Source organism: Bufo bufo, chromosome 5 (genome assembly GCF_905171765.1).
Source record: "Bufo bufo chromosome 5, aBufBuf1.1, whole genome shotgun sequence".
Taxonomy (NCBI): domain Eukaryota; kingdom Metazoa; phylum Chordata; class Amphibia; order Anura; family Bufonidae; genus Bufo; species Bufo bufo.
In genome coordinates, this window is record NC_053393.1 from 456,901,354 (window position 1) to 456,973,442 (window position 72,089).

The 72,089-nt window shown below is 45.1% G+C and overlaps 2 protein-coding genes and 3 long non-coding RNA genes across 5 annotated transcripts; all 5 read right to left on the reverse strand.

Moving 5' to 3' along the window:
• Positions 1-3,826: 3,826 nt before the first annotated feature.
• Positions 3,827-5,163, reverse strand: LOC121002569 (DNA damage-regulated autophagy modulator protein 1-like). The gene is made up of 4 exons (XM_040434011.1): positions 5,034-5,163; positions 4,698-4,840; positions 4,311-4,482; positions 3,827-3,942 (listed from the first exon to the last, which is right to left on the reverse strand). Exons 1-4 carry the CDS (start codon positions 5,161-5,163, stop codon positions 3,827-3,829), a joined length of 561 nt encoding a protein of 186 aa, XP_040289945.1.
• Positions 5,164-38,288: 33,125 nt separating this feature from the next.
• Positions 38,289-38,888, reverse strand: LOC121002733. The gene is made up of 3 exons (XR_005779318.1): positions 38,868-38,888; positions 38,622-38,708; positions 38,289-38,513 (listed from the first exon to the last, which is right to left on the reverse strand). It is a non-coding gene; the product is annotated as an uncharacterized LOC121002733 (long non-coding RNA).
• A 522-nt stretch (positions 38,889-39,410) lies between these two features.
• On the reverse strand, positions 39,411-40,112 carry LOC121001002. Its single transcript, XR_005778952.1, has 3 exons — positions 40,021-40,112; positions 39,685-39,827; positions 39,411-39,469 (listed from the first exon to the last, which is right to left on the reverse strand). It is a non-coding gene; the product is annotated as an uncharacterized LOC121001002 (long non-coding RNA).
• Positions 40,113-48,157: 8,045 nt separating this feature from the next.
• On the reverse strand, positions 48,158-49,863 carry LOC121001906. Its single transcript, XR_005779176.1, has 3 exons — positions 49,645-49,863; positions 49,130-49,322; positions 48,158-48,197 (listed from the first exon to the last, which is right to left on the reverse strand). It is a non-coding gene; the product is annotated as an uncharacterized LOC121001906 (long non-coding RNA).
• Positions 49,864-69,058: 19,195 nt separating this feature from the next.
• Positions 69,059-70,774, reverse strand: LOC121002570 (DNA damage-regulated autophagy modulator protein 1-like). Its single transcript, XM_040434012.1, has 6 exons — positions 70,645-70,774; positions 70,309-70,451; positions 69,922-70,093; positions 69,492-69,553; positions 69,248-69,334; positions 69,059-69,139 (listed from the first exon to the last, which is right to left on the reverse strand). Exons 1-6 carry the CDS (start codon positions 70,772-70,774, stop codon positions 69,059-69,061), a joined length of 675 nt encoding a protein of 224 aa, XP_040289946.1.
• Positions 70,775-72,089: the final 1,315 nt, after the last annotated feature.

Here is a 72,089-nt window from a genome sequence, read left to right on the forward strand (position 1 = left end):
CTCGTCCTTATAAGGACGACCCCCAGCCTCAGGAACTTTGGGCCTGTGCTGTACAGCCCTATGCTCAGATGACATCATAACTATCATTAACTCTTCACAAAAAATGACAAATAGATTGGGCCCCAAAATATAATAATGGAAGATGCCCAGTAGGGTTGCATCGGGTATAGAATTATCCATACCCAATCAATACTTTTGTACCGGTATCGATTTGATACCAGGATTTGTTTTTTACCGATACTGCGCAGCCTAGTATCACAGAACATGGCACGCGCTGCTCTCAGCGTGCACCATGTTCCCTCAGCAGCAAAGGGGAGAATGAAGCAGTCTCTCCCTCCCTTCCCCTGTGCTCCCGCTGCCACCAATAAGAGGAGAGGAGGAGGGGGGGAGGGACTGTGGCCACGGTGCCACCAATGAAGATAATTAACGTTTAATACAGATACAGGAGGTGGGTGCCGGCGGCAGAATCACATAGCCGCACCCGACCTCTATGACAGGGAGCTGCGATCAGCGGGGTTAACTACCACTGATTACAGCTCCCTGTCATAGAGGTCGGGTGCTGGCACCCACCTCCTGTATTTGTATTAATGGTGGCACAGTACACCCCCCTCAGTATTAAAAACATTGGTGGCGCAGTGCACCCCCCCAGTATTAAATTATTTGTGGCAGTGGCCACAGTGTCCATTCGCCCCCTCTTTATTGGTGGTGCAGTAGCAGTTCCGATTGGAGCCCCAGCAGTGTAATCCTGGGGCTCCGATTGGTTACCATGGCAGCCAGGACGCTACTGAAACCCTGGCTGCCATGGTAAGCTCCCTGCTGCTGTGTGTACAAAGCTCAGGGCAGCAGGGACAGTGTAAAGTCCTGTTCACCTTAAAAGAGCTCTATTAGGATTAATAAGACAAGGGATTAAAAGATCCTAGGTTCTAACACCTAAGGGGGGAAATAGTTTTTAAATAAAAGGTTCAAAATCACAACAACAAAATATTAAGTATAAATCACCCTCTTTCCCAATTTTATATATAAAATATATAAACAATAAATAAATAAACATATTACATATCGCCACATCCGAAAAATCCAAACTATTAAAATATAAAAAAATATCTTCTATGTAGTGAACGGCGTAACAGAAGAAAAAAAAAACTGCGCCATTCACCATTTTTTAGTCACCCTGGCCCCCCGCAAAAAAATAGGACAAGACTGTTCGATTATGGGCCGGATGTTCCATAAAATGCGGAATGCACTCTACGTTTTTGGTGTGCGTTTTTTTGCATGGTATCGAGTATCGCAATACTTTTTTATGGTATCAAAATCGAATAAAATGTTGTTATAATGACAACCCTAATGCCCAGTACCCCAGATGGTGATGGTGTACAACACAGTAAAAGTGCCATATTTTGTATCCAAAAGTATAACTGTGATCTTATAAGTTCCCTACGCAGAAATAAAGCCAAATAATTTGCTCCTCTCTTTGTGCCTTCTAGAAAGTAAAAATGCTTACTGTGTGCCCCCTAGAGAGTAACAGTGCTTCTTATTCCCCCCTAGACAGTAATGATGCATCCTGAGTGCCCCTGAGTGCTCAATAAAAAGGTAACCATGTCCCTCAGTGTCCCCTTCAACATTTATGTTGCCTCAAGTGCCCCTTAAAATGTTTTGATGCCCCCCAATTGCTCCCTTAAAAAGATATAATGCCCCTAAGTGCACCACACTCATTTTCAGACTGTATGTTACAGAAAAATGTTTTAAAACTTTTACTCAACTCACCACATTTCCCTAATGAGCGATCTGACAGAGTCTGCGTATGACAATGTGGTGACATCATTACACCACCCATGCCGACACACTTACAACCTCTGCTTGGTCCCAGGGTGCTGTAGACCACAGGCCTCTGATCTGCTCTGTTATTAGTAAGCCTGTTTATACTGGTCTCCAGTCATGGGTCTAATGGTATATACTGTGCTCTGATACTGGTATTTCAGTTGTATATTCATTTTGTCCTTGGTAATGCAGGGTGATATTATATTCCTCTTTACTGGCAGTGATATAGATTGTGTCCTGTCACTGGCAATCTAGTGGTATTTATCCTATTCCTTGTATTACCAGTGGTGTATGCCTTTCTATCATTGGTAGCCTAATGGTTAATATATTCCCTGACACTTGTATTCCTGTATACACTACCCCCCTTCATTAACAGTCCAGTTGTATATTTACTATTCCCTGTTACTTCTTCTCGATTGCTGTATACTATCCCATCATTAGAAGTCCAGTCCTATATACTACCACAGCTAGTACAGTGGTATGTAATAACAGTAGTCCAGAAGGTGAGCAAATATTGGACCTTCCTTTCAAGGGATGTGGGTCTGTAGTGGTGGCATGAACCTGCAATAGAAGAAAGCTCCGTTTTGACTTGAGCTCTGGGGCCCCCTCTCTATAAGGTACACCCTGTTTTCAGAGGTTTTATAAATATGACTTAACAATAATATTACCCATTTTCTTCCAAATTGTTTAAAGGAGTATTCCAATTAGAATATGTTATCCCTTATCCCCTGGAAAGAAAATAACTGGTAGATTGGTGGCAGTCTGCCCACTTAGACCAGGTCCGCAACCAGTCACAATGATGAGGGATCCACGCCCCCAATTTGAAAAGAGCACTGGTTTAGTCTGCGCACCACCACTCTGTTCATTCTGTAGCAGAATACAACATCACTATCTCTAACAATCACATAGATTTGGGGTGGAGTTGTAGTGCATATGCTCGACCAACACTCCATTCAAACAAGGGGACACAAGTCCTAGTAATAGCTGGATAAAAGATGAATTATCCCAAACAGAATGCCCTTTTAATGAATCACTTTTATTATACCCCGAAAATTTGAAGGAAATCTAACCCTGCCATTAGCACCTTCATCTTTTTCCTTCCAGAGCTTGGACTGATCACCCCTATGAAGTTCCCCGGTCTTTATTGGGTAACATTAGTTACAATACATTCCCTACAATAAAGAGGCTCGGACACATTGTTAGCTACCTCATGTATTGACTCATTTATTAACAGGCCAGTGGTTTTGAAATGGCCCTGATGATGGTGAACCCCCAACTCATCCTTCAACACTCAGGAAAGGAAAAACCCCCTAGTGGAGGAAACCTCCAGGGAACCATGGCTGAAGGACTGCCCTTCCCCTGGGCAAGGGGGTAAAAACCATCATTTGAGATGGGGTAGCTATGGAAAGTCCGGGTAATTGTCACATCCAGTATTTGGAAATTCTGCTAGATGTTGAATCCAGAAAATCCGGTAAATGTCAAATCCGGTATTAGGAAAGTCCGGTAAAATGTCACATCCAGTATTGAGGACAGAGACCAAGCCTGGAATCTGCCTCTTGATCCAGAAGATTCATGTCCAGCAATGTCATGATGGTTTCAGTTGTCTTGGCGCTCCACCCCTTGGATCTTATTGGGGGTTTTCAGGGTCCTGGGTCTTTTCTCTCAGGCCAATGGAGACACCTTCTCGGGACAACGTTAAAGACAAACGCTGAGAAAAAAGAATAAAGACCATTAATTATAAAACAGCTCTATATAATATATTACTTCTCTGAAATGTTTCTGGAGCACATTAGACCTTGATACGACATCTACTCACCTGGAAATCTGTATAGTTCAGTAGTTGGTGTATTATCAGGCCAAGGAATCCAGTCCACTCGGCCACCATGCCTGTCCTGGTGTAGATCTGCAGAAGACAGAATAGAGGATTAGTGCCTGGCGGTACTCACCAGGGACTCTATATGGAGTGAGATGGTAAGATGGAGGTGAGATAGGAGCTTTTATATTACTGTTACACGGGAAAGATGTAGATTATACAAGACGGTGAAAAGTTGCATGAACTCACCTCTTCACATCGGCCAGTACATGGAAGAAGCTGAAAGTAGCCGATGGTCATACACACAGAAACTGGAAGGACGAGTTAAGGACAAGTAACAGAATTAATTCTATTATTATAGTGTTTCCTATACTGTGATGTCTGATCTGTGCTACAATGGGGTCAAAGGAAGCGAATAATCTTAGTTGCCAACAGTCCCAAATTTGCCAAAATGTTTCCAAATTTTCAGAGACAATCTCTCTGTAAATTTGGGTTGTCCTGGGCCGAAAAATGGGTGGGGCTTAGTTTAACTCCACCAATGAGTGAGCGTGACCTGACAATTTAAGGGGGTGGGTAGCTTGACCCAAATTTACTAACGGCAGTAATGATGGTAAGTACGTATGTGTAAGTGTATCCAGCACACAACATGGCACTGTACCAGTCAGCTATAAGAGGATACAGGTCAGCAGGCCCACAATGGGCACCAAGGTTGATGCCAATCTAATGTGGCATAGGCGGCGACTGCTGAAGGATTTCTTGTACAGGCATACAGCTTGACCTAGGTTGTAAACGGCACAAAAGAAAAATGCCGGTCCTGCGCCGATCCTGTGGACTGTAGGACTGATCCTCATCTAGAACAAAAGCAGAGGAATAAATGTCATCAATATGGACGTCATGAAGATCTGAGAATACAGAACAGCAGAGGCCGCAGGTGGTGTAATTATACAGGGGCAGTAATACATAAGAATAGTCACCAGGGCGCGTCATTGTATTTATACACATCTCTTGACTTCAAGCGATGTCCCCTCTGTATTACTAGTCCTGAGACCTCTGTATATAAACCTACCGAAACTATGGCGGTCACAATGGTCCCAATGCAGCCCATCCATGCAACGACATAGAGGATTCTCTGGCAGATGATATGTCGCCTCTCTGATTGTTCAGACCGGATGATCATGAACCGGTACATGATGGAAGCGTTGCCAGCTCCTGAAATAGACAATACATGGGATCAGCCGGGAACGTCCATAGACACTTGTGATAACCTCCAGGACTCAGTGATTATTATAATCTCCAGTGATGGCCGCCGCTCAGCAGTGAATAGTGATTAGGGAGATAACGTCATCACTGAGCCCTGGAGCCGCTGATCTCCTCATGATGTTGTCTCTCTAAATCCACTTACCAAAAAGGGCAGATATTAAGAAGACCACTGTAAAGACCACCGATTCGGGGAATATTCGTCCCGTGTCACTGAGAAAGAAAGCAAAATATTGGGTGTTATTAGGACACAAACGGCAGCAGGATTGCGTCATGTCTTCTAATAGCAGAGGAGACTTTATTTCCTTCCATTGTAATCATCCTCCATAATATGATCTAATGTCCAGACACAAATAGAAGACAAACAACAATGGGGAAGATATTATGGAGCCGTTGCTCATAGCAACCAGTGAGATTGCAACTCTAAAAAATTATTAAGAAAGAGACATTTTCTACAAAAAGTTGCTTTTTGCACTCTTAAGCCATTTCCAAAAAGTGGGTGTGGTTTAGGTGGGTTTAGCAGGAGGGGGCGGGCCTCTGCAAACTGGCAAATTTCCACCTGAAATAGTTGGTGCAATTTTAATTTTAATTTTTTTTTGTGCATGGGGGTCAGAGATGCTCCTAATTTATTATGAGGCTTGTGCATCTCACTCCAGTGCAGATTAGATGAGGGCCGGGGCATGAAACCTCAGTCTTCATAGATTCCCCCACCCCCAAATGTGATGTTTTCTATACTAACAATTATTAGATGGAGCTTATTAATAATCCACTAATAATAATGTAATAACTTTCCAGGAATAAACTGATAATACGGTAATAACAGTAATAATACTACAGAGGAATCCCGCCCCGTCCCCTCTTACCTGATGTAAGGATATTTTACATGGCCTGGGATGACAGTCAAGGCAATCAGGGCACAGATGCCCAATAGCGTCCATATGACCCAGAGGAAAAGCAAGAATGCCAAACCCCGGATCTCCATGGCGCAAAGTCAATTATTCGCTAAGCGAAAGCAAGGATTTGCTAAGCAAAAGCACAAGCCGATCTGTCTCTCTCTATATCCAGAGAAAATCTGGCTGAGATAATGTCAGGCAGTGGTTTTCTAAGGCTCAGAACTCGGTGATGTCACTAGCTTCTGTGACATCATCACACATTCTGCAATCTTATTGGTCCTCGCTAGTTTATTTCATTTCATTGGTTCTCCCTTCATTGTGACATTATCTTATATACTTGAATCTGATTGGTCCTCAGTAGCTTCTGCGATGTGATTGGTGCTTCAACCTCCATACATGCCTGGATCTGATTGGTCCTCCGTATTTTTGAAATTTATGCATATGTTGCTGAGATGTTACTGGCTTTTCAAGTCTACTGAATAGAGAAGAAATTCTACTTTTATACATGTGTACCATATCACAACAGAATGAGTAAAACTGGGTTATGGACCCTGCACCCATGTGAGCCCCTCTGCCTACAATGTGTAGGGAATGAAGGGGCCATGAAAGGTGTCTCTTCTGCTGACCGTTTCAGGAGAGAAGATATCACCTCTCACTGCTCTGCGCTCCTATCCAAATTATTCCTGCTTGTAAACTTAAAAATTGAGTTTTATAGACGTTTTTGGTCAATTATTGATAATGCAATTCCAAAATTATATGGCGTATCCATTTATAGTAGTTGTCTCACACTAGTTGCCCTGTAATACTTTTGCAGCAGTGGACGCAGCAGAGTATATGGTTTCATAGTCATGTACTTTGCAGTAATGTTAATGTAATCCATTGACAAGACAGGTCAGTCCGAGTCAGAGTTACAGGGACGCTCTGATTTGTCTAGTAGAAGGGGTCTTGAGCAGAAGTCCCCATCTATGATGTTCAGATATGGCATATGGGTAGTGCTGTCCCAATGAGCCCACACTGGAGATACACCCATGATCTTCGGCTCCTGTCTCGTCTTTGCTACAGAATGATTTTGACGTTATTTGGTAATGAAATGGATACACCTGGATACAGTTGCCCCACATGGATTAAACGAGGAACTCACGTTCACTGGCTTTCATTATACCTGATATGGGTCTTATCCCTCACGGTGGGGCCATCAACTATTCTTTCATCCTGATATTGGGGTGTATCAAATACAGTATGCTGGGAACACAGGTACAGCAAGAATCTATACCATATCGGTCAACCTTGCTGTGTGCCATTAGAGCACCAACAGTGGGGGTAAATTAGGGGGTCTCTGCTTTGTGTGGATGCATCCACTCCCATAGCGTGCTGTCCAGGTATTGCATTGAGGCGGGCATCTGCCATACATTGTGGCACATACTGGACACTGGGCAACCATTATTTCATGGGGGCTTAAGGTGGGGACGGCAGCCAGTATAAGGATCATATGGGGCTTTCGTCTATCACCATAATTGGTATTTCATTATCATTAAATTCTGTATTTTCATTAACTTTATAATGTTATTTCTTTACAGGTCTTTTTCACTTCTTTATTCTCACTCACCGTCTTATACGCACGGTTCGGGCACTTCTGTATCCACCATTCTTTTCACTTCCACATCAGTGGTCTTTTTAATTTGTGTTCACTTAATCACTCTCTTTTTTCTCCCTTCCCTGCAGGTCCTCCATAAGTGTTGGATCTCATATTAGGGTCATCCATTATCATGCACGTATATTGTATAATGATTATGTGTATTTTAGTTCACTTTCATCAACGTTTACGTCTTTGTAGAGTTATATATTGTCATCACTGGCAACGTCATTAATTTAGGTGATTTGATGCATATGCTCTATATGTGTATATATGGTTTTATATGTGCCAATATCATACATAATATATCTCTAGGTCTTTTTCCATGCATTACATGCATGAATTGATATATATACATTTTTTGCATATATGTATATATGTTTGCTTGCCCATCTATGCACTTATTGTGATGCATTTGCTGTATTATTTTGTATGTATATATTAATGTCTGTCGATGCACCCACTCATCATATTATTGGGGCACACTATATTTTTACCTGAGTGTGCCTAATGTTATCTGCCCCAGGTGCATGTAGAGACAGCTACATGACTGATCTGTGTCCCATTAAGTATCATTATAGTACAGTATTACTATCCCTCTGGGTCTGCTCTCTCTGTTCCCTCTAGTATGCTGCTGTGACTTTGATGCCTCTGTGCGTATGCTGGACGCATCGTGCGCTCCACTATTCATAGTGGGGCGCGCTATGCGTTCCACCATGCGTTCCACAGCGGCACCTCACTTCCGGTCACGCGATCACCTACTTCCGGTTCGGGAGTATCGCCTCCACTGCCCACTAGCCAGTTTGATATTGCCTCTGTGACCCCAAAGTGCTGCATTATGTAACGTATATTCAACATATCAATGCCCCCGCTTCCTTTTTTGCTATATGGTTGTACTTTGGCTGGTGGAACGCATATGCGTTCCACCAGCCGATCATGTGACTTCCACGTTTCCGGTTTGACTGGAATTGGATATGCACACACACGGATTACAGCCTTTTCTGCTACACAGGTGATTGTGATTACACCTTACTCAACACCCTATATTAGGTGACATTTCAACATACAGCTCTTCACCCTGAGGAAGCCGGATTGCTCCGGCGATACGCGTTGGGCGCTTGTCATGTTTCCATGTCCACTGCACCAGCTGGCTATGTAGGTTTGGCTCTTGATATTTGACCTCATGTCGGTCTGTCTTTATCCTCATTTCTAGTGGCCTTACCTTACCTTTCATTTGCTCTATGGGATTTATTGTATTGCTTTACATGCTGGTTAATAACGCATACACACATATGTGGTAACTCAGTGGACCTGTGTGTGTCGGTTACATACATTTTATTGCATACCGCACTTTGTTCTATATTGTATACAATTTTTTAATGCGTGTCTGTTGTTGTTGTGTCCAATAAACTTTATATATATTTTTACATTTCTTTATGGTCGGATGTGCATTTATGGGGTGGATCTTTTTGACTCATTCTTGGGTCAGGTCATTTGTCATATGCAGTTACACCACCCTTTGCACTCCTTGAAGTATTTGGTGTGCCCCCTGTCTCTTTAAATTGGTAATGAAATGGCAAATATGAAATTTTCCTTTTTTTGATTGATTGCAAAGGGAATTGAGGACAAATTGGAGAACCGTGGATTGTTGTGCAAAACAATGAAGACCTCCTTGGGGCTCATCTCCATACAGGGGGTCCAGCCATAGCCTAGCTCTATACACATACAGATACAGATTGCTGGAGGACACAGATGAAAATGATTTGTTACAAACATTACAGATGGACAAGTGCAACCCCGGGTCTCCCCCATCTGAATCTGCTGAAGATGGTCCCATAGTCTTATACTAATTTTATGTTTCATCATAGACTTTTCATATCAACAGTAGAATAGGCCAATATGTCTAAAGCGTACCTGTTATATTAGATGTGCATGTGAATATATTGTAATATACACAATTGTAATATAGATTTTTTGAGGACACTGACATTTTCCTGAATACTTGTAAAATAATTCAGAGGCTCACCCTTCCTACACTATGGATAAATTGAAGGTTCTCTACCAAATAGCCTGCCCACTGCCAACTAGTGTACAATAGAAATTATAAATTGATTAATAGACACACCTCCACCTGGACTATTAGTATCAACCAATTATATAGTTAAAATATTTTATTATACAATATAACAATTACAAATGGTACCAGAAGGGCCCTTTCTGAATTAGTAAAAGACAATAAAAAATAATATAAAGAAATGAAAAACATAAAAAATGATGTACTTATTGTTATCCCCCTATTAATTGTAGGACAATGTATCAATCTCTTGCCTTGATGATAGATATTAGATATAAAGTGCTGTCAAAAAAGGTATTAGATATAGTCCCAATATGGATGTTCCATTAGTAAAATACACCTTGTGGGATTTAAGGGTTATAGCAGTGTATCTTATATTGTTTTAACGAGTTTTGAAATGTTACAAAGGAGGAAATCCAGAACTTAATTATGGCCACTGAGGAAGGAGCTAGAACTTAAATTCCAGTTCAATGCACAGCCTTGTGGGTTTCAGACCTTCTAATCTCCTTCTCACTGGAAAATTCTGGTAGCTAAGTTGCTTCCTTGGTTCTCAGAAACAGAGGTTCTCTGAACTTAGGCCTAGCTCTGAGTAGCTTGCACGTGTAGGTTTTACTGTTCCTCAACCAAAAGTAGACTTGGACTAATCAGGGGAGTGGATCCAGGTCCATCACCCTGGAAATTTGACACAGTGAGCCATTTTACTGCATATTCCTGGGAGGAAGTTGGGTGGAGGGCTTGCCCTGATTGGCTTACAGGCTTGCAGACAGCCTGGATCAGCCAATCAGTGGGCAGCAGGCAGGGAAATGCCTGTCAAGAAAAAAAATGGGGGGTTAGTCAGCACATCTAAATGTGCAGGTTGCGGGGGCGTGTCCGGACGCTGACGGTGATGGCTGCCTGAAGGAGCTGCTCCTGCCTGCACCGCGAATTACTGGCCAGCGACACATCTCTCCTGGATCATATGGGAAAGAAAGTGGCTCCAAAAAAGACCCCTATCCCTCCCCGATCCCCCTCACCTACTAGAACCCTTGAACAGTGCTGGGATTGCACTCCGGGTCCGGCGCTTCCACCGCACAGCACCAAGGCACAGAGGGCCTCCCGCCATTCCTCCCTCCCCCTGCCGGATTCCCACGCCCTGCCCAGGGAGAAGGACACAGTGCTACTTACCCCTGCAGGATCTCTTCAGGGAACCGGATCGCCATCTGCAGTGTCCACACGCGGATCCTCTGACCTGGGGCTCTCACCGGCCGCCCCGGACTTTCGGCCTGCTGCTGCTGGAAGGAGGGATCCGGCCATGATGTCTCCTGGACCCACTTCTCAGGGGGCGACTGCAAGTAAAGGTACTTTGGCTACTAGGGGACGGGATATTAACCCAGGGGACGCTGCATCTAGCCTTCCTGGGACCCCCCTGCTTGAGCCCTTGCGAAATAAGCAGCTCCCAGCCCCACCATTGCTGGACCAGGGGGACAGCAGCTCTCCTCTCCCTTCTGACATCTGGGCCAGATCCCCAAGCCCTCCAACACTTGCCCTTATGGACCCCCCATCCCTGCCTGAACCTCCACAGCCATGGGCGAGCTATTTTAACCGTTTTCCTACAAAAGAGGACTTTCGGGTTCTTATTTCTGAAGTTACGGAAGCCTGCAGAGCTGAAATTGCGGCAGTGGACCGGGTTGACTCCCTGGAAAATGCCCATGACGATACCAGGCAATATATTTCTACTCTTCATGAATCCATTTCTGCCCAAACGGCGGTACTCAGGGGCATGGGATGGCATTTAGAGGACTTGGATAATCGAGGGCGCTGGAATAACATCCAAGTACGGGGTCTTCCGTAGGCTACCGGTGACGAAGATCTCTTTGCTACGCTGGAAGCCATTTTTAACATGATCCTGGGGCAACCATCCTCGCACAAGATCAAATTGGACGGGGCTCATAGAGCACTCAAGCCTAAGGGATCTGCTACACGTCCTAGGGACGTAATTTGTTGTGTCCACGATTTTGCCCTTAAAGAATCCATCATGGCTAAGGCGAGATCCCTACGCAACTTTGACTTTGATGGCGCTCCAGTTCAATTGTTTCCTGACCTATCCTGGTTCACATTCCAGAAAAGGAGACATCTTCAGCCTCTCCTCACATTACTAGTGATGAGCGGCAGGGGTCATATTCGAATTCGCAATATTTCGCGAATATTTTGTAGAATATTCGTTGAATATTTGCAAATTTGAATATTCGTTATATTCTACGATTTTTTTTACTCGAAAAATCGGCAAGGTAATGATCGTGTAATATGCGAATTTTCATCATGCGAATTTTAGTAATGCGAATCTTAGTAATTTTTTAATTTTTATTGCGATTTTTTTCAACTTACAACTGTTAGACAAAGAAGATTATAGCACTATATTAGCTAAATTGCTCTATATTTGTTTTGTTTTTTTCGAATATTTGCTATATTGCTATAACTTTGTTTTTTCGAATATTCATAATATTCTAAAACAAGAATATATAGCAATATAGTGAATATTCGAAAAAAAAAACTAATTTAGAGCAATTTAGCTAATATAGTGCTATAATCTTTTTTTTATAGTTGTAATTTTTTTCCAATCTGAACTTCAGATGAGAAAAAAATTACAACTATTAGACAAAGAAGATGATAGCACTATATTAGCTAAATTGCTCTAAATTAGTTTTTTTTTCGAATATTCACTATATTGCTATATATTCTTGTTTTAGAATATTACGAATATTCTAAAAAACAAAGTTATACCAATATAGCAAATATTCAGAAAAAAACAGAATATAGAGCAATTTAGCTAATATAGTGCTATCATCTTCTTTGTCTAATAGTTGTAAGTTGAAAAAAATCGCAATAAAAATTTGAAAACTCGCAAACAACACTACTCCTAAAGTCAAATATACTGCAGCCTTCTCATTGGCCCACAAGCTAGAAGCAGGGAGGGATCATGTGTACTGATTTAAAAAAATATCGAATATTCGAAATTACGAATATATATCACTATATTCGAAATATTCGCGAATTATCGAAGTACCTATATTCGCGATAAAAATTTGAAATTCGAATATTCGTGATCAACACTAGTCTTCATCTGGCAACTCCCTTGTAAAAGGCTGCTCTACCATCCAGAATGAGTTTTCTTTGCTTCCTCAGAGGCAGGTGGTTTAGGCACCGTATTGTGCTGGCTGCTCCAATAACTCCCAGTGCTGCTTGGCTTACTTCTCTCACTCACTCTACTCTTCTCTCTCTCACTAAACTCTAGACTGACTCTCACTAACTGAGCATCAACCCCTTTTAGAGGGGAAGGACGAGCAGTCCCATTTAGCAACTCTTGCTATGGGAACTCTATTTACAGCCTTCAAGAGGAAAATACACATGACAGTGCAAAATATACATTTGCAGACATTAACCCCTTAATACAGTGGGCATGGGCCTACTGCACTACATGCTATCCTGTTTATATCACAACTTCAATAATTCTGGGCAGGACAATTACTCATAAATTGTATTTTGTGCCTTATCTCTGCTTACATTACAGCCACCATTAACCATGTACAATTGTTTTGGATTCCGTCAGGACTTAAAGGGATTTTCTGGGCTCCAGATAGGTCATCAACATTCAAAGTGCTGCTTCCAGCAGCTGCAGGGAATAGTTGATTTATGGGAGTGCAGTGTGCTGGATCTCCACCGATATGATTTCGATGAGCCATCCTGAGGATAGGTAATCAATCACTATGTCCTGGAAAACCCCTTTAACTGTATATTCTGGGGGTCATTTACTAAGCGATATACACCAGTCTTCTGGCGCATATCTGTTGCAGATTGCGGTGCAGATAACCTTTTCCCTTTTCAGATCTAAAAAAGGGGGCATGGGCTGCCAGGACTGTCTCATTTATAATTTTCTATGCCTGTTTTAAGCATAGAAAATATTCTAAATCTACACCAGCAAGGAATCTGGCATAAATTTAGATCAGCGGTGGATATCACCGAAGTTATGGAGAGGTCGGCGCAGGAGTCCAAAATGCCGGTCTTAATAAATGACCCCCTCTGTTCTTAAATCCTGACAGACTCTAATATAATTCTGCCAACAACGTATGGTATAGAAAATTTTTGTAGGAGTGTAGCTGAGGGTGCCAACATGTATCTCTGCTTTGGCCATGCTCATCATTTTTAAGAGGTGGGACCCGCACCTATCAGACATTGGGGGCATATCTTAGAGATATGCCCCAATGTCCAAGATGGGGATACACCTTTCATGATGGTGACATGGAGGTCACTTCTGAGTCTGTCACTGAGCCTTGGAGACAGGAGTTACATTATTCCTCTTGCTTTTTTCCTTTTCCTTTCTTTTTTTTCTTTTCTTTTTCAGTCTCTTTTTATTAAAGGGGTTGTCTCACTTCAGAAAGTTGCATTTATCATGTAGAGAAAGTTAATACAAGACACTTACTAATGTATTGTTATTATCAATATTGCTTCCCCTGCTGGCTGGATTAATTTTTCTTTCACATTATACACTGCTCGTTTGCATGGTTACAGACCACCCTGCACTCCATCAGTGGTGGTCGTGCTTGTACACTATAGGAAAAAGCATCAGCCTCTATGGTGGCCAGGACCATGGCAGCGCATATAGGCTAGTGCTTTTTCCTATAGTGTGCAAGCACGACCACCACTGATGGATTGCAGGGTGGTCTGTAACCATGGAAACGAGCCGTGTATAATGTGATAGAAAAATGAATCCAGCCAGCAAAGGAATGAATATGGACAATCACAATACAATAGTAAGTGTCTTGTATTGACTTTCTCTACATGATAAATGCCACTTACTGAAGTGAGACGACCCCTTTAAACATTGCATTAAAAAAACAATGGAGGCACACAAAGTAAAGAATAACATTTTCCAGTACATAAATGAAATGTGTTACATTTTGAACCAATTTTATTGAAAATCTTCATATACTTCAGGGGTATTGTGAGAGTACTATATAACTCTGGGATTCTAACTAAATGCAACAATTTTTGACTCCATACCCAGATCATGTCCTAAACTCTTGTGGGGTGCTGTCATTATCTCAAGAACATGTTCGGGTATAAAGTGAATATCAGGATAGGCAGGAAAGGAAGTTGGTAGGGGTTGGGTATCACAATGCCCAACTCTCTCACAATGTAAAAGACCAAAGTGCAGTGGCGGAATCTGAACCCAGAGAAATCTTTCAATGGTGTCCTCTTCATCTTAGTGGGGCGCCTTCTTTTTACCTAAGAAGAGAAAACAAAACCCCACAATGCCCTACAGCAGATAGTTAAGAGAGTCTCCAGTAGTTTGGTAGTATATAGTATCCCCATCACCAATAGTCTAGTGGTATATAGTATCCCAGTGGCGTACACACAATCCATGGGGCCCCGATGCAAAACTAATCCATGGGGCCCCCTCCCCATCGCCACCCGTCCATCCCAACCTGCCACCACCTCCACCCCCCCCCCCCCCCACTACTGCTTTATAGTGCTCACTGACAGGGTCATACTGCGCCCAGATAAATGCTGCTATATAGTGCCCACTGACAGGGTCATACTGCACCCAGATAAATACTGCTACATAGAGCCCACTGACAGGGTCATACTGCGCCCAGATAAATGCTGCTATATAGTGCCCACTGACAGGGTCATACTGCGCCCAGATAAATACTGCTATATAGTGCTCACTGACAGGGTCATACTGCGCCCAGATAAATGCTGCTATATAGTGCCCACTGACAGGGTCTTACTGCGCCCAGATAAATACTACTATATAGTTCCCACTGATAGGGTAATACTGTGCCCAGATAAATACTGCTACATAGAGCCCACTGACAGGGTAAGGCCTCATGCACACGACCGTTGTGTGCACCCGTGGCCGTTGTGCCGTTTTCAGTTTTTTTTCGCCATTCCCATTGACTTTCAATGGGTCCGTGGAAAAATCGGAAAATGCACCGTTTTGCAGCCGCATCCGTGATCCGTGTTTCCTGGCCGTGAAAAAAATATGACCTGCCCTATTTTTTTCACGGCCAACGGTTCACGGACCCATTCAAGTCAATGGGTCCGTGAAAGAACACGGATGCACACAAGATTGGCATCCGTGTCCGTGATCCGTGGCCGTAGGTTAGTTTTTATACAGACGGATCCGAAGATCCGTCTGCATAAAAGCTTTTTCATAGCTGAGTTTTCACTTCCTGAAAACTCAGAACCGACAGTATATTCTAACACAGAGGCGTTCCCATGGTGATGGGGACGCTTCAGGTTAGAATATACTAACAGAACTGTGTACATGACTGCCCCCTGCTGCCTGGCAGGTGCTGCCAGGCAGCAGGGGGCAGCCCCCCCCCCCCCCTGTAGTTAACACATTGGTGGCCAGTGTGGCCGGCCCCCCCCTCCCTCCCCTGTAGTTAACTCATTGGTGGCCAGTGCGGCCGGCCCCCCTCCCTCCCCTGTAGTTAACTCGTTGGTGGCCAGTGGGCCTTCTCCCCTCCCTCCCCCTCCTAATTAAAATCTCCCCCCTATCATTGGTGGCAGCGGAGTGTACCGATCGGAGTCCCAGTTTAATCGCTGGGGCTCCGATCGGTAACCATGGCAACCAGGACGTTACTGCAGTCCCGGTTGCCATGGTTACTTAGCAATTTGTAGAACCATTATACTTACCTGCGAGCTGCGATGGTCTGCGTCCGGTCGGGAGCTCCTCCTACTGGTAAGTGACAGGTCCGGCCGGGAGCTCCTCCTACTGGTAAGTGACAGTCATAGAGGAGCCCACACGGACATTGAAGAGTGTAGATGACATAGGATGAACTACAGGTATAAAACTTTTTTATATTTTTTCCCAGTGTGAGGATGTGCAAACGTTTCTCCTTTTATCATATTATTACAGTGACAACATCCTAAACAGGGGTAACATCCTAATCGTTTCTGCATTTGTACATTTGGAGGTTTATCTGCATGAACCAACCTGTCCCTTACATTAGGGCCTCTCCTGTATGAAAATAGAGGTGGGTTCCTAAACTCTGGGGTATCTGGAAACGCTTGTGTGAGAAGCGTCCAGTTCTTTCTGATCACCGTAGCCACCTGCCTGCTCAACATTGTGTACCTGGAGACAAAGGGGATCCTATTCTGGGTACCTGATTTATCTGTGTTTTTCTCAAGTAGTTTCTCCCTTTCCATTCTATGAGCCCTATCTTGATGTTTATTCGTCAGCTGTTTAGGGTATCCCCTATTCACAAATTTTTTGTTCATTTCCCCCAACCTTATCTCCACTTTTTCTTCATCACTGACAATTCTACGTACCCGTAGAAATTGGCTGTAAGGTAATGATTTTATCATATCTCGGGGATGTGAGCTGTCATATTTTAAGATGTTATTTTTGTCAGTGTTTTTCACATGTATGTCCGTGCCCAATTTTCCATTCTGGACACATACCAATGTGTCCAGGAATTGTAGCTCGGTCATAGAGCTGACTCTCGTGAATTTTAAAGCTGGGTGAATGTTATTTAGGTACTCATTGAATACATGTAATTCCGGTTCTGTACCTGTCCATATACAGAAGATATCGTCAATGTATCTCATCTAGCCCCTCACAAATTTGAAGGAGCTGGATGGATACACAAACTGATCCTCTACATATGACATGTAAATGTTGGCATAAACAGGTGCGGCGTTAGACCCCATTGCCGTTCCCCTCGTTTGCAAAAAAAATTGATCTTTAAATTTAAAATAATTCCAGGTCAGTATAGTCTCCAATAACATCAGAATAAAATTTACAATTTCTGGTGTATATTCTGAGTCATTCAAGACATGCCTGACTGCCTCCAAACCTTTAGCATGGTCAATGCTAGTGTAAAGACTGACCACGTCAAACGAGACTAGCCTGTCTCCAGGTTCAATCTTTAATTCTTTCAGTTTACATAAGAAGTGGGTGGTATCTTTCACATAAGATAATGCTTTTGTAACATGCGGTTGTAACACCCCATCCAAGAACATAGCTGGTCGTGAGAGAACAGAGTTGATGCCGGACACAATAGGGCGTCCTGGCGGATCAACCCTGCTCTTATGTATCTTGGGTAGGGTGTACAATACCGGAGTGACTGGATGTGTGACTATCAAGTAGTCATGTAATGGACCATCAATCATGTCATCTGCGTACGCGTCATCCACCAAAAGCTTGATCTTCCGAGAGATCTCAAACTTTGGGTCTTGATCAATTAGACGATAGACAGAGGTATCATTGAGCTGTTTTTTTTATCTCACACTCATATCTCACAGTGTCCATAATGACAATCGCTCCGCCCTTGTCGGCCGGCTTGATTGTAATCTCATCCCTATTGCTCAATTTGGTTAGTATATTCTTCTCTATTTTGGTGAGGTTAGATCTAAATTTAACCTGTGACTGTTCCCTTAGCTGCTGCATATCCTTTTGTACTAATGAAATATATGTCTCGATGACATTAATGTTTGGTGGTGGTTGAAACTTGCTTTTAAGTGAAAGGTTATATTTTTGAAGGGTCATGGTGTTTTGCACATCTTCCTCCTCCTTTTTGGTGGTATCACCCCCTTTCCCTGAAAAAAAACCTTTAAGCCTTAAACGTCTAAAAAAAACGGTACAGATCCACTTCATACTCAAACCAATCGATAAACATAGTTGGGCAATAGGATAATCCCTTATTAAGCAATGTCAATTCTGACTCTGTGAAAGAAAATGATGAGATATTTACCACCAGACTCTCTATTTCAGTCTGTTCACAGCTTGATCTCTCACTTTGTCCATATGTCCTCTTTGGTTCTGGCCCATCGGTGGTTTCCTGGACCTGGTTATCACAGTACTTCCTCCATCGTCTGTGTTTAGATCCTCCCCTCCTTTGATGTCTCGTTTTCTTTGGCCAAGTCCTTGCGTATCTCTTCCTCATAAATGTAGACTGGACCTTTATTTATTATTTTTGTAACTTAAGTATGTGCCCAACTATGTTGTGATGATTTTAACTAATTAATCACTATTGTTCACTATTGTTCACCAACACTGAATTTTACTTCATTATCTCTCCCTAGGGATGTCTTCACTGGGGCCTCTCCCTGTTCCGCAATCTTGAATGTCAATGTCCCCAATGTTATACAGTCGTCTGTCCAGTATTTATGGTCGACGGGCGTGTCCGAAATGGGGGATAAGTCCTATCCCTGGTCTATCACCTCTAAAAATGACAAATATAGTGTATGTATGGATGGACGTGGAGTGCCACGGGGGCTATTGTCACTAAACATGGCTGGCCCTCGTGACACTCTGAACTACCTGAATTGAATTCCTATTAGGAGACACCTGCCCCAACATGTAATATGGATGGGATGAGGTTTACCTGAAGGGTCGGTATGTTTGGGATATGATATCTTCAGAGGGGTGTATAGCTGAAGGAAAACAGCGATTACTCTGGAAGAACCATATTGAACAGTTAGTGAATATGGGGACTTTTGGATGAACTTAGTCCAGAGATCACCCCAAGTGGAATATCGGAGGTGTTTCGACCTAAGGAGGAGGGACTTGCACCCACGAGGACATGTCCGAGAACCTACTGAACAATGACGTGGGGAGGAGTCGGGTGACGCGTGCGTCACATGAATGTTTGTGTTGACAACCGCGTCTCCATGACGAGAACCACGTCATTGATAAGAGACGAGGTGGACGCACTACAATGCCGTGGAGCAGAAACTGCTCCTGCGTTATTGACAACAGGTGACGTCAGTTGACGAATTTTTCTCATTGGTTGGATGATGACTGGGGGACGCATGCGCACCATAGCTTCCGGGACGCCGAACGTGGTTCGTCTTAGAAGAATTTGCGGAGAGGGAATGAGGCCCTGTGGACACTACTCCTGTAGGAGAGGTAACTTAATGGATTACACAATACACCGGAAAGTTGTTATTGATGATTACGTGTGATGACGTATTACTACTATGTACTAATGAGGATGTATTGATTCACCTGGGGGAGGGTTTACCCCGTGTATTGGGCACTATATAAGACACATGTTTTGTATTCACTGTATTGCTTGAGAAAGACCGAGGACGGTCGAAACGTCGCATTCACCTGCTGTTTTTTTATGGAATAAACCAACTATTTGCTACAACTGACGAGTGCTGCAGATTTTTATATATACGTTTCTACAATGGGGTCATTTATTGGGGTATCCACTATGTAGGCCCCACAAAGTGACTTCAGACCTGAACTGGTCCTTAAAAAGTGGGTTTTGGCAATTTTCTTAAAAATTTGAAGAATTGCTTCTAAACTTCTAAGCCTTCTAACGTCCTAAAAAAATAAAATTACATTTCCAAAATGATGCCAACATAAAGTAGACATATGGGGAATGTTAAATAATAAATATTTTATGAGGTATCACTTTCTGTTTTAAAAGCAGAGAAATTGAAATTTAGAAAATTGCAAATTTTTCTAATTTTTGGGTAAATTTGGGATTTTTCATAAATAAAGGTGAAATATTTTGACTCAAATTTATGACTATCATGAAGTACAATGTGTCACGAGAAAACAATCTCTGAATGACTTGGATAAATAAAGGCGTTCCAAAGTTATTACCACATAAAGTGAGATATGTCAGTTTTGCAAAATTTGGCCTGGTCAGGAAGGGGGCAAATGGCCCAGATGGCAGGTGGTTAAGACCACTTGAAAAATTGCAAAAAATCATATTTTACATTGTTGGATCTTAACAAGGTTCCAAGTAGAGCTTCAACGTTCAACAAGAAGAAATTAGAGTGAGACAAAACATTTTTTGAGCATTCAATTAATTGAAAATAACGATTAAACTGAAACAGGCTGTTTTTCAGCTGATCCAAATTTTAGGACCACATGCCTTTAAAAGGCCAAATCTGTGCAAAGATGTGGATTCATTGTCATTTTCTGTCAGGTAGTCACATGTTGTGATTAGGGATGAGCGAACCCGAACTGTATAGTTCGGGTTCGTACCGAATTTTGGGGTGTCCGTGACACGGACCCGAACCCGACCATTTTCGTAAAAGTCCGGGTTCGGGTTCGGTGTTCGGCGCTTTCTTGGCGCTTTTTGAAAGGCTGAAAAGCAGCCAATCAACAAGCATCATACTACTTGCCCCAAGAGGCCATCACAGCCTTGCCTACTATTGGCATGGCTGTGATTGGCCAGTGCAGCATGTGACCATATACTGATTCTCTGCTGACATGATTGTCCACGTGGCCAGAGCTAGCCTTTTATGCCTTGGAGGTGCTGGCCTGCCCGGCGGCCAGCGTTTTGTCTGAACGTGTATTCAGCACGGCAGGGGGCGTCATTACAGACAAACGCAGCCGCCTGTCTGCAGCCAATGTGGACAAACTGACGTTCATAAAAATGAACCAGGCATGGATCCCACAGGACCTGTCCATCCCTTGTGCAGATTAGACATTAACTACCTCCCCTTAACAATATATTATTGTACTCCAAGGCACTTCCTCATTCAATCCTATTTTTATTTTCATTTTACCATTATATTGCGGGGCAACCCAAAGTTGAATGAACCTCTCCTCTGTCTGGGTGCCGGGGCCTAAAAATATCTGACAGTGGCCTGTTCCAGTGGTGGGTGACATGAAGCCTGATTCTCTGCTATGACATGAAGACTGATTCTCTGCTGACATGAAGCCTGAATCTCTGTAATGGGACCTCTCTCCTCTGCCTGGGTGCCTGGGCCTAAATATGTGACAGTGGCCTGTTCCAGTGGTGGGTGACGTGAAGCCTGATTCTCTGCTATGACATGAAGACTGATTCTCTGCTGACATGAAGCTTGAATCTCTGTTATGGGACCTCTCTCCTCTGCCTGGGTGCCTGGGCCTACATATCTGACAATGGACTGTTCCAGTGTTGGGTGACGTAAAGCATTATTCTCTGCTATGACATGCAGACTGATTCTCTGCTGACATGAAGCCCGAATCTCTGTTATGGGACCTCTCTCCTCTGTCTGGGTTCCGGGGCCTAAAAATATCTGACATGGCCTGTTCCAGTGGTGGGTGACGTGAAGCCTGATTCTCTGCTATGACATGAAGACTGATTATCTGCTGACATGAAGCCAGATTCTCTGTTACGGGACCTCTCTCCTCTGCCTGGGTGCCTGGGCCTAAATATCTGACAATGGCCTGTTCCAGTGGTGGGTGACGTGAAGCCTGATTCTCTGCTATGACATGAAGACTGATTCTCTGCTGACATGAAGCCAGATTCTCTGTTACGGGACCTCTCTCCTCTGCCTGGGTGCCTGGGCCTAAATATGTGACAATGGACTGTTCCAGTGTTGGGTGACGTAAAGCATGATTCTCTGCTAGGACATGCAGACTGATTCTCTGCTGACATGAAGCCAGATTCTCTGTTACGGGACCTCTCTCCTCTGCCTGGGTGCCTGGGCCTAAATATCTGACAATGGACTGTTCCAGTGTTGGGTGACGTAAAGCATGATTCTCTGCTATGATATGCAGACTGATTCTCTGCTAACATGAAGCCTGAATCTCTGTTATGGGACCTCTCTCCTCTGTCTGGGTGCCGGGGCCTAAAAATATCTGACAGTGGCTTGTTCCAGTGGTGGGTGACGTGAAGCCTGATTCTCTGCTATGACATGAAGACTGATTCTCTGCTGACATGAAGCCAGATTCTCTGTTACGGGACCTCTCTCCTCTGCCTGGGTGCCTGGGCCTAAATATCTGACAATGGCCTGTTTCAGTGGTGGGTGACGTGAAGCCTGATTCTCTGCTATGACATGCAGACTGATTCTCTGCTGACATGAAGCCAGATTCTCTGTTACGGGACCTCTCTCCACTGCCTGGGTGCCTGGGCCTAAATATCTGACAATGGACTGTTCCAGTGTCGGGTGACTTAAAGCATGATTCTCTGCTAGGACATGCAGACTGATTCTCTGCTGACATGAAGCCAGATTCTCTGTTACGGGACCTCTCTCCTCTGCCTGGGTGCCTGGGCCTAAATATCTGACAATGGACTGTTCCAGTGTTGGGGGACGTAAACCATGATTCTCTGCTATGACATGCAGACTGATTCTCTGCTGACATGAAGCCTGAATCTCTGTTATGGGACCTCTCCCCTCTGTCTGGGTGCCGGGGCCTAAAAATATCTGACAGTGGCCTGTTCCAGTGGTGGGTGACGTGAGGCCTGATTCTCTGCTATGACATGAAGACTGATTCTCTGCTGACATGAAGCCAGATTCTCTGTTACGGGACCTCTCTCCTCTGCCTGGGTGCCTGGGCCTAAATATCTGACAATGCACTGTTCCAGTGTTGGGTGACGAAAAGCATGATTCTCTGCTATGACATGCAGACTGATTCTCTGCTGACATGAAGCCTGAATCACTGTTATGGGACCTCTCTCCTCTGCCTGGGTGCCTGGGCCTAAATATCTGACAATGGCCTGTTCCAGTGGTGGGTGACGTGAAGCCTGATTCTCTGCTATGACATGAAGACTGATTCTCTGTTGACATGAAGCCAGATTCTCTGTTACGGGACCTCTCTCCTCTGCCTGGGTGCCTGGGCCTAAATATGTGACAATGGACTGTTCCAGTGTTGGGTGACGTAAAGCATGATTCTCTGCTAGGACATGCAGACTGATTCTCTGCTGACATGAAGCCAGATTCTCTGTTACGGGACCTCTTTCCTCTGCCTGGGTGCCTGGGCCTAAATATCTGACAATGGACTGTTCCAGTGTTGGGTGACGTAAAGCATGATTCTCTGCTATGACATGCAGACTGATTCTCTGCTAACATGAAGCCTGAATCTCTGTTATGGGACCTCTCTCCTCTGTCTGGGTGCCGGGGCCTAAAAATATCTGACAGTGGCTTGTTCCAGTGGTGGGTGACGTGAAGCCTGATTCTCTGCTATGACATGAAGACTGATTCTCTGTTGACATGAAGCCAGATTCTCTGTTACGGGACCTCTCTCCTCTGCCTGGGTGCCTGGGCCTAAATATCTGACAATGGCCTGTTCCAGTGGTGGGTGACGTGAAGCCTGATTCTCTGCTATGACATGCAGACTGATTCTCTGCTGACATGAAGCCAGATTCTCTGTTACGGGACCTCTCTCCTCTGCCTGGGTGCCTGGGCCTAAATATCTGACAATGGACTGTTCCAGTGTTGGGTGACGTAAAGCATGATTCTCTGCTAGGACATGCAGACTGATTCTCTGCTGACATGAAGCCAGATTCTCTGTTACGGGACCTCTCTCCTCTGCCTGGGTGCCTGGGCCTAAATATCTGACAATGGACTGTTCCAGTGTTGGGGGACGTAAAGCATGATTCTCTGCTATGACATGCAGACTGATTCTCTGCTGACATGAAGCCTGAATCTCTGTTATGGGAACTCTCTCCTCTGTCTGGGTGCCGGGGCCTAAAAATATCTGACAGTGGCCTGTTCCAGTGGTGGGTGACGTGAGGCCTGATTCTCTGCTATGACATGAAGACTGATTCTCTGCTGACATGAAGCCAGATTCTCTGTTACGGGACCTCTCTCCTCTGCCTGGGTGCCTGGGCCTAAATATCTGACAATGGACTGTTCCAGTGTTGGGTGACGAAAAGCATGATTCTCTGCTATGACATGCAGACTGATTCTCTGCTGACATGAAGCCTGAATCACTGTTATGGGATCTCTCTCCTCTGTCTGGGTGCCGGGGCCTAAAAAAATCTGACAGTGGCCTGTTCCAGTGGTGGGTGACGTGAAGCCTGATTCTCTGCTATGACATGAAGACTGATTCTCTGCTGACATGAAGCCAGATTCTCTGTTACGGGACCTCTCTCCTCTGCCTGGGTGCCTGGGCCTAAATATCTGACAATGGACTGTTCCAGTGTTGGGTGACGTAAAGCATGATTCTCTGCTAGGACATGCAGACTGATTCTCTGCTGACATGAAGCCAGATTCTCTGTTACGGGACTTCTCTCCTCTGCCTGGGTGCCTGGGCCTAAATATCTGACAATGGACTGTTCCAATGTTGGGTGACGTAAAGCATGATTCTCTGCTAGGACATGCAGACTGATTCTCTGCTGACATGAAGCCAGATTCTCTGTTACGGGGCCTCTCTCCTCTGCCTGGGTGCCTGGGCCTAAATATCTGACAATGGACTGTTCCAGTGTTGGGTGACGTAAAGCATGATTCTCTGCTATGACATGCAGACTGATTCTCTGCTGACATGAAGCTAGATTCTCTGTTACGGGACCTCTCTCCTCTGCCTGGGTGCCTGGGCCTAAATATCTGACAATGGACTGTTCCAGTGTTGGGTGACGTAAAGCATGATTTTCTGCTATGACATGCAGACTGATTCTCTGCTGACATGAAGCCTGAATCTCTGTAATGGGACCTCTCTCCTCTGCCTGGGTGCCTGGGCCTAAATATGTGACAGTGGCCTGTTCCAGTGGTGGGTGACGTGAAGCCTGATTCTCTGCTATGACATGAAGACTGATTCTCTGCTGACATGAAGCTTGAATCTCTGTTATGGGACCTCTCTCCTCTGCCTGGGTGCCTGGGCCTACATATCTGACAATGGACTGTTCCAGTGTTGGGTGACGTAAAGCATTATTCTCTGCTATGACATGCAGACTGATTCTCTGCTGACATGAAGCCCGAATCTCTGTTATGGGACCTCTCTCCTCTGTCTGGGTTCCGGGGCCTAAAAATATCTGACATGGCCTGTTCCAGTGGTGGGTGACGTGAAGCCTGATTCTCTGCTATGACATGAAGACTGATTATCTGCTGACATGAAGCCAGATTCTCTGTTACGGGACCTCTCTCCTCTGCCTGGGTGCCTGGGCCTAAATATCTGACAATGGCCTGTTCCAGTGGTGGGTGACGTGAAGCCTGATTCTCTGCTATGACATGAAGACTGATTCTCTGCTGACATGAAGCCAGATTCTCTGTTACGGGACCTCTCTCCTCTGCCTGGGTGCCTGGGCCTAAATATGTGACAATGGACTGTTCCAGTGTTGGGTGACGTAAAGCATGATTCTCTGCTAGGACATGCAGACTGATTCTCTGCTGACATGAAGCCAGATTCTCTGTTACGGGACCTCTCTCCTCTGCCTGGGTGCCTGGGCCTAAATATCTGACAATGGACTGTTCCAGTGTTGGGTGACGTAAAGCATGATTCTCTGCTATGACATGCAGACTGATTCTCTGCTAACATGAAGCCTGAATCTCTGTTATGGGACCTCTCTCCTCTGTCTGGGTGCCGGGGCCTAAAAATATCTGACAGTGGCTTGTTCCAGTGGTGGGTGACGTGAAGCCTGATTCTCTGCTATGACATGAAGACTGATTCTCTGCTGACATGAAGCCAGATTCTCTGTTACGGGACCTCTCTCCTCTGCCTGGGTGCCTGGGCCTAAATATCTGACAATGGCCTGTTCCAGTGGTGGGTGACGTGAAGCCTGATTCTCTGCTATGACATGCAGACTGATTCTCTGCTGACATGAAGCCAGATTCTCTGTTACGGGACCTCTCTCCTCTGCCTGGGTGCCTGGGCCTAAATATCTGACAATGGACTGTTCCAGTGTCGGGTGACTTAAAGCATGATTCTCTGCTAGGACATGCAGACTGATTCTCTGCTGACATGAAGCCAGATTCTCTGTTACGGGACCTCTCTCCTCTGCCTGGGTGCCTGGGCCTAAATATCTGACAATGGACTGTTCCAGTGTTGGGGGACGTAAAGCATGATTCTCTGCTATGACATGCAGACTGATTCTCTGCTGACATGAAGCCTGAATCTCTGTTATGGGACCTCTCCCCTCTGTCTGGGTGCCGGGGCCTAAAAATATCTGACAGTGGCCTGTTCCAGTGGTGGGTGACGTGAGGCCTGATTCTCTGCTATGACATGAAGACTGATTCTCTGCTGACATGAAGCCAGATTTTCTGTTACGGGACCTCTCTCCTCTGCCTGGGTGCCTGGGCCTAAATATCTGACAATGGACTGTTCCAGTGTTGGGTGACGAAAAGCATGATTCTCTGCTATGACATGCAGACTGATTCTCTGCTGACATGAAGCCTGAATCACTGTTATGGGATCTCTCTCCTCTGTCTGGGTTCCGGGGCCTAAAAATATCTGACATGGCCTGTTCCAGTGGTGGGTGACGTGAAGCCTGATTCTCTGCTATGACATGAAGACTGATTATCTGCTGACATGAAGCCAGATTCTCTGTTACGGGACCTCTCTCCTCTGCCTGGGTGCCTGGGCCTAAATATCTGACAATGGCCTGTTCCAGTGGTGGGTGACGTGAAGCCTGATTCTCTGCTATGACATGAAGACTGATTCTCTGCTGACATGAAGCCAGATTCTCTGTTACGGGACCTCTCTCCTCTGCCTGGGTGCCTGGGCCTAAATATCTGACAATGGCCTGTTCCAGTGGTGGGTGACGTGAAGCCTGATTCTCTGCTATGACATGAAGACTGATTATCTGCTGACATGAAGCCAGATTCTCTGTTACGGGACCTCTCTCCTCTGCCTGGGTGCCTGGGCCTAAATATCTGACAATGGCCTGTTCCAGTGGTGGGTGACGTGAAGCCTGATTCTCTGCTATGACATGAAGACTGATTCTCTGCTGACATGAAGCCAGATTCTCTGTTACGGGACCTCTCTCCTCTGCCTGGGTGCCTGGGCCTAAATATGTGACAATGGACTGTTCCAGTGTTGGGTGACGTAAAGCATGATTCTCTGCTAGGACATGCAGACTGATTCTCTGCTGACATGAAGCCAGATTCTCTGTTACGGGACCTCTCTCCTCTGCCTGGGTGCCTGGGCCTAAATATCTGACAATGGACTGTTCCAGTGTTGGGTGACGTAAAGCATGATTCTCTGCTATGACATGCAGACTGATTCTCTGCTGACATGAAGCCTGAATCTCTGTTATGGGACCTCTCTCCTCTGTCTGGGTGCCGGGGCCTAAAAATATCTGACAGTGGCTTGTTCCAGTGGTGGGTGACGTGAAGCCTGATTCTCTGCTTTGACATGAAGACTGATTCTCTGCTGACATGAAGCCAGATTCTCTGTTATGGGACCTCTCTCCTCTGCCTGGGTGCCTGGGCCTAAATATCTGACAATGGCCTGTTCCAGTGGTGGGTGACGTGAAGCCTGATTCTCTGCTATGACATGCAGACTGATTCTCTGCTGACATGAAGCCAGATTCTCTGTTACGGGACCTCTCTCCTCTGCCTGGGTGCCTGGGCCTAAATATCTGACAATGGACTGTTCCAGTGTCGGGTGACTTAAAGCATGATTCTCTGCTAGGACATGCAGACTGATTCTCTGCTGACATGAAGCCAGATTCTCTGTTACGGGACCTCTCTCCTCTGCCTGGGTGCCTGGGCCTAAATATCTGACAATGGACTGTTCCAGTGTTGGGGGACGTAAACCATGATTCTCTGCTATGACATGCAGACTGATTCTCTGCTGACATGAAGCCTGAATCTCTGTTATGGGACCTCTCCCCTCTGTCTGGGTGCCGGGGCCTAAAAATATCTGACAGTGGCCTGTTCCAGTGGTGGGTGACGTGAGGCCTGATTCTCTGCTATGACATGAAGACTGATTCTCTGCTGACATGAAGCCAGATTCTCTGTTACGGGACCTCTCTCCTCTGCCTGGGTGCCTGGGCCTAAATATCTGACAATGGACTGTTCCAGTGTTGGGTGACGAAAAGCATGATTCTCTGCTATGACATGCAGACTGATTCTCTGCTGACATGAAGCCTGAATCACTGTTATGGGACCTCTCTCCTCTGCCTGGGTGCCTGGGCCTAAATATCTGACAATGGCCTGTTCCAGTGGTGGGTGACGTGAAGCCTGATTCTCTGCTATGACATGAAGACTGATTCTCTGCTGACATGAAGCCAGATTCTCTGTTACGGGACCTCTCTCCTCTGCCTGGGTGCCTGGGCCTAAATATGTGACAATGGACTGTTCCAGTGTTGGGTGACGTAAAGCATGATTCTCTGCTAGGACATGCAGACTGATTCTCTGCTGACATGAAGCCAGATTCTCTGTTACGGGACCTCTTTCCTCTGCCTGGGTGCCTGGGCCTAAATATCTGACAATGGACTGTTCCAGTGTTGGGTGACGTAAAGCATGATTCTCTGCTATGACATGCAGACTGATTCTCTGCTAACATGAAGCCTGAATCTCTGTTATGGGACCTCTCTCCTCTGTCTGGGTGCCGGGGCCTAAAAATATCTGACAGTGGCTTGTTCCAGTGGTGGGTGACGTGAAGCCTGATTCTCTGCTATGACATGAAGACTGATTCTCTGCTGACATGAAGCCAGATTCTCTGTTACGGGACCTCTCTCCTCTGCCTGGGTGCCTGGGCCTAAATATCTGACAATGGCCTGTTCCAGTGGTGGGTGACGTGAAGCCTGATTCTCTGCTATGACATGCAGACTGATTCTCTGCTGACATGAAGCCAGATTCTCTGTTACGGGACCTCTCTCCTCTGCCTGGGTGCCTGGGCCTAAATATCTGACAATGGACTGTTCCAGTGTTGGGTGACGTAAAGCATGATTCTCTGCTAGGACATGCAGACTGATTCTCTGCTGACATGAAGCCAGATTCTCTGTTACGGGACCTCTCTCCTCTGCCTGGGTGCCTGGGCCTAAATATCTGACAATGGACTGTTCCAGTGTTGGGGGACGTAAAGCATGATTCTCTGCTATGACATGCAGACTGATTCTCTGCTGACATGAAGCCTGAATCTCTGTTATGGGACCTCTCTCCTCTGTCTGGGTGCCGGGGCCTAAAAATATCTGACAGTGGCCTGTTCCAGTGGTGGGTGACGTGAGGCCTGATTCTCTGCTATGACATGAAGACTGATTCTCTGCTGACATGAAGCCAGATTCTCTGTTACGGGACCTCTCTCCTCTGCCTGGGTGCCTGGGCCTAAATATCTGACAATGGACTGTTCCAGTGTTGGGTGACGAAAAGCATGATTCTCTGCTATGACATGCAGACTGATTCTCTGCTGACATGAAGCCTGAATCACTGTTATGGGATCTCTCTCCTCTGTCTGGGTGCCGGGGCCTAAAAAAATCTGACAGTGGCCTGTTCCAGTGGTGGGTGACGTGAAGCCTGATTCTCTGCTATGACATGAAGACTGATTCTCTGCTGACATGAAGCCAGATTCTCTGTTACGGGACCTCTCTCCTCTGCCTGGGTGCCTGGGCTTAAATATCTGACAATGGACTGTTCCAGTGTTGGGTGACGTAAAGCATGATTCTCTGCTAGGACATGCAGACTGATTCTCTGCTGACATGAAGCCAGATTCTCTGTTACGGGACTTCTCTCCTCTGCCTGGGTGCCTGGGCCTAAATATCTGACAATGGACTGTTCCAATGTTGGGTGACGTAAAGCATGATTCTCTGCTAGGACATGCAGACTGATTCTCTGCTGACATGAAGCCAGATTCTCTGTTACGGGACCTCTCTCCTCTGCCTGGGTGCCTGGGCCTAAATATCTGACAATGGACTGTTCCAGTGTTGGGTGACGTAAAGCATGATTCTCTGCTATGACATGCAGACTGATTCTCTGCTGACATGAAGCTAGATTCTCTGTTACGGGACCTCTCTCCTCTGCCTGGGTGCCTGGGCCTAAATATCTGACAATGGACTGTTCCAGTGTTGGGTGACGTAAAGCATGATTTTCTGCTATGACATGCAGACTGATTCTCTGCTGACATGAAGCCTGAATCTCTGTTATGGGACCTCTCTCATCTGTCTGGGTGCCGGGGCCTAAAAATATCTGACAATGGACTGTTACAGTGGTGGGTGACGTGAAGCCAGATTCTCTGCTATGGCATGAAGAGACTAAATCTCTGCTGACGTGAAGCCAGATTCTCTGCTATGGGACCTCTCTCCAATTGATATTGGTTAATTTTTATTTATTTAATTTTTATTTTTATTCATTTCCCTCCACATTTGTTTGCAGGGGATTTACCTACATGTTGCTGCCTTTTGCAGCCCTCTAGCTCTTTCCTGGGCTGTTTTACAGCCTTTTTAGTGCCGAAAAGTTTGGGTCCCCATTGACTTCAATAGGGTTCGGGTTCGGGACGAAGTTCGGGTCGGGTTGGGATCCCGAACCCGAACATTTCCGGGAAGTTCGGCCGAACTTCTCGAACCCGAACATCCAGGTGTTCGCTCAACTCTAGTTGTGATGCCAAAGGCAAAAAAACTCTCCCTTTTTTAACGAGGTCGGGTTGTTGAACTGCATAAGCAGGGTCTCTCACAGCACGCCATCGCTGCTGAGGTGGGACGCAGTAAGGAATTTCTTAAATGATCCTGAGGGTTATGGAACAAAAAAGTCAAGTGGAAGACCCAAAAAAATTTCATCAGCACTGAGCCGGAGGATCCAATTGGCTGTCCGTCAAGACACTGGACTATCCTCGACCCAAATTAAGGCCCTTACTGGTGCTGACTGCAGCCCCATAACCATCAGACGGCATCTGAGACTGAAGGGCTTCAAAAACAAAAAACTTCTTCTTCAAGACCTCGTCTCCTTGAACGGTACACAACTGCTCGTTTGAACTTTGCAAGAGAGCACAAAACATGGGACATTCAAAGGTGGAAGAAAGTTTTATTCTCTGATGAGAAAAAAATGTAACCTTGATGGTCCTGATGGTTTCCAACGTTACTGGCATGACAAGCAGATCCCACCTGAGATGTTTTCTACGCGCCACAGTGGAGGGGGTGCCATAATGGTCTGGGGTGCTTTTTCCTTCAGTGGAACAATGGAGCTTCAGGAAGTGCAGGGGCGTCAAACGGCCGCTGGCTATGTCCAGATGTGTGGTAACGACTGGGTTTTTCAACAGGACAACGCTACAGTACACAATGCCCGCAGGACAAGGGACTTCTTCCAGGAGAATAACATCACTCTTTTGGCCCATCCTGCGTGTTCCACTGATCTAAATCCAATTGAGAACCTTTGGGGATGGATGGCAAGGGAAGTTTACAAAAATAGACAACAGTTCCAGACAGTAGATGGCCTTCATGCGGCCGTCTTCAGCACTTGGAGAAATGTTCCCACTCACCTCATGGAAAGGCTTGCATCAAGCATGCCGAAACGAATTTTGGAAGTGATAAACAAAAACGGCGGAGCTACTCATTACTGAGTTCATGTTTGGAAGTTGGATTTCTGTTTTGGGGGGGTTTATTTTTTTTTTGGAGGTGTGGTCCTAAACTTTTGATCAGCTGAAAAACAGCCTGTTTCAGTTTATTTGTTGTTTTCATTAAATTGGATGCTCAAAATTGTCTCACTCTCATTTCTTCTTGTTGCATGTTGAAGCTCTACTTGGAGCCTTGTTAAGATCAAGCCATGCTAAATATGATTTTTTGCCATTTTTCAAGTGGTCTTAAACTTTTCATCAGGACTGTATATAGTGCCCACTGACAGGGTCATATTGCGCCCAGATAACTTCTGCTATATAGTGAACACTGGCGGGGACATACTGCACCCAAATAACTACTTCTATATAGTGCCCACTGACAGGGTCATACTGCACCCAGATAAATACTGCTATATAGTGCCCACTGATAGGGTCATACTACGCCCAGATAAATACTGCTACATAGTGCCCACTGCGTCCAGATAAAGAGGTGATACCACGTCCGTGGCCAGGTTAATGGTGTCGGTGGGCGGAGCGTTCGGTTTTCCCTGGTGCTCAGCCTTCATCCAGTGCTCTGTTTTCCCCACCGCAGAGGGGCGCATTTGGTGCTGCCTCTTCTCCTTTGTTCTTTGGCCCCCACCAGGGTCACGCTTTACAAGTAACTCCATGATCATTGCCACAACTTTGGGACTTAGCCAAAACCAAATCATTAGACCAGGAGCAATCTGACCAAACACCCCCCCTCCCCTCCACTGCAGTCAGTTTGGGGATCAGTATGGTTTCCCGCAGCAGTTCCTCTGATCATCGGCCCCAACATACTTACCAGCTCTGCGCCGCGTGCCGCGGCTACTCTTCCTCTCCAGCAGAAGTCGCGCTCGCTCTTCTGTCTTCCCGGCTGGCGCTGCACTGTCACCTGACAGCGTGCAGCGTCAGGTCATAGTGCGCACACTACGTCCTGACGCTGTATGTGCTCAGGACAGTGAAGCGCCGTGCGTGGAGAATAAGGGGTGGGCTGCACGGAAACCAGGAGCACTGGGCCCCGGGTACATACAGCACTACTGCAGGGGCCAGGGGTCCACAGGCGGCCGGGCCCCCTGGAGTGCCGGGCCCAGTCGCAACCCCCTGTATATACGCGCCAAACAGCTCTTTCTTTATGGAGATCAGTGCACAGAAGTAATCTGGCTTTATATATAGGAAGTTCTCCAAATATAGAACGAATTAACTGGCAAATCTCGCAAGAGGAAGAGCCAGCAGCTTAATTCAGGGCCCTGATAGTAGGCAGTGCAATTAGTGACATGCATATTCACTGACGACCCAGTTGGGTTTACGAACAGTGCGCCCTGGCAGGGGAAAGGATGGGGTGACACTGGCATCGACCCAATACCGTTCACAGGATTCTTATTCCTTTCATAGGCCAAAGTCTTTCACTTGCTACTATATCTCCACCCTCTGTTACTCCCCTACTTAAATATAATAATCTCTCTTTACTGAGCAGTCGTTGTAATTTACATCTCTTTGTGCTGCTTGGATTGGGTTCATTAATAAGGCTTGATCAGGATGTCTTGGCAAGAATGGCAACTTTAACATTCTCCATCCTTTTGTCCTCACCTGCTAGGTCTTTGCTAGCAGGCGGTTCTTTTACTACAGTGTCATTGTAAATGTAGTGACCTCCTTGATGACTTCTTCAAGCCGTGACTTGTTTTCACCGGAGACCTCTTTGGCTCCTCACTTTTCCAGCATCTAACCTACCTTTTCCATCCTATGCAAACCTCCCATTTAGCTGATTCCTTTAATTCTGTGGGGGGGGGTTTCTGCCCCTTCTGCCCCACTTACAGTACCTTCTGTGTACTGCGGTGCCCTCAAACACTGTATTTTCGGAAGTGACATCATAACTATCATTAACTCTTCACAAAAAAAGGCAAATAGATTGTGCCCTAAAATAGTGCCCACTGATAGGGCCATACTGCGCCAAGATAAATACTGCTATATAGTGCCCACTGATAGGGTCATACTGCGCCAAGATAAATACTGCTATATAGTGCCCACTGACAGGGTCATACTGCGTCCAGATAAATACTGCTATATAGTGCCCACTGACAGGGTCATACTGCGCCCAGATAACTACTGCTATATAGTGCCCACTGATAGGGTCCTACTGCGCACAGATAACTACTGCTATATAGTGCCCACTGACAGGGTCATACTGCACCCAGATAACTACTGCTATATAGTGCCCACTGACAGGGTCATACTGCACCCAGATAACTACTGCTATATAGTGCCCACTGACAGGGTCATACTGCGCCCAGATAAATACTGCTACATAGTTCCCACTGCGTCCAGATAAAGAGGTGATACCACGTCCGTGGCCAGGTTAATGGTGTCAGTGGGCTGAGCGGTCGGTGCCCCCTGGTGCTCAGCCTTCATCCCGTGCTCCGTTTTCCCCACCGCAGAGGGGCGCATTTGGTGCTGCCTCTTCTCCTTTGTTCTTTGGCCCCCACCAGGGTCACGCTTTACGAGTAACCCCATGATCATTGCCACAACTTTGGGACTTAGCCAAAACAAAATCATTAGACCAGGGGCAATCTGACCAAACACCCCCCCTGCCCTCCACTGCAGTCAGTTTGGGGATCAGTATGGGTCCCGCAGCAGTTCCCCTGATCATCGGCCCCAACATACTTACCTGCTCTGCGCCGCGGGTAATTCTGTGTAATTCTGTGTTTTTTTTCTGCCCCTTCTGCCCCACTTACAGTACCTTCTGTCTACTGCGGTGCCCTCAAACACTGTATTTTCGGAAGTGACATCATAACTATAGAATATATACGGAACTGAGAATGCCTTTATGTATTTAAATTAATATATAACTTTTATTTTGTCATATAAAATAAGTGAGACAGTTAGGTGTAGTAGAAACCTGCACTATAGAAGATAGGGGGCGCACTGGGTCTGTAGTTGCAAATAAGGCCCAGTATCCTAGTCTGTTGGGGGAATGCTGGGGAGGAGCCTACTAATGAGGACCCTAACTCTCCCTAGATGCTCGCCCTACTTGGCCTAGTCAACTGAGTGTGATTACCTCAGTGGCTGTAGTCAGGGCACTCGTCCTTATAAGAACGACCCCCAGCCTCAGGAACCTCGGGCCTGTGCTGTACAGCCCTATGCTCAGATGACATCATAACTATCATTAACTCTTCACAAAAAATGACAAATAGATTGGGCCCCAAAATATAATAATGGAAGATGCCCAGTAGGGTTGCATCGGGTATAGAATTATCCATACCCAATCAATACTTTTGTACCGGTATCGATTTGATACCGGAATTAGTTTTTTACCGATACTGCGCAGAATAGTATCACAGAACATGGCACGCGCTGCTCTCAGCGCACACCATGTTCCCTCAGCAGCAAAGGGGCGAAGGAAGCAGTCTCTCCCTCCCTTCCCCTGTGCTCCCGCTGCCACCAATAAGAGGAGAGGAGGAGGGGGGGAGGGACTGTGGCCACGGTGCCACCAATGAAGATAATTAACGTATAATACAGATACAGGAGGTGGGTGCCGGCGGCAGAATCACATAGCCGCACCCGACCTCTATGACAGGGAGCTGCGATCAGCGGGGTTAACTACCACTGATTACAGCTCCCTGTCATAGAGGTCGGGTGCTGGCACCCACCTCCTGTATTTGTATTAATGGTGGCACAGTGCACCCCCCCAGTATTAAATTATTTGTGGCAGTGGCCACAGGGTCCCCTCCCCCCCTCTTCATTGGTGGTGCAGTAGCAGTTCCGTTTGGAGCCCGAGCAGTGTAATCCTGGGGCTCCGATTGGTTACCATGGCAGCCAGGACGCTACTGAAACCCTGGCTGCCATGGTAAGCTCCCTGCTGCTGTGTGTACAAAGCTCAGGGCAGCAGGGACAGTGTAAAGTCCTGTTCACCTTAAAAGAGCTCTATTAGGGCTGTTTCACACGAGCGGATGCCGTCCGTGACAACCGCACCGTGAATGACAGCCAAGAACCGATGCAGACTGGAGAAGCACGGAGCATTAACATGATTGATAATGCTCCGTGCCTCTCTGTGATCTCTTTACTACGAAATCACGGTGACAACATTATCTCACTGTGATTTCGTAGTAAAGAGATCACAGAGAGGCACGGAGCATTATCAATCATGTTAATGCTCCGTGCTTCTGCAGTCTGCATCGGGTCTTGGCTGTCATTCACGGAGCGGATGTCACGCACGGCATCCGCTCGTGTGAAACAGCCCTTAGCATGAATAGGACAAGGGATTAAAAGATCCTAGGTTCTAACACCTAAGGGGGAAATAGTTTTTAAATAAAAGGTTAAAAATCACAACAACAAAATATTAAGTATAAATCACCCTCTTTCCCAATTTTATATATAAAATATATAAACAATAAATAAATAAACATATTACATATCGCCACATCCGAAAAATCCAAACTATTAAAATATAAAAAAATATCTTCTATGTAGTGAACGGCGTAACAGAAGAAAAAAAAAAAACTGCGCCATTCACCATTTTTTAGTCACCCTGGCCCCCCGCAAAAAAATAGGACAAGACTGTTCGATTATGGGCCGGATGTTCCATAAAATGCGGAATGCACTCTACGTTTTTGGTGTTTTATTTTTTTTGCATGGTATCGAGTATCGCAATACTTTTTTATGGTATCAAAATCGAATAAAATGTTGTTATAATGACAACCCTAATGCCCAGTACCCCAGATGGTGATGGTGTACAACACAGTAAAAGTGCCATATTTTGTATCCAAAAGTATAACTGTGATCTTATAAGTTCCCTACGCAGAAATAAAGCCAAATAATTTGCTCCTCTCTTTGTGCCTTCTAGAAAGTAAAAATGCTTACTGTGTGCCCCCTAGAGAGTAACAGTGCTTCTTATTCCCCCCTAGACAGTAATGATGCATCCTGAGTGCCCCTGAGTGCTCAATAAAAAGGTAACCATGTCCCTGAGTGTCCCCTTCAACATTTATGTTGCCTCAAGTGCCCCTTAAAATGTTTTGATGCCCCCCAATTGCTCCCTTAAAAAGATATAATGCCCCTAAGTGCACCACACTCATTTTCAGACTGTATGTTACAGAAAAATGTTTTAAAACTTTTACTCAACTCACCACATTTCCCTAACGAGCGATCTGACAGAGTCTGCGTATGACAATGTGGTGACATCATTACACCACCCATGCCGACACACTTACAACCTCTGCTTGGTCCCAGGGTGCTGTAGACCACAGGCCTCTGATCTGCTCTGTTATTAGTAAGCCTGTTTATACTGGTCTCCAGTCATGGGTCTAATGGTATATACTGTGCTCTGATACTGGTATTTCAGTTGTATATTCATTTTGTCCATGGTAATGCAGGGTGATATTCTATTCCTCTTTACTGGCAGTGATATAGATTGTGTCCTGTCACTGGCAATCTAGTGGTATTTATCCTATTCCTTGTATTACCAGTGGTGTATGCCTTTCTATCATTGGTAGCCTAATGGTTAATATATTCCCTGACACTTGTATTCCTGTATACACTACCCCCCTTCATTAACAGTCCAGTTGTATATTTACTATTCCCTGTTACTTCTTCTCGATTGCTGTATACTATCCCATCATTAGAAGTCCAGTCCTATATACTACCACAGCTAGTACAGTGGTATGTAATAACAGTAGTCCAGAAGATGAGCAAATATTGGACCTTCCTTTCAAGGGATGTGGGTCTGTAGTGGTGGCATGAACCAGCAATAGAAGAAAGCTCCGTTTTGACTTGAGCTCTGGGGCCCCCTCTCTATAAGGTACACCCTGTTTTCAGAGGTTTTATAAATATGACTTTTAACAATAATTTTACCCATTTTCTTCCAAATTGTTTAAAGGAGTATTCCAATTAGAATATGTTATCCCTTATCCCCTGGAAAGAAAATAACTGGTAGATTGGTGGCAGTCTGCCCACTTAGACCACAAGTTAGTCACTTTGATGAGGGATCCACGCCCCCAATTTGAAAAGAGCACTGGTTGAGTCTGCGCACCACCACTCGCAGAATACAACATCACTATCTCTAACAATCACATAGATTTGGGGTGGAGTTGTAGTGCATATGCTCGACCAACACTCCATTCAAACAAGGGGACACAAGTCCTAGTAATAGCTGGATAAAAGATGAATTATCCCAAACAGAATGCCCTTTTAATGAATCACTTTTATTATACCCATAAAATTTTAAGGAAATCTAACTCTGCCATTAGCACCTTCATCGTTTTCCTTCCAGAGCTTGGACTGATCACCCCTATGAAGTTCCCCGGTCTTTATTGGGTAACATGAGTTACAATACATTCCCTACAATAAAGAGGCTCGGACACATTGTTAGCTACCTCATGTATTGACTCATTTATTAACAGGCCAGTGGTTTTGAAATGGCCCTGATGATGGTGAACCCCCAACTCATCCTTCAACACTCAGGGAAGGAAAAAACCCCTAGTGGAGGAAACCTCCAGGGAACCATGGCTGAAGGACTGCCCTTCCCCTGGGCAAGGGGGTAAAAACCATCATTTGAGATGAGGTAGCTATGGAAAGTCCGGGTAATTGTCACATCCAGTATTTGGAAATTCTGCTAGATGTTGAATCCAGAAAATCCGATAAATGTCAAATCCGGTATTAGGAAAGTCCGGTAAAATGTCACATCCAGTATTGAGGACAGAGACCAAGCCTGGAATCTGCCTCTTGATCCAGAAGATTCATGTCCAGCAATGTCATGATGGTTTCAGTTGTCTTGGCGCTCCACCCCTTGGATCTTATTGGGGGTTTTCAGGGTCCTGGGTCTTTTCTCTCAGGCCAATGGAGACACCTTCTCGGGACAACGTTAAAGACAAACGCTGAGAAAAAAGAATAAAGACCATTAATTATAAAACAGCTCTATATGATATATTACTTCTCTGAAATGTTTCTGGAGCACGATAGACCTTGATACGGCATCTACTCACCTGGAAATCTGTATAGTTCATTAGTTGGTGTATTATCAGGCCAAGGAATCCAGTCCACTCGGCCACCATGCCTGTCCTGGTGTAGATCTGCAGAAGACAGAATAGAGGATTAGTGCCTGGCGGTACTCACCAGGGACTCTATATGGAGTGAGATGGGAAGATGGAGGTGAGATAGGAGCTTTTATATTACTGTTACACGGGAAAGATGTAGATTATACAAGACGGTGAAAAGTTACATGAACTCACCTCTTCACATCGGCCAGTACATGGAAGAAGCTGAAAGTAGCCGATGATCATACACACAGAAACTGGAAAAACGTGTTAAGGACAAGTAACAGAATAAATTTTATTATTATAGTGTTTCCTATACTGTGATGTCTGATCTGTGCTACAATGGGGTCAGAGGAAGCGAATAATCTTAGTTGCCAACAGTCCCAAATTTGCCAAAATGTTTCCACATTTTCAGAGACAATCTCTCTGTAAATTTGGGTTGTCCTGGGCCGAAAAATGGGTGGGGCTTAGTTTAACTCCACCAATGAGTGAGCGTAACCTGACAATTTAAGGGGGTGGGTAGCTTGACCCAAATTTACTAACGGCAGTAATGATGGTAAGTACGTATGTGTAAGTGTATCCAGCACACAACATGGCACTGTACCAGTCAGCTATAAGAGGATACAGGTCAGCAGGCCCACAATGGGCACCAAGGTTGATGCCAATCTAATGTGGCATAGGCGGCGACTGCTGAAGGATTTCTTGTACAGGCATACAGCTTGACCTAGGTTGTAAAGGGCACAAAAGAAAAATGCCGGTCCTGCGCCGATCCTGTGGACTGTAGGACTGATCCTCATCTAGAACAAAAGCAGAGGAATAAATGTCATCAATATGGACGTCATGAAGATCTGAGAATACAGAACAGCAGAGGCCGCAGGTGGTGTAATTATACAGGGGCAGTAATACATAAGAATAGTCACCAGGGTGCGTCATTGTATTTATACACATCTCTTGACTTCAAGCGATGTCCCCTCTGTATTACTAGTCCTGAGACCTCTGTATATAAACCTACCGAAACTATGGCGGTCACAATGGTCCCAATGCAGCCCATCCATGCAACGACATAGAGGATTCTCTGGCAGATGATATGTCGCCTCTCTGATTGTTCAGACCGGATGATCATGAACCGGTACATGATGGAAGCGTTGCCAGCTCCTGAAATAGACAATACATGGGATCAGCCGGGAACGTCCATAGACACTTGTGATAACCTCCAGGACTCAGTGATGATTATAATCTCCAGTGATGGCCGCCGCTCAGCAGTGAATAGTGATTAGGGAGATAACGTCATCACTGAGCGCTGGAGCCGCTGATCTCCTCATGATGTTGTCTCTCTAAATCCACTTACCAAAAAGGGCAGATATTAAGAAGACCACTGTAAAGACCACCGATTCGGGGAATATTCGTCCCGTGTCACTGAGAAAGAAAGCAAAATATTGGGTGTTATTAGGACACAAACGGCAGCAGGATTGCGTCATGTCTTCTAATAGCAGAGGAGACTTTATTTCCTTCCATTGTAATCATCCTCCATAATATGATCTAATGTCCAGACACAAATAGAAGACAAACAACAATGGGGAAGATATTATGGAGCCGTTGCTCATAGCAACCAGTGAGATTGCAACTCTAAAAAAATATTAAGAAAGAGACATTTTCTACAAAAAGTTGCTTTTTGCACTCTTAAGCCATTTCCAAAAAGTGGGTGTGGTTTAGGTGGGTTTAGGAGGAGGGGGCGGGCCTCTGCAAACTGGCAAATTTCCACCTGAAATAGTTGGTGCAATTTTAATTTTAATTTTTTTTTGTGCATGGGGGTCAGAGATGCTCCTAATTTATTATGAGGCTTGTGCATCTCACTCCAGTGCAGATTAGATGAGGGCCGGGGCATGAAACCTCAGTCTTCATAGATTCCCCCACCCCCAAATGTGATGTTTTCTATACTAACAATTATTAGATGGAGCTTATTAATAATCCACTAATAATAATGTAATAACTTTCCAGGAATAAACTGATAATACGGTAATAACAGTAATAATACTACAGAGGAATCCCGCCCCGTCCCCTCTTACCTGATGTAAGGATATTTTACATGGCCTGGGATGACAGTCAAGGCAATCAGGGCACAGATGCCCGATAGCGTCCATATGACCCAGAAGAAAAGCAAGAATGCCAAACCCCGGATCTCCATGGCGCAAAGTCAATTATTCGCTAAGCGAAAGCAAGGATTTGCTAAGCAAAGCACAAGCCGATCTGTCTCTCTCTATATCCAGAGAAAATCTGGCTGAGATAATGTCAGGCAGTGGTTTTCTAAGGCTCAGAACTCGGTGATGTCACTAGCTTCTGTGACATCATCACACATTCTGCAATCTTATTGGTCCTTGCTAGTTTATTTCATTTCATTAGTTCTCCCTTTATTGTTACAACATCTTATATACTTGAATCTGATTGGTCCTCAGTAGCTTCTGCGATGTGATTGGTGCTTCAACCTCCATACATGCCTGGATCTGATTGGTCCTCCGTATTTTTGAAATTTATGCATATGTTGCTGAGATGTTACTAGCTTTTCAAGTCTACTGAATAGAGAAGAAATTCTACTTTTATACATGTGTACCATATCACAACAGAATGAGTAAAACTGGGTTATGGACCCTGCACCCATGTGAGCCCCTCTGCCTACAATGTGTAGGGAATGAAGGGGCCATGAAAGGTGTCTCTTCTGCTGACCGTTTCAGGAGGGAAGATATCACCTCTCACTGCTCTGCGCTCCTATCCAAATTATTCCTGCTTGTAAACGTGAAAATTGAGTTTTATAGACGTTTTTGGTCAATTATTGATAATGCAATTCCAAAATTATATGGAGTATCCATTTAAGGTAGTTGTCTCACACTAGTTGCCCTGTAATACTTTTGCAGCAGTGGACGCAGCAGAGTATATGGTTTCATAGTCATATACTTTGCAGTAATGTTAATGTAATCCATTGACAAGACAGGTCAGTCCGAGTCAGAGTTACAGGGACGCTCTGATTTGTCTAGTAGAAGGGGTCTTGAGCAGAAGTCCCCATCTATGATGTTCAGATATGGCATATGGGAAGTGCTGTCCCAATGAGCCCACACTGGAGATACACCCATGATCTTCGGCTCCTGTCTCGTCTTTGCTACAGAATGATTTTGACGTTATTTGGTAATGAAATGGCAAATGTGAAATTTTCCTTTTTTTGATTTATTACAAAGGGAATTGAGGACAAATTGGAGAACCGTGGATTGTTGTGCAAAACAATGAAGACCTCCTTGGGGCTCATCTCCATACAGGGGGTCCAGCCATAGCCTAGCTCTATACACATACAGATACAGATTGCTGGAGGACACAGATGAAAATGATTTGTTACAAACATTACAGATGGACAAGTGCAACCCCGGGTCTCCCCCATCTGAATCTACTGAAGATGGTCCCATAGTCTTATACTAATTTTATGTTTCATCATAGACTTTTCATATCAACAGTAGAATAGGCCAATATGTCTAAAGCGTACCTGTTATATTAGATGTGCATGTGAATATATTGTAATATACACAATTGTAATATAGATTTTTTGAGGACACTGACATCTTCCTGAATACTTGTAAAATAATTCAGAGGCTCACCCTTCCTACACTATGGATAAATTAAAGGTTCTCTACCAAATAGCCTGCCCACTGCCAACTAGTGTACAATAGAAATTATAAATTGATTAATAGACACACCTCCACCTGGACTATTAGTATCAACCAATTATATAGTTAAAATATTTTATTATACAATATAACAATTACAAATGGTACCAGAAGGGCCCTTTCTGAATTAGTAAAAGACAATAAAAAATAATATAAAGAAATGAAAAACATAAAAAATGATGTACTTATTGTTATCCCCCTATTAATTGTAGGACAATGTATCAATCTCTTGCCTTGATGATAGATATTAGATATAAAGTGCTGTCAAAAAAGGTATTAGATATAGTCCCAATATGGATGTTCCATTAGTATAATACACCTTGTAGGATTTAAGGGTTATAGCAGTGTATCTTATATTGTTTTAACGAGTTTCGAAATGTTACAAAGGAGGAAATCCAGAACTTAATTATGGCCACTGAGGAAGGAGCTAGAACTTAAATTCCAGTTCAATGCACAGCCTTGTGGGTTTCAGACCTTCTAATCTCCTTCTCACTGGAATATTCTGGTAGCTAAGTTGCTTCCTTGGTTCTCAGAAACAAAGGTTCTCTAAACTTGTGCCTAGCTCTTAGTAGCTTGCACGTGTAGGTTTTGCTGTTCCTCAACCAAAAGTAGACTTGGACTAACCAGGGGAGTGGATCCAGGTCCATCACCCTGGAAATTTGACACAGTGAGCCATTTTACTGCATATTCCTGGGAGGAAGTTGGGTGGAGGGCTTGCCCTGATTGGCTTACAGGCTTGCAGACAGCCTGGATCAGCCAATCAGTGGGCAGCAGGCAGGGAAATGCCTGTCAAAGACCCCTATCCCTCCCCGATCCCCCTTACCTACTAGGACCCTTGAACAGTGCTGGGATTGCACTCCGGGTCCGGCGCTTCCACCGCGCAGCACCAAGGCACAGAGGGCCTCCCGCCAATTCCTCCCTCTCCCCGCCGGATTCCCGCGCCCTGCCCAGGGAGAAGGACACAGTGCTACTTACCCCTGCTGGATCTCTTCAGGGAACCGGATCCCCATCTGCAGTGTCCACACGCGGATCCTCTGACCTGGGGCTCTCTCCGGCCGCCCCCGGACCTTCGGCCTGCTACTGCTGGAAGGAGGGATCCCGCCATGATGTCTCCTGGACCCACTTCTCAGGTGGCGACTGCAAGTAAAGGTACTGTGGCTACTAGGGGACGGGATATTAACCCAGGGGACCCTGCATCTAGCCTTCCTGGGACCCCCTGCTTGAGCCCTTGCAAAATAAGCAGCTCCCAGCCCCACCATTGCTGGACCAGGGGGACAGCAGCTCTCCTCTCCCTTCTGACATCTGGGCCAGATCCCCAAGCCCTCCAACACTTGCCCTTATGGACCCCCCATCCCTGCCTGAACCTCCACAGCCATTGGCGAGCTATTTTAACCGTTTTCCTACAAAAGAGGACTTTCGGGTTCTTATTTCTGAAGTTACGGAAGCCTGCAGAGCTGAAATTGCGGCAGTTCGCACTGACATTAAACATGTGGTGGACCGGGTTGACTCCCTGGAAAATGCCCATGACGATACCAGGCAATATATTTCCACTCTTCATGAATCCATTTCTGCCCAAACGGCGGTACTCAGGGGCATGGGATGGCATTTAGAGGACTTGGATAATCGAGGGCGCTGGAATAACATCCAAGTACGGGGTCTTCCGTAGGCTACCGGTGACAAAGATCTCTTTGCTATGCTGGAAGCCATTTTTAACATGATCCTGGGGCAACCATCCTCGCACAAGATCAAATTGGACGGGGCTCATAGAGCACTCAAGCCTAAGGGATCTGCTACACGTCCTAGGGACGTAATTTGTTGTGTCCACGATTTTGCCCTTAAAGAATCCATCATGGCTAAGGCGAGTTACCTACGCGACTTTGATGGCACTCCAGTTCAATTGTTTCCTGACCTATCCTGGCTCACACTCCAGAAAAGGAGACATCTTCAGCCTCTCCTCACATTACTAATGATGAGCGGCAGGGGTCATATTCGAGTAATTTTCGAATTTTTATTGCGATCTTTTTCAACTTACAACTGTTAGACAAAGAAGATTATAGCACTATATTAGCTAAATTGCTCTATATTCTTTTATTTATTTATTTTATATTTGCTATATTGCTATAACTTAGTTTTTTCGAATATTCGTAATATTCTAAAACAAGAATATATAGCAATATAGTCAATATTCGAAAAAAAAACGAATTTAGAGCAATTTAGCTAATATAGTGCTATAATTTTTTTTTATAGTTGTAATTTTTTTCCAATCTGAACTTCAGATGAGAAAAAAATTACAACTATTAGACAAAGAAGATTATAGCACTATATTAGCTAAATTGCTCTAAATTCGTTTTTTTTTTTTCGAATATTCACTATATTGCTATATATTCTTGTTTTAGAATATTACGAATATTCGAAAAAACGAAGTTATACCAATATAGAAAATATTCAAAAAAAAAAAGAATATAGAGCAATTTAGCTAATATAGTGCTATCATCTTCTTTGTCTAAGGGTCCATTCACACGTCCGTTTTTTCTTTCCTGATCTGTTCCGTTTTTTCAGGAACAGATCTGGACCAGATCTGGACCCATTCATTTTCAATGGGTCCTGGAAAAAATCTGACATTGAGCTGTCCGTTTTTTTCCAGGACCCATTGAAAATGAATGGGTCCAGATCTGGTTCAGATCTGTTCCTGAAAAAACGGAACAGATCAGGAAAGAAAAAACGGACGTGTGAATAGACCCTAATAGTTTTAAGTTGAAAAAAATCGCAATAAAAATTCGAAAATTCGCGATAAAAATTTGAAATTCTAATATTCGTGATCAACACTAGTCTTCATCTGGCAACTCCCTTGTAAAAGGCTGCTCTACCATCCAGAATGAGTTTTCTTTGCTTCCTCAGAGGCAGGTGGTTTGGGCACCGTATTGTGCTGGCTGCTCCAATAACTCCCAGTGCTGCTTGGCTTACTTCTCTCACTCACTCTACACTTCTCTCTCTCACTAAACTCTAGACTGACTCCCACTAACTGAGCATCAACCCCTTTTAGAGGGGAAGGACGAGCAGTCCCATTTAGCAACTCTTGCTATGGGAACTCTATTTACAGCCTTCAAGAGGAAAATACACATGACAGTGCAAAATATACATTTGCAGACATTAACCCCTTAATACAGTGGGCATTGGCCTACTGCACTACATGCTATCCTGTTTATATCACAACTTCAATAATTCTGGGCAGGAAAATTACTCATAAATTGTATTTTCTGCCTTATCCCCCTGCTTACATTACAGCCACCATTAACCATGTACAATTGTTTTGGATTCCGTCAGGACTTAAAGGGATTTTCTGGGCTCCAGATAGGTCATCAACATTCAAAGTGCTGCTTCCAGCAGCTGCAGGGAATAGTTGATTTATGGGAGTGCAGTGTGCTGGATCTCCACCGATATGATTTCGATGAGCCATCCTGAGGATAGGTAATCAATCACTATGTCCTGGAAAACCCCTTTAACTGTATATTCTGGGGGTCATTTACTAAGCGATATACACCAGTCTTCTGGCGCATATCTGTTGCAGATTGCGGTGCAGATAACCTTTTCCCTTTTCAGATCTAAAAAAAGGGGCATGGGCTGCCAGGATTGTCTCATTTATAATTTTCTATGCCTGTTTTAAGCATAGAAAATATTCTAAATCTACACCAGCAAGGAATCTGGCATAAATTTAGATCACATTCTTCAACTGGATCAAAACAGCCTTGTGTTAACAAGGGTGTACCTCCTTAATATGTATATCAACAAAGAGAATCGGTACAACATATTACCTAATAAAGTTAAATTTTATTATGACATAAAACAACATACAAACATAAATGTAGAGACCATACAGCGTGCCTCAAGAGGCAGTCCACAATACATCCACTGCTAGCAGATCTGGATTATTTCAATTATTGCATTCACATGGAGGATGTTGTGGGTGCAGGGTCTAGATCAGCATGTATTATTCAAAACTGTATCTAGCCATAATGTCACAACTATCTCCAATGTGAGGCAAATTAAACATAAGTGCAGGACGGGCAAAAGTGACATCCATATATTTTGATCATACCCATCCAAACAATAAAGTTTATCATAAATAATCAAAGTAAATATATCGGACCGATCTGAATTGTTCACCTACCCGATATCCAGTGGCGTGCGTGTGGGCTGTCTCTGTCTGGCGTACTCCTCGACGTACGTTTCGCTAATGCTTCTTCAGGAGGATTCCTTTCTAATGGCTAGGGAGGTCTTTTTAAGTGACTGGTGGCCAATGGCTGTTCATCCCTGCGTCATGTGATTTTATTGCTGATGATTCCTATAGCGGCGCATCCCGTAATCGCCGGATATGGGTACATACGGGACTTCCGCCCTTCCATCAGCGCGATCAAAGTGAGGGCAGACGACGTCTGACGTCACCCCGATCACGCTCGTCGGAACGGCGGAAGTCCTCCCATCCCCGATCCGGGATGCGCACAGGAATCTCCAGGTTATCCATCTTCATACTTTTGTTATATGTGGGAGTATCTGTCTATCTAGTCCTGATATCGATTATCTGTCTCTCCTGTATATCCGTTTATGCATTCTATGAGGGTGCACCCACCACGTCACTGGAGGTTTTTCCCCCTCCTCCTCCTATAATATACAGTTCCCATATTTATCTACATTAAAAGTACTATTACATCCAAAAATTGGTAATGACAATAATAATACATTCATAAACCAGATAGGAGAGTACATGACCAAGAAAGGTAATATTCATCACAGTATAATATCCCCTATTCAAATGAATACAGGAAAGACACGCGCATGAGTCAGTGCTGGGAATGCTAGTGCCTTCCCATACTGTATGTGAGGCATATATATGTGTCCACATACTACGCATGCCCATGTTGCATGCAGGTCATATGCATGTGTTCACACAAAATGCATACACATTCATATATATCAATATGGCATGTCTGTATTTCTCACCAAGTTCATCCAGTATCACTTTACATGCGCATGCTAGCATATCCATATCCATCATATCAAAGCCATCCATGGATGTGTGAGATACCCACCATGAATCCAATCAATAACTCTATCTCACACACCCATGAGTGTACCATCAAATACATGTATCAAAGTGCCATGTGCATCTTATCTATCGTTAATATGACTGTATATACACGTAAATATACAATCTCAAGTAATAAACCCATTTCATAATCATATACATTTAAAGTGCCGTGCATAAGTCTTACTCTCAATATCTGATGTGTGAATAATAGTACTATCAAGTTACTATCAATCATTTGCCTATCAATCCTATATTAAAACCCATTCCTACTAGGGGAAATAAATAAATATATCCTCCCTCAATATACTATAGTGCCTATTTATCTATACATCCTCTATAATATAGGGGGGTGAATAGCAGACATAGACTAATGTCTATTGATCTGCACACCCACTATATATGTTATCATTCTTCTCCAAGCATTGTCACCACCAAAAACTCTATTACTCTGTGTTCACTACTGTGCATGGTGTATATTTGATGGGGCTAACATCCATCCCTACATATTTCCCCCCATATCCAGTTTACTCAAATTAATACTGATTCCATATATTAATATATAAATTAATACTGATTCCATATATTGTATTCAAATGTTCTTTACTGATGGATGCATTCATTAGATATTTACTTCTTCTTTTCTCCTTCCTATTCTTTCCTCCACAGATTTCAATGGACCATCTTGGACGCAGGACTCCAGCCATCAATCACTCGACACTGTCACGTAAGTTTCTACAGTAATCAAACAGAACAATGTTAAAATATTATATATCTATTTTTTACATAGTAAAATTCTATCTAAAACCCCCTACAGTTTACAGGAAGGAACTGAAACCCATGGTTTCATTCAGTCCTTTCGGTGCCATGGTGCCTAATCTAAAAATCCATTTACTCTCAACTTGGGCTAGTCTTTTACTGAGGTCTCCCCCCCCCCCCCCCCCCCCCCCGTATCCCCATGTGAATCTGGTCTATTCCCGTAAATTTCAGCAGTTTTTCATTACTTTGGTGAAATAGTTTAAAGTGTCTCGGTATAGTTTTCAGGTTGTCTAAATTTTCTTCCTCTTTACTTTTCTCGATATCTCGTATGTGTTCCCTGATTCGTGCCCTTAATTCCCTGGTTGTTAGGCCTATATAGATTTTGTCACAAGGGCATCTGGCGTGATATATAACGCCTTTTGAGGAGCAGGAGATATATTCTTTGATTTTATACCTTTTATCGTGATTTAGACCAGTAAATTCAGTAGTTTTTATCACATTTTTACACGCCTTGCATGTCCCACAGGGGAAGGACCCTTTTAGTTTTTCATTCCCAGTATTGGCCGTTCTACTTATAAAGTGACTATGGACTAATGCGTCTTTGAAGTTCTTTGCCCTTTTTGCTGTTACTAAGGGCTTATCTGGGATGCATTTATTTAGGATCACATCTGTTTGCAGTATGTTCCAGTGTCTCTCCAAAATTTCCTTTATCTGCCACCATTGACTATTGTATTCTGTTAGAAACCTGATGTTATGTGCCGTATCTTCAGTTTTGATCATATTAGGACATAGCAATTGTTCTCGTTTCTTTTTCTTTATTTTTCCAACTCCTCTTTTGATCTGTCTATTGCTGTATCCCCTGGTTTTAAATCTTTCTATCATTTCTTTACTTCGCTCTTTATACTTACTCTCATTAGAGCAGATCCTCTTTATCCGTGCGAATTGCCCAATGGGTATTCCATCTATGGTGGATTTTAGATGGGATGATTCAGCATGCAGCAGTGCATTGACCGCAGTTTCTTTCCTATGGACATCAGTTTCTAATGTCCCATTTTCTTTTATTTGTATTTTTAGGTCCAAGAATGTGACTTCCTTACCCATCTGAAAGGTTAGAAATATATTATGATTATTCTTGTTTAGAGTACTGATGAATTTCTTGAGATCATCTTGCGAGCCTTCCCATAGGAAGAAGATGTCATCCAATTGTGCACTTTATTGATGTACGGTGTTGTCTCATTCATAAATATTTCTCTTTCACAGGCTCCTAGAAACAAGTTTGCATAGGATGGGGCACATGTGGCCCCCATCGCTACACCTTGTGTCTGTAGAAAAAAATCATCATTAAAAAGAAAAAAATTATGCTCCAATATGAATTTCAATAGGGTAAGGATTAATTCATTAAACCCCCCTTCCATATTGTTACCTTTCAGGTATTCAGCCACTGCTCTTAGACCATCATCATGCTTAATGTTCGAATATAGCGCTTCAACATCAGCTGTAACTAGAATCATGTTGTCTTCAACTTGCATGTTATTAAGTCTATTCAGCGCTGCCGTTGTATCCTGTATGAAGGATAGTAGAGTGTTGACAAGCATTTTTAGGTGATGGTCAATGAATTGACCAATTTTCTCACATAACCCACCATTACCTGATATGATGGGTCGACCGGGCGGGTCTGTCACATTTTTGTGCACTTTGGGTGTCATGTAGAAAGTTGGTATTCTTGGAAACTGAGTTATCAATAGAGGTTTTATTTTGGATGAGATCACATTATCCTCTTCTGCTTTGTCCAATATGTCATATAGTTTTTTCTGGAAAGTAGAGAGGGGATTAGAGTCAAGTTTACGGTAGCATTTTTTATCCCTTAGTATTTTATAGGCCTGTCACATATACATGTCTTCTGGCCAGATGACTATATTTCCCCCTTTGTCTGCCTGTTTAAATAGCACACCTTTTAGATCTCTTAATGTATCTAGTGCTCTTTTTTCCTTTACACTCAAGTTTTCTTCTCTTTTCTTTCCCTGATTATTTAGTGTGGTCAGATCTTCACTTATCAGTTTCACAAAGATGTCTATTGCTGGACATAGTTGTAGTGGGGGGAAATTGGTAGGGATGAACAGCCATTGGCCACCAGTCACTTAAAAAGACCTCCCTAGTAGGGATGAGCGAACCCGAACTGTATAGTTCGGGTTCGTACCGAATTTTGGGGTGTCCGTGACACGGACCCGAACCTGAACATTTTCGTAAAAGTCCGGGTTCGGTGTTCGGCGCTTTCTTGGCGCTTTTTTAAAGGCTGCGAAGCAGCCAATCAACAAGCATCATACTACTTGCCCCAAGAGGCCATCACAGCCTTGCCTACTATTGGCATGGCTGTGATTGGCCAGTGCAGCATGTGACCCAGCCTCTATATAAACTTGGGTCACGTAGCGCTGCACGTCACTCTGCTGATTCAAGCATAGGGAGAGGTTGCTGCTGCGATGTTAGGGCGAGATTAGGCAGATTAACTCCTCCAAAAGACTTAATTCAGTGATCGATCTCCAGCTGTGGATCATTGAAGTGCTGATATTGAATTGCTCACTTTTTTTAGGCTGCCCAGAGCAATTTTATATCACTTTTTTCTGGGGTGATCGGCGGCCATTTTGTGGCTTGTGGTGCGCCAGCACAAGCTACCACCAAGTGCATTTAACCATCAATAGTGTGGTTATTTTTTGCTATATCCTACATCAGCTGCAGGCTGAGCCTGTGTCACCCAAGTGCATTTAACCATCAACAGTGTGGTTATTTTTTGGCCAAATACTACATCAGGTGCAGGCTGAGCCTTTGTCACCCAAGTGCATTTAACCATCAACAGTGTGGTTATTTTTTGGCCATATACTACATCAGGTGCAGGCTGAGCCTGTGTCACCCAAGTGCATTTAACCATCAACAGTGTGGTTATTTTTTGGCCATATACTACATCAGGTGCAGGCTGAGCCTGTGTCACCCAAGTGCATTTAACCATCAATAGTGTGGTTATTTATGGCCATATACTACATCAGGGGCAAGTTGAGCCTGTCACCCAGCGCCTAAAAAATAGCCCTGACATTTATATTCCTCCAAATCAGTACAGTTTTAGCTGGTCAAGTTATTTGTAGTGACCGTAAAAGCACAGTTTTTGTTCTGAGTTGAAAAACTATTCCCAAATTTGCCATTTTCAAAATTAGTAGTTTCTGCTATATCAGGCCTACTTTAAATCTATCCCAAAAAGGGTATATTAGATTCAAGGTGCTGATAGTGTCATTCTGAAAAACTTAACACACACGCTACAGTGCAGATACAAGTCTAATTCTGTGATTAAAGGTATACCTGTTACACAGCGCCTAAAAAATAGCCCTGACATTTATATTCCTCCAAATCAGTACTGTTTTAGCTGGTCAAATTATTTGTAGTGACCGTAAAAGCACAGTTTTTGTTCTGGGTTGAAAAACTATTCCCAAATTTGCCATTCTCAAAATTAGTAGTTTCTGCTATATCAGGCCTACTTTAAATCTATCCCAAAAAGGGTATATTAGATTCAAGGTGCTGATAGTGTCATTCTGAAAAACTTAACACACACGCTACAGTGCAGATACAAGTCTAATTCTGTGATTAAAGGTATACCTGTCACACAGCGCCTAAAAAATAGCCCTGACATTTATATTCCTCTAAATCAGTACTGTTTTAGCTGGTCAAATTATTTGTAGTGACCGTAAAAGCACAGTTTTTGTTCTGGGTTGAAAAACTATTCCCAAATTTGCCATTTTTAAAAAATTTTGGTGAACGGGAACAATGAGTAAAACATCTAGTAAGGGACGCGGTCGTAGTGGTGTTAGTGGACTTTCTGGTGCTGGGAGAGGACGTGGCCGTTCTGCCACAGCCACACGTCCTAGTGTACCAACTACCTCAGGTCCCAGTAGCCACCAGAATTTACAGGGATATTTGGTGGGGCCCAATGCCGTTCTAAGGATGGTAAGGCCTGAGCAGGTACAGGCATTAGTCAATTGGGTGGCCGACAGTGCATCCAGCACGTTCACATTATCTCCCACCCAGTCTTCTGCAGAAAGCGCACAGATGGCGCATGAAAACCAAGCCCATCAGTCTGTCACATCACCCCCATGCATATCAGGGAAACTGTCTGAGCCTCAAGTTATGCAGCAGTCTCTTATGCTGTTTGAAGACTCTGCTGCCAGGGTTTCCCAAGGGCATCCACCTAGCCCTTCCCCAGGGGTGGAAGAGAAAGAATGCACTAACGCACAACCACTTATGTTTCCTGATGATGAGGACATGGGAATACCACCTCAGCATGTCTCTGATGATGACGAAACACAGGTGCCAACTGCTGCGTCTTTCTGCAGTGTGCAGACTGAACAGGAGGTCAGGGATCAAGACTGGGTGGAAGACGATGCAGGGGACGATGAGGTCCTAGACCCCACATGGAATGAAGGTCGTGCCACTGACTTTCAGAGTTCAGAGGAAGAGGCAGTGGTGAGACCGAGCCAACAGCGTAGCAAAAGAGGGAGCAGTGGGCAAAATCAGAACACCCGCCGCCAAGAGACTTCGCCTGCTACTGACTGCCGCCATCTGGGACCGAGCACCCCAAAGGCAGCTTCAAGGAGTTCCCTGGCATGGCACTTATTCAAACAATGTGCTGACGACAAGACCCGAGTGGTTTGCACGCTGTGCCATCAGAGCCTGAAGCGAGGCATTAACGTTCTGAACCTTAGCACAACCTGCATGACCAGGCACCTGCATGCAAAGCATGAACTGCAGTGGAGTAAACACCTTAAAAACAAGGAAGTCACTCAGGCTCCCCCTGCTACCTCTTCTGCTGCTGCCGCCTCGGCCTCTTCTGCTGCTGCAGCCTCGGCCTCTTCCATCGCCTCTGGAGGAACGTTGGCACCTGCCGCCCAGCAAACATGGGATGTACCACCAACACCACCACCTGCGTCACCAAGCATCTCAACCATGTCACACGGCAGCGTTCAGCTCTCCATCTCACAAACATTTGAGAGAAAGCGTAAATTCCCACCTAGCCACCCTCGATCCCTGGCCCTGAATGCCAGTATTTCTAAACTACTGGCCTATGAAATGCTGTCATTTAGGCTGGTGGACACAGACAGCTTCAAACAGCTCATGTCGCTTGCTGTCCCACAGTATGTTGTTCCCAGCCGCCACTACTTCTCCAAGAGAGCCGTGCCTTCCCTGCACAACCAAGTGTCCGATAAAATCAAGTGTGCACTGCGCAACGCCATCTGTGGCAAGGTCCACCTAACCACAGATACGTGGACCAGTAAGCACGGCCAGGGACGCTATATCTCCCTAACTGCACACTGGGTAAATGTAGTGGCGGCTGGGCCCCAGGCGGAGAGCTGTTTGGCGCACGTCCTTCCGCCGCCAAGGATCGCAGGGCAACATTCTTTGCCTCCTGTCTCCTCCTCCTCCTACTCAGCTTCCTCCTCCTCTTCTTCCACCTGCTCATCCAGTCAGCCACACACCTTCACCACCAACTTCAGCACAGCCCGGGGTAAACGTCAGCAGGCCGTTCTGAAACTCATATGTTTGGGGGACAGGCCCCACACCGCACAGGAGTTGTGGCGGGGTATAGAACAACAGACCGACGAGTGGTTGCTGCCGGTGAGCCTCAAGCCCGGCCTGGTGGTGTGCGATAATGGGCGAAATCTCGTTGCAGCTCTGGGACTAGCCGGTTTGACGCACATCCCTTGCCTGGCGCATGTGCTGAATTTGGTGGTGCAGAAGTTCATTCGCAACTACCCCGACATGTCAGAGCTGCTGCATAAAGTGCGGGCCGTCTGTTCGCGCTTCCGGCGTTCACACCCTGCCGCTGCTCGCCTGTCTGCGCTACAGCGTATCATCGGCCTTCCCGCTCACCGCCTCATATGCGACGTGCCCACCAGGTGGAACTCCACCTTGCACATGCTGGACAGACTGTGCGAGCAGCAGCAGGCCATAGTGGAGTTTCAGCTGCAGCACGCACGGGTCAGTCGCACTGCGGAACAGCACCACTTCACCACCAATGACTGGGCCTCCATGCGAGACCTGTGTGCCCTGTTGCGCTGTTTCGAGTACTCCACCAACATGGCCAGTGGCGATGACGCCGTTATCAGCGTTACAATACCACTTCTATGTCTCCTTGAGAAAACACTTAGGGCGATGATGGAAGAGGAGGTGGCCCAGGAGGAAGAGGAGGAAGAGGGGTCATTTTTAGCACTTTCAGGCCAGTCTCTTCGAAGTGACTCAGAGGGAGGTTTTTTGCAACAGCAGAGGCCAGGTACAAATGTGGCCAGACAGGGCCCACTACTGGAGGACGAGGAGGACGAGGATGAGGAGGAGGTGGAGGAGGATGAGGATGAAGCATGTTCACAGCGGGGTGGCACCCAAAGCAGCTCGGATCCATCACTGGTGCGTGGCTGGGGGGAAACACAGGACGATGACGATACGCCTCCCACAGAGGACAGCTTTTCCTTACCTCTGGGCAGCCTGGCACACATGAGCGACTACATGCTGCAGTGCCTGCGCAACGACAGCAGAGTTGCCCACATTTTAACGTGTGCGGACTACTGGGTTGCCACCCTGCTGGATCCCCGGTACAAAGACAATGTGCCCACCTTACTTCCTACACTGGAGCGTGATAGGAAGATGCGCGAGTACAAGCGCACGTTGGTAGACGCGCTACTGAGAGCATTCCCAAATGTCACAGGGGAACCAGTGGAAGCCCAAGGCGAAGGCAGAGGAGGAGCAAGAGGTCGCCAATGCAGCTGTGTCACGGCCAGCTCCTCTGAGGGCAGGGTTAGCATGGCAGAGATGTGGAAAAGTTTTGTCACCACGCCACAGCTAACTGCACCACCACCTGATACGGAACGTGTTAGCAGGAGGCAACATTTCACTAACATGGTGGAACAGTACCTGTGCACACCCCTCCACGTACTGACTGATGGTTCGGCCCCATTCAACTTCTGGGTCTCCAAATTGTCCACGTGGCCAGAGCTAGCCTTTTATGCCTTGGAGGTGCTGGCCTGCCCGGCGGCCAGCGTTTTGTCTGAACGTGTATTCAGCACGGCAGGGGGCGTCATTACAGACAAACGCAGCCGCCTGTCTACAGCCAATGTGGACAAGCTGACGTTCATAAAAATGAACCAGGCATGAATCCCACAGGACCTGTCCATCCCTTGTGCAGATTAGACATTAACTACCTCCCCTTAACTATATATTATTGTACTCCAGGGCACTTCCTCATTCAATCCTATTTTTATTTTCATTTTACCATTATATTGCGGGGCAACCCAAAGTTGAATGAACCTCTCCTCTGTCTGGGTGCCGGGGCCTAAATATGTGACAGTGGCCTGTTCCAGTGGTGGGTGACGTGAAGCTTGATTCTCTGCTATAACATAAAGACTGATTCTGTGCTGACATGAAGCCAGATTCTCTGTTACGGGACCTCTCTCCTCTGCCTGGGTGCCTGGGCCTAAATATGTGACAGTGGCCTGTTCCAGTGGTAGGTGACGTGAAGCCTGATTCTCTGCTATGACATGAAGACTGATTCTCTGCTGACATGAAGCCTGAATCTCTGTTACGGGACCTCTCTCCTCTGTCTGGGTGCCAGGGCCTAAATGTGTGACAGTGGCCTCTTCCAGTGGTGGGTGACGTGAAGCCTGATTCTCTGCTATAACATGAAGACTGATTCTGTGCTGACATGAAGCCAGATTCTCTGTTACGGGACCTCTCTCCTCTGCCTGGGCCTAAATATGTGACAGTGGCCTGTTCCAGTGGTGGGTGACGTGAAGCCTGATTCTCTGCTATGACATGAAGACTGATTCTCTGCTGACATAAAGCCTGAATCTCTGTTACGGGACCTCTCTCCTCTGTCTGGGTGCCAGGGCCTAAATGTGTGACAGTGGCCTCTTCCAGTGGTGGGTGACGTGAAGCCTGATTCTCTGCTATAACATGAAGACTGATTCTGTGCTGACATGAAGCCAGATTCTCTGTTACGGGACCTCTCTCCTCTGCCTGGGCCTAAATTTGTGACAGTGGCCTGTTCCAGTGGTGGGTGACGTGAAGCATGATTCTCTGCTATGACATGAAGACTGATTCTCTGCTGACATGAAGCCAGATTCTCTATTACGGGACCTCTCTCCTTTGCCTGGGCCTAAATATGTGACAGTGGCCTCTTCCAGTGGTGGGTGACGTGAAGCCTGATTCTCTGCTATGACATGAAGACTGATTCTGTGCTGACATGAAGCCAGATTCTCTGTTACGGGACCTCTCTCCTCTGTCTGGGTGCCGGGGCCTAAATATGTGACAGTGGCCTGTTCCAGTGGTGAGTGACGTGAAGCCTGATTCTCTGCTATGACATGAAGACTGATTCTCTGCTGACATGAAGCCAGATTCTCTGCTATGGCATGAAGAGACTGATTCTCTGCTGACATGAAGCCAGATTCTCTGCTATGGCATGAAGAGACTGATTCTCTGCTGACGTGAAGCCAGATTCCCTGCTATGGGACCTCTGTCCAATTGATATTGGTTAATTTTTTTATTTTTATTTTTTATTCATTTCCCTATCCACATTTGTTTGCAGGGGATTTACCTACATGTTGCTGCCTTTTGCAGCCCTCTAGCTCTTTCCTGGGCTGTTTTACAGCCTTTTTAGTGCCGAAAAGTTCGGGTCCCCATTGACTTCAATGGGGTTCGGGTTCGGGACGAAGTTCGGGTCGGGTTCGGATCCCGAACCCGAACATTTCCGGGAAGTTCGGCCGAACTTCTTGAACCCGAACATCCAGGTGTTCACTCAACTCTACTCCCTAGCCATTAGAAAGGAATCCTCCTGAAGAAGCATTAGCGAAACGTACGTCGAGGAGTACGCCAGACAGCCCACATGCACGCCACTGGATATCGGGTAGGTGAACAATTCAGATCGGTCCGATATATTTACTTTGATTATTTATGATAAACTTTATTGTTTGGATGGGTATGATCAAAATATATGGATGTCACTTTTGCCCGTCCTGCACTTATGTTTAATTTGCCTCACATTGGAGATAGTTGTGACATTATGGCTAGATACAGCTTTGAATAATACATGCTGATCTAGACCCTGAACCCACAACATCCTCCATGTGAATGCAATAATTGAAATAATCCAGATCTGCTAGCAGTGGATGTATTGTGGACTGCCTCTTGAGGCACGCTGTATGGTCTCTACATTTATGTTTGTATGTTGTTTTATGTCATAATAAATTTTAACTTTATTAGGTAATATGTTGTACCGATTCTCTTTGTTGATATATAAATTTAGATCAGCGGTGGATATCACCGAAGTTATGGAGAGGTCGGCACAGGAGTCCAAAATGCCGGTCTTAATAAATGACCCCCTCTGTTCTTAAATCCTGACAGACTTTAATATAATTCTGCCAACAATGTATGGTATAGAAAATTTTTGTAGGAGTGTAGCTGAGGGTGCCAACATGTCTCCCTGATTTGGCCATGCTCATCATTTTCAAGAGGTGGGACCCGCACCTATCAGACATTGGGGGCATATCTTAGAGATATGCCCCAATGTCCAAGATGGGGATACACCTTTCATGATGGTGACATGGAGGTTACTTCTGAGTCTGTCACTGAGCCTTAGAGCCAGGAGTTACATTATTCCTCTTGCTTTTTTCCTTTTCCTTTCTTTTTTTTCTTTTCTTTTTCAGTCTCTTTTTATTAAAGGGGTTGTCTCACTTCAGAAAGTTGCATTTATCATGTAGAGAAAGTTAATACAAGACACTTACTAATGTATTGTGATTATCAATATTGCTTCCTCTGCTGGCTGGATTAATTTTTCTTTCACATTATACACTGCTCGTTTGCATGGTTACAGACCACCCTGCACTCCATCAGTGGTGGTCGTGCTTGTACACTATAGGAAAAAGCATCAGCCTCTATGGTGGCCAGGACCATGGCAGCGCATATAGGCTAGTGCTTTTTCCTATAGTGTGCAAGCACGACCACCACTGATGGATTGCAGGGTGGTCTGTAACCATGGAAACGAGCCGTGTATAATGTGATAGAAAAATGAATCCAGCCAGCAAAGGAATGAATATGGACAATCACAATACAATAGTAAGTGTCTTGTATTGACTTTCTCTACATGATAAATGCCACTTACTGAAGTGAGACGACCCCTTTAAACATTGCATTGAAAAAACAATGGAGGCACACAAAGTACAGAATAACATTTTCTAGTACATAAATGAAATGTGTTACATTTTGAACCAATTTTATTGAAAATCTTCATATACTTCAGGGGTATTGTGAGAGTACTATATAACTCTGGGATTCTAACTAAATGCAACAATTTTTTAATCCATACCCAGATCATGTCCCAAACTCTTGTGGGGTGCTGTCATTAGCTCAAGAACATGTTCGGGTATAAAGTGAATATCAGGATAGGCCGGAAAGGGGGTTGGTAGGGATTGGGTATCACAATGCCCAACTCTCTCACAATGTAAAAGACCAAAGTGCGGTGGCGGAATCTGAACCCAGAGAAATCTTTCAATGGTGTCACTTTCATCTTAGTGGGGCGCCTTCTTTTTACCTAAGAAGAGAAAACAAAACCCCACAATGCCCTACAGCAGACCGTTAAGAGAGTCTCCAGCAGTATGGTAGTATATAGTATCCCCATCACCAATAGTCTAGTGGTATATAGTATCCCAGTGGCGTACACACAATCCATGGGGCCCCGATGCAAAACTAATCAATGTGGCCCCCTCCCCCAACCTGCCGCCCTTCCCCCACTACTGCTTTATAGTGCTCACTGACAGGGTAATACTGCACCCAGATAAATACTGCTACATAGTGCCCACTGACAGGGTCATACTGCGCCCAGATAAATACTGCTATATAGTGCCCATTGATAGGGTCATACTGCGCCCAGATAAATACTGCAACATAGTGCCCACTGACAGGGTCATACTGCGCCCAGATAAATACTGCTATATAGTGCCCATTGATAGGGTCATACTGCGCCCAGATAAATACTGCTACATAGTGCCCACTGACAGGGTCATACTGCGCCCAGATAAATACTGCTTTATAGTACCTACTGATAGGGTCTTACTGCGCCCAGGTAAATACTGCTACAGTCCTGATCAAAAGTTTAAGACCACTTAAAAAATGGCAAAAAATCATATTTTACATTGTTGGATCTTAACAAGGTTCCAAGTAGAGCTTCAACATGCAACAAGAAGAAATGAGAGTGAGACAAAACATTTTTGGAGCATTCAATTAATTGAAAATAACGATTAAACTGAAACAGGCTGTTTTTCAGCTGATCCAAATTTTAGGACCACATGCCTTTAAAAGGCCAAATCTGTGCAAAGATGTGGATTCATTGTCAGGTAGTCACACGTTGTGATGCCAAAGGCAAAAAAACTCTCCCTTTTTGAACGTGGTCGGGTTGTTGAACTGCATAAGCAGGGTCTCTCACAGCGCGCCATCGCTGCTGAGGTGGGACGCAGTAAGACAGTCATTTGGAATTTCTTAAATGATCCTGAGGGTTATGGAACAAAAAAGTCAAGTGGAAGACCCAAAAAAATTTCATCAGCACTGAGCCGGAGGATCCAATTGGCTGTCCGTCAAGACACTGGACTATCCTCGACCCAAATTAAGGCCCTTACTGGTGCTGACTGCAGCCCCATAACCATCAGACGGCATCTGAGACTGAAGGGCTTCAAAAACAAAAAACTTCTTCAAGACCTCGTCTTCTTGAACGCCACAGAACTGCTCGTTTGGACTTTGCAAGAGAGCACAAAACATGGGACATTCAAAGGTGGAAGAAAGTTTTATTCTCTGATGAGAAAACATTTAACCTTGATGGTCCTGATGGTTTCCAACGTTACTGGCATGACAAGCAGATCTCACCTGAGATGTTTTCTACGCGCCACAGTGGAGGGGGCGCCATAATGGTCTGGGGTGCTTTTTCCTTCAGTGGAACAAAGGAGCTTCAGGAAGTGCAGGGGCGTCAAACGGCCGCTGGCTATGTACAGATGTTGCAGAGAGCATTCCTCATGACTGAGGGCCCTCGTCTGTGTGGTAACGACTGGGTTTTTCAACAGGACAACGCTACAGTACACAATGCCCGCAGGACAAGGGACTTCTTCCAGGAGAATAACATCACTCTTTTGGCCCATCCTGCATGTTCCACTGATCTAAATTCTATTGAGAACCTTTGGGGATGGATGGCAAGGGAAGTTTACAAAAATAGACAACAGTTCCAGACAGTAGATGGCCTCCGTGCGGCCGTCTTCACCACTTGGAGAAATGTTCCCACTCACCTCATGGAAACGCTTGCATCAAGCATGCCGAAACGAATTTTGGAAGTGTTAAACAATAACGGCGGAGCTACTCATTACTGAGTTCATGTTTGGAAGTTGTATTTCTGTTTTGGAGGGGTTTAGTTTTTTTTTAGGGGTGTGGTCCTAAAACTTTTGATCAGCTGAAAAACAGCCTGTTTCAGTTTATTTGTTGTTTTCATTAAATTGGATGCTCAAAATTGTCTCACTCTCATTTCTTCTTGTTGCATGTTGAAGCTCTACTTGGAACCTTGTTTAGATCAAGCCATGCTAAATATGATTTTTTGCCATTTTTCAAGTGGTCTTTTCATCAGGACTGTATATAGTGCCCACTGACAGGGTCATACTGCGCCCAGATAACTTCTGCTATATAGGGAACACTGGCGGGGTCATACTGCGACCAGATAACTACTGCTATATAGTGCCCACTGACAGGGTCATACTGCGCCCAGATAACTTCTGCTATATAGTGAACACTGGCGGGGTCATACTGCGACCAGATAACTACTGCTATATAGTGCCCACTGATAGGGTCATACTGCGCCCAGATAAATACTGTTACATAGAGCCCACTGACAGGGTTATACTGCGCTCAGATAAATACTGCTATATAGTGCTCACTGATAGGGTCATACTGCGCCCAGATAAATACTGCTACATAGTGCCCACTGACAGGGTCATACTGCGCTCAGATAAATACTGCTATATAGTGCTCACTGATAGGGTCATACTGCGCCCAGATAAATACTGCTACATAGTGCTACATATTGCCCACTGACAGGGTCATACTGCACCCAGATAAATACTGCTATATAGTGCCCACTGATAGGGTCATACTGCGCCCAGATAAATACTGCTACATAGTGCCCACTGCGTCCAGATAAAGAGGTGATACCACGTCCGTGGCCAGGTTAATGTTGTCAGTGGGCTGAGCGGTCAGTGCTCCCTGGTGCTCAGCCTTCATCCCGTGTTCCGTTTTCCCCAACGCAGAGGGGCGCATTTGGTGCTGCCTTTTCTCCTTTGTTCTTTGGCCCCCACCAGGGTCACGCTTTACAAGTAACCCCATGATCATTGCCACAACTTTGGGACTTAGCCAAAACCAAATCATTAGACCAGGGGCAATCTGACCAAACACCCCCCCTCCCCTCCACTGCAGTCAGTTTGGGGATCAGTATGGTTTCCCGCAGCAGTTCCCCTGATCATCGGCCCCAACATACTTACCTGCTCTGCGCCGCGTGCCGCGGCTACTCTTCCTCTCCGGTATAAGTCACGCTCGCTCTTCTGTCTTCCCGGCTGGCGCTGCACTGTCACCTGACAGCGTGCAGCTTCAGGTCATAGTGCGCGCACTATGTCCTGACGCTGTATGTGCTCAGGACAGTGAAGCGCCGTGCGGGGAGGGTAAGGTGTGGGCCACGCGGAAACCAGGAGCACTGGGCCCCGGGTACATACAGCACTACTGCAGGGGCCAGTGTTCCACAGGCGCCCGGGCCCCCTGGAGTGCCGGGCCCAGTCGCAACACCCTGTATATACGCACCAAACAGCTCTTTCCTTATGGAGATCAGTGCACAGAAGTAATCTGGCTTTATATATAGGAAGTTCTCCAAATATAGAACTAATTAACTGGCAAATCTCGCAAGAGGAAGAGCCAGCAGCTTAATTCAGGGCCCTGATAGGAGGCAGTGCAATTAGTGACATGCATATTCACTGACGACCCAGTTGGGTTTACGAGCAGTGCGCCCTGGCAGGGGAAAGGATGGGGTGACACTGGCATCGACCCAATACCGTTCACAGGATTCTTATTCCTTTCATAGGCCAAAGTCTTTCACTTGCTACTATATCTCCACCCTCTGTTACTCCCCTACTTAAATATAATAATCTCTCTTTACTGAGCAGTCGTTGTAATTTACATCTCTTTGTGCTGCTTGGATTGGGTTTATTAATAAGGCTTGATCAGGATGTCTTGGCAAGAATGGCAACTTTAACATTCTCCATCCTTTTGTCCTCACCTGCTGGGTCTTTGTTAGCAGGCGGTTCTTTTACTACAGTGTCATTGTAAATGTAGTGACCTCCTTGATGACTTCTTCAAGCCGTGCCCACTGACAGGGTCATACTGCACCCAGATAAATACTGCTATATAGTGCCCACTGATAGGGTCATACTGCGCCCAGATAAATACTGCTACATAGTGCCCACTGCGTCCAGATAAAGAGGTGATACCACATCCGTGGCCAGGTTAATGGTGTCAGTGGGCTGAGCGGTCGGTGCCCCCTGGTGCTCAGCCTTCATCCCGTGCTCTGTTTTGCCCACTGCAGAGGGGTGCATTTTGTGCTGCCTCTTCTCCTTTGTTCTTTGGCCCCCACCAGGGTCACGCTTTACAAGTAACCCCATGATCATTGCCACAACTTTGGGACTTAGCCAAAACCAAATCATTAGACCAGGGGCAATCTGACCAAACACCCCCCCTGCCCTCCACTGTAGTCAGTTTGGGGATCAGTATGGTTTCCCGCAGCAGTTCCCCTGATCATCGGCCCCAACATACTTACCTGCTCTGCGCCGTGGGTAATTCTGTGTTTTTTTTCTGCCCCTTCTGCCCCACTTACAGTACCTTTTTTCTACTGCGGTGCCCTCAAACACTGTATTTTCGGAAGTGACATCATAACTATCATTAACTGTTCACAAAAAATGATTGGGCCCCAAGATTGGGCCCCAAAATATAATAATGGAAGATGCCCAGTAGGGTTGCATCGGGTATAGAAATATCCATACCCAATCAATTCTTTTGTACCGGTATCGATTTGATACTGGGATTTGTTTTTTACCGATACTGCGCAGCCTAGTATCACAGAACATGGCACGCGCTGCTCTCAGCGCGCACCATGTTCCCTCAGCAGCAAAGGGGAGAAGGAAGCAGTCTCTCCCTCCCTTCCCCTGTGGTCCCGCTGCCACCAATAAGAGGAGAGGAGGAGGGGGGGAGGGACTGTGGCCACGGTGCCACCAATGAAGATAATTAACGTTTAATACAGATACAGGAGGTGGGTGCCGGCGGCAGAATCACATAGCCGCACCCGACCTCTATGACAGGGAGCTGCGATCAGCGGGGTTAACTACCACTGATTACAGCTCCCTGTCATAGAGGTCGGGTGCTGACACTCACCTCCTGTATTTGTATTAATGGTGGCACAGTATGCCCCCCTCAGTATTAAAAACATTGGTGGCGCAGTGCACCTCCCCAGTATTAAATTATTTGTGGCAGTGGCCGCAGAGTCCCCTCCCCCCCTCTTCATTGGTGGTGCAGTAGCAGTTCCGATTGGAGCCCCAGCAGTGTAATCCTGGGGCTCCGATCGGTTACCATGGCAGCCAGGACGCTACTGAAACCCTGGCTGCCATGGTAAGCTCCCTGCTGCTGTGTGTACAAAGCTCAGGGCAGCAGGGACAGTGTAAAGTCCTGTTCACCTTAAAAGAGCTCTATTAGGATTAATAGGACAAGGGATTAAAAGATCCTAGGTTCTAACACCTAAGAGGGGAAATAGTTTTTAAATAAAAGGTTAAAAATCACAACAACAAAATATTAAGTATAAATCACCCTCTTTCCCAATTTTATATATAAAATATATAAACAATAAATAAATAAACATATTACATATCGCCACATCCGAAAAATCCAAACTATTAAAATATAAAAAAATATCTTCTACTGTATGTAGTGAACGGCGTAACAGAAGAAAAAAAAAAACTGTGCCATTCACCATTTTTTAGTCACCCTGGCCCCCCGCAAAAAAATAGGACAAGACTGTTCGATTATAGGCTGGATGTTCCATAAAATGCGGAATGCACTCTACGTTTTTGGTGTTTTATTTTTTTTGCATGGTATCGAGTATCGCAATACTTTTTTATGGTATCAAAATCGAATAAAATGTTGTTATAATGACAACCCTAATGCCCAGTACCCCAGATGGTGATGGTGTACAACACAGTAAAAGTGCCATATTTTGTATCCAAAAGTATAACTGTGATCTTATAAGTTCCCTACGCAGAAATAAAGCCAAATAATTTGCTCCTCTCTTTGTGCCTTCTAGAAAGTAAAAATGCTTACTGTGTGCCCCCTAGAGAGTAACAGTGCTTCTTATTCCCCCCTAGACAGTAATGATGCATCCTGAGTGCCCCTGAGTGCTCAATAAAAAGGTAACCATGTCCCTCAGTGTCCCCTTCAACATTTATGTTGCCTCAAGTGCCCCTTAAAATGTTTTGATGCCCCCCAATTGCTCCCTTAAAAAGATATAATGCCCCTAAGTGCACCACACTCATTTTCAGACTGTATGTTACAGAAAAATGTTTTAAAACTTTTACTCAACTCACCACATTTCCCTAACGAGCGATCTGACAGAGTCTGCGTATGACAATGTGGTGACATCATTACACCACCCATGCCGACACACTTACAACCTCTGCTTGGTCCCAGGGTGCTGTAGACCACAGGCCTCTGATCTGCTCTGTTATTAGTAAGCCTGTTTATACTGGTCTCCAGTCATGGGTCTAATGGTATATACTTTGCTCTGATACTGGTATTTCAGTTGTATATTCATTTTGTCCATGGTAATGCAGGGTGATATTCTATTCCTCTTTACTGGCAGTGATATAGATTGTGTCCTGTCACTGGCAATCTAGTGGTATTTATCCTATTCCTTGTATTACCAGTGGTGTATGCCTTTCTATCATTGGTAGCCTAATGGTTAATATATTCCCTGACACTTGTATTCCTGTATACACTACCCCTCTTCATTAACAGTCCAGTTGTATATTTACTATTCCCTGTTACTTCTTCTCGATTGCTGTATACTATCCCATCATTAGAAGTCCAGTCCTATATACTACCACAGCTAGTACAGTGGTATGTAATAACAGTAGTCCAGAAGGTGAGCAAATATTGGACCTTCCTTTTAAGGGATGTAGGTCTGTAGTGGTGGCATGAACCAGCAATATAAGAAAGCTCCGTATTGACTTTAGCTCTGGGGCCCCCTCTCTATAAGGCTACTTTCACACTTGCTGCAGAGAGATCCGGCAAGCAGTTCCGTCGCCGCAACTGCCTGCCGGATCAGGCAAAATGTATGCTAACTGATGGCATTAGTAAGACTGATCAGGATCCTGATCAGTCTTAAAAATGCCTGATCAGTCGAAAAAATGCATTGAAATGCCGGATGCGTCTTTCCGGTGTCATCCGGCAAAAACGGATCCGGCATTTTTTTTTTCACCTTTTTTTCGGTATGCGCATACCGGAAGGACGGATCCGGCATTCCGGTATTCTGAATGCCGGATCCGGCACTAATACATTCCTATGGGAAAAAATGCCGGGTCCGGCATTCAGGCAAGTCTTCAGTTTTTTTAGCCGGAGATAAAACCGTAGCATGCTACGGTTTTCTCTTTTGCCTGATCAGTCAAAACGACTGAACTGAAGACATCCTGATGCAAACTGAACGGATTACTCTCCATTCAGAATGCATGGGGATAAAACTGATCAGTTCTTTTCCGGTATAGAGCCCCTGTGACGGAACTCTATGCCGGAAAAGAACAACGCAAGTGTGAAAGTAGCCTAAGGCCTCTTTCACACTTGCGTTGTTGGGATCCGGCATGCACTTCCGTTGCCGGAGGTGCCTGCCGGATCCGGAAAAACGCAAGTGTACTGAAAGCATTTGAAGACGGAACCGTCTTCCAAATGCTTTCAGTGTTACTATGGCACCCAGGACGCTATTAAGGTCCTGGTTGCCATAGTAGTAGTGGGGATCGGGGGAACAGTATACTTACAGTCCGTGCGGCTCCCGGGGCGCTCCAGAATGACGTCAGAGCGCCCCATGCGCATGGATGACGTGATCACATGGATCACGTGATCCATGCGCTTGGGGCGCCCTGACGTCACTCTGGAGCGCCCGGGGAGCCGCACGGACGGTAAGTACACTGCTCCCCCGCTCCCCACTACACTTACCATGGCTGTCAGGACTTTAGCGTCCCGGCAGCCATGGTAACCACTCTGAAAAAGCTAAATGTCGGCTCCGGCAATGCGCCGAAACGACGTTTAGCTTAAGGCCGGATCCGGATCAATGCCTTCCAATGGGCATTAATTCCGGATCCGGCCTTGCGGCAAGTGTTCCGGATTTTTGGCCGGAGAAAATACCGCAGCATGCTGCGCTTTTTGCTCCGGCCAACAAACGTTCCGTACCGGAACTGAAGACATCCTGATGCATCCTGAACGGATTACTCTCCATTCAGAATGCATTAGGATAATCCTGATCAGGATTCTTCCGGCATAGAGCCCCGACGACGGAACTCTATGCCGGAAGAAAAGAACGCAGGTGTGAAAGAGCCCTAAGGTACACCCTGTTTTCAGAGGTTTTATAAATATGACTTTTAACAATAATTTTACCCATTTTCTTCCAAATTGTTTAAAGGAGTATTCCAATTAGAATATGTTATCCCTTATCCCCTGGAAAGAAAATAACTGGTAGATTGGTGGCAGTCTGCCCACTTAGACCCCCCCAGGAAATAATGCGGGGGGGACAGGTATGGTCAAATCCCCCACAGTGGCAGCAGGGCAATGTGTGCGGCAGCGGGGCAGGCACTGAGATGAGCGCTTCCATTGTGGAAGCGAAGCGCTCATCTCCATAGTGATCTGTTTGTATCGCCGTCCTCAGGACAGCGATACAAACAGAAGGCTGCAGAGGAGCATGGCAGGGAGGTGTGTCCCTTTCCTGTTCCTCTGATAGGCTGCCGGCACTACAATATATATACAATACTTTGTTTTACTGGCACATGATTAGGGGGGCTATTACTGGCACATGATTAGGGGGGCTATTACTGGCACATGATTGGGGGGGCTATTACTGGCACTTGATTGGGGGGGCTATTATTGGCACTTGATTGGGGGGGCTATTACTGGCACATGATTGGGGGGCTATTACTGGCACATGATTGGGGGGGCTGTTATTACTGGCACATGATTGGGGGGGCTGTTATTACTGGCACATGATTGGGGGGGCTATTACTGGCACATGATTGGGGGGGCTGTTATTACTGGCACATGATTGGGGGGGCTGTTATTACTGGCTAATGAGAGGCACTGGGGGGTTGATGAGAGGCACTGGGGCTCTTATCTGAGGTCTGATTGGGGGTCATTCATATAGGGATCTGAGCTGAGGTGTGATCTGAGGTCTTATTAACATTGGGGATCTTATTGGGGCTGTTAGCTGAGGTCTGATTAACATTGGGGGTCTGATTGGTGGTCTGACCTGAGGTGTAATGAAAAATATTTTTTTTCTTATTGTGCCCACTTCCAGCCCGGAGCACAGCTGCCCAGAGCACTGATCCGGAGCAGCTTGGAGAAAAAGGCCTCACAGTCTCCCACACTCCTTCTGCCCGGCCAAGCCAGCCAGCCCCTCAGGCAAGCCAGCCAGCACCCCTGAGTCTTCAGAACTGTAAGTGTGTGTGTGGGGAAGGGGGGGGTTTCACACACAAACACACACACACACACTTAAAATTTAACGATATAAACAACTCACAGTTTACTGAATAAGAATATACCCGGCGAGCAAAAATGCTGTCCCCACAAAAAATTTTGGGGTTCCTACACCCATGACCGCAACCAGTCACAATGATGAGGGATCCACGCCCCCAATTTGAAAAGAGCACTGGTTGAGTCTGCGCACCACCACTCTGTGCATTCTGTAGCAGAATACAACATCACTATCTCTAACAATCACATAGATTTGGGGTGGAGTTGTAGTGCATATGCTCGACCAACACTCCATTCAAACAAGGGGACACAAGTCCTAGTAATAGCTGGATAAGAGATGAATTATCCCAAGCAGAATGCCCTTTTAATGAATCACTTTTATTATACCCATAAAATTTGAAAAAATCTAACACTGCCATTAGCACCTTCATCGTTTTCCTTCCAGAGCTTGGACTGATCACCCCTATGAAGTTCCCCGGTCTTTATTGGGTAACATTAGTTACAATACATTCCCTACAATAAAGAGGCTCGGACACATTGTTAGCTACCTCATGTATTGACTCATTTATTAACAGGCCAGTGGTTTTGAAATGGCCCTGATGATGGTGAACCCCCAACTCATCCTTCAACACTCAGGGAAGGAAAAACCCCCTAGTGGAGGAAACCTCCAGGGAACCATGGCTGAAGGACTGCCCTTCCCCTGGGCAAGGGGGTAAAAACCATCATTTGAGATGAGGTAGCTATGGAAAGTCCGGGTAATTGTCACATCCAGTATTTGGAAATTCTGCTAGATGTTGAATCCAGAAAATCCGGTAAATGTCAAATCCGGTATTAGGAAAGTCCGGTAAAATGTCACATCCAGTATTGAGGACAGAGACCAAGCCTGGAATCTGCCTCTTGATCCAGAAGATTCATGTCCAGCAATGTCATGATGGTTTCAGTTGTCTTGGCGCTCCACCCCTTGGATCTTATTGGGGGTTTTCAGGGTCCTGGGTCTTTTCTCTCAGGCCAATGGAGACACCTTCTCGGGACAACGTTAAAGACAAATGCTGAGAAAAAAGAATAAAGACCATTAATTATAAAACAGCTCTATATAATATATTACTTCTCTGAAATGTTTCTGGAGCACATTAGACCTTGACACGGCATCTACTCACCTGGAAATCTGTATAGTTCATTAGTTGGTGTATTATCAGGCCAAGGAATCCAGTCCACTCGGCCACCATGCCTGTCCTGGTGTAGATCTGCAGAAGACAGAATAGAGGATTAGTGCCTGGCGGTACTCACCAGGGACTCTATATGGAGTGAGATGGGAAGATGGAGGTGAGATAGGAGCTTTTATATTAGTTACACGGGAAAGATGTAGATTATACAAGACGGTGAAAAGTTGCATGAACTCACCTCTTCACATCGGCCAGTACATGGAAGAAGCTGAAAGTAGCCGATGGTCATACACACAGAAACTGGAAGGACGTGTTAAGGACAAGTAACAGAATTAATTGTATTATTATAGTGTTTCCTATACTGTGATGTCTGATCTGTGCTACAATGGGGTCAGAGGAAGCGAATAATCTTAGTTGCCAACAGTCCCAAATTTGCCAAAATGTTTCCAAATTTTCAGAGACAATCTCTCTGTAAATTTGGGTTGTCCTGGGCCGAAAAATGGGTGGGGCTTAGTTTAACTCCACCAATGAGTGAGCGTGACCTGACAATTTAAGGGGGTGGGTAGCTTGACCCAAATTTACTAACGGCAGTAATGATGGTAAGTTCGTATGTGTAAGTGTATCCAGCACACAACATGGCACTGTACCAGTCAGCTATAAGAGGATACAGGTCAGCAGGCCCACAATGGGCACCAAGGTTGATGCCAATCTAATGTGGCATAGGCGGCGACTGCTGAAGGATTTCTTGTACAGGCATACAGCTTGACCTAGGTTGTAAACGGCACAAAAGAAAAATGCCGGTCCTGCGCCGATCCTGTGGACTGTAGGACTGATCCTCATCTAGAACAAAAGCAGAGGAATAAATGTCATCAATATGGACGTCATGAAGATCTGAGAATACAGAACAGCAGAGGCCGCAGGTGGTGTAATTATACAGGGGCAGTAATACATAAGAATAGTCACCAGGGCGCGTCATTGTATTTATACACATCTCTTGACTTCAAGCGATGTCCCCTCTGTATTACTAGTCCTGAGACCTCTGTATATAAACCTACCGAAACTATGGCGGTCACAATGGTCCCAATGCAGCCCATCCATGCAACGACATAGAGGATTCTCTGGCAGATGATATGTCGCCTCTCTGATTGTTCAGACCGGATGATCATGAACCGGTACATGATGGAAGCGTTGCCAGCTCCTGAAATAGACAATACATGGGATCAGCCGGGAACGTCCATAGACACTTGTGATAACCTCCAGGACTCAGTGATGATTATAATCTCCAGTGATGGCCGCCGCTCAGCAGTGAATAGTGATTAGGGAGATAACGTCATCACTGAGCACTGGAGCCGCTGATCTCCTTATGATGTTGTCTCTCTAAATCCACTTACCAAAAAGGGCAGATATTAAGAAGACCACTGTAAAGACCACCGATTCGGGGAATATTCGTCCCGTGTCACTGAGAAAGAAAGCAAAATATTGGGTGTTATTAGGACACAAACGGCAGCAGGATTGCGTCATGTCTTCTAATAGCAGAGGAGACTTTATTTCCTTCCATTGTAATCATCCTCCATAATATGATCTAATGTCCAGACACAAATAGAAGACAAACAACAATGGGGAAGATATTATGGAGCCGTTGCTCATAGCAACCAGTGAGATTGCAACTCTAAAAAAATATTAAGAAAGAGATATTTTCTACAAAAAGTTGCTTTTTGCACTCTTAAGCCATTTCCAAAAAGTGGGTGTGGTTTAGGTGGGTTTAGCAGGAGGGGGCGGGCCTCTGCAAACTGGCAAATTTCCACCTGAAATAGTTGGTGCAATTTTAATTTTTATTTTTTTTTGTGCATGGGGGTCAGAGATGCTCCTAATTTATTATGAGGCTTGTGCATCTCACTCCAGTGCAGATTAGATGAGGGCCGGGGCATGAAACCTCAGTCTTCATAGATTCCCCCACCCCCAAATGTGATGTTTTCTATACTAACAATTATTAGATGGAGCTTATTAATAATCCACTAATAATAATGTAATAACTTTCCAGGAATAAACTGATAATACGGTAATAACAGTAATAATACTACAGAGGAATCCCGCCCCGTCCCCTCTTACCTGATGTAAGGATATTTTACATGGCCTGGGATGACAGTCAAGGCAATCAGGGCACAGATGCCCAATAGCGTCCATATGACCCAGAGGAAAAGCAAGAATGCCAAACCCCGGATCTCCATGGCGCAAAGTCAATTATTCGCTAAGCGAAAGCAAGGATTTGCTAAGCAAAGCACAAGCCGATCTGTCTCTCTCTATATCCAGAGAAAATCTGGCTGAGATAATGTCAGGCAGTGGTTTTCTAAGGCTCAGAACTCGGTGATGTCACTAGCTTCTGTGACATCATCACACATTCTGCAATCTTATTGGTCCTCGCTAGTTTATTTCATTTCATTGGTTCTCCCTTCATTGTGACATTATCTTATATACTTGAATCTGATTGGTCCTCAGTAGCTTCTGCGATGTGATTGGTGCTTCAACCTCCATACATGCCTGGATCTGATTGGTCCTCCGTATTTTTGAAATTTATGCATATGTTGCTGAGATGTTACTGGCTTTTCAAGTCTACTGAATAGAGAAGAAATTCTACTTTTATACATGTGTACCATATCACAACAGAATGAGTAAAACTGGGTTACGGACCCTGCACCCATGTGAGACCCTCTGCCTACAATGTGTAGGGAATGAAGGGGCCATGAAAGGTGTCTCTTCTGCTGACCGTTTCAGGAGGGAAGATATCACCTCTCACTGCTCTGCGCTCCTATCCAAATTATTCCTGCTTGTAAACTTG

What these genes read in the sequence shown, in the direction of transcription:
- LOC121002569 (XM_040434011.1), bottom strand. Translation starts at nt 5,163, where the DNA reads ATGACGCAATCCTGCTGCCGTTTGTGTCCTAATAACACCCAATATTTT. An exon ending in TTGTGACCGCCATAGTTTCG is followed by an intron (nt 4,483 to 4,697) that starts GTAGGTTTATAT and finishes CTTTTGTTCTAG; the next exon opens with ATGAGGATCAGTCCTACAGT. An exon ending in CATTGTGGGCCTGCTGACCT is followed by an intron (nt 3,943 to 4,310) that starts GTATCCTCTTAT and finishes TCGTCCTTCCAG; the next exon opens with TTTCTGTGTGTATGACCATC.
- LOC121002570 (XM_040434012.1), bottom strand. Translation starts at nt 70,774, where the DNA reads ATGACGCAATCCTGCTGCCGTTTGTGTCCTAATAACACCCAATATTTT. An exon ending in CTTAATATCTGCCCTTTTTG is followed by an intron (nt 70,452 to 70,644) that starts GTAAGTGGATTT and finishes TGTCTATTTCAG; the next exon opens with GAGCTGGCAACGCTTCCATC. An exon ending in CATTGTGGGCCTGCTGACCT is followed by an intron (nt 69,554 to 69,921) that starts GTATCCTCTTAT and finishes ACGTCCTTCCAG; the next exon opens with TTTCTGTGTGTATGACCATC.